At 44.8% G+C, this 60,948-nt stretch overlaps 1 long non-coding RNA gene across 2 annotated transcripts; it reads right to left on the bottom strand.

Moving 5' to 3' along the window:
- Nucleotides 1–23,068: 23,068 nt before the first annotated feature.
- On the bottom strand, nucleotides 23,069–31,803 carry LOC308583183. Of its 2 annotated transcripts, XR_014006111.1 has the most exons (7): nucleotides 31,707–31,803; nucleotides 30,888–31,104; nucleotides 29,329–29,476; nucleotides 29,022–29,141; nucleotides 27,972–28,075; nucleotides 27,211–27,575; nucleotides 23,069–24,877 (listed from the first exon to the last, which is right to left on the bottom strand). It is a non-coding gene; the product is annotated as an uncharacterized lncRNA (long non-coding RNA). The 2 variants fall into 2 exon arrangements; XR_014006112.1 differs by lacking the exon at nucleotides 31,707–31,803 and having other exon boundaries at nucleotides 23,069–24,560; nucleotides 27,473–27,575; nucleotides 30,888–31,450.
- Nucleotides 31,804–60,948: the final 29,145 nt, after the last annotated feature.

The raw sequence follows: 60,948 nt of genomic DNA, 5'->3' as shown, positions 1-60,948 counted from the left end.
CTTCTTCTTCTTCTTCTTCTTCTTCTTCTTCTTTGCAGGGTGACTTCCAGCGCACTGATTTAACAGTAGAGATGCAAACCTCTTATGAACAGTAGCATTTTTAAAGGGTGGGATTTAACCTTTCAAATACGTGTCTCCAATGTAACACAATGCGAATGAAGAAGAGTAATGATTTGATTTTGAAAGAAACCATATTGCAGGTAAAATATTTATTTCAAAGTGAGTCACTTCCTCCTCCTCCTCCAGCTCTACCGCCTTTCTAATGAATGAATATGTACTTAGCATGAATGAATATGTATTTTGCTGTGCGAAACAGACTCAGAAACACAGTTCCTTCCCAAAGGTCTTGAAGAAAATTAACAAATAGGAGGAAGGCGGTCAGAGGTCAGGGGCTGAGGAGTCCTATCCATGTCATAAAAGACCTCTTCAGCATCCAACATCTGAAACATACAAAGCCTCAAGACATAAGCTTTTTATTTTTTAATGGAAAAGCGAAATAGCAAAACACAACTACCCTCCTTCATTCATTGCGCTCAGCGCTAGACACTGCAACCTTTGATAAGCACCCGGGGGGTAATTATCTGCCATACAAAGGCTGTTGTTGTATATCTTTGGATTTTCCCTCCAAACACAATCTGAGAAGCAACGGGGGAAAGAGGGCTGCTGCAGAATTAGCCAGAGGTCTCCCTCTCGCACAGACGGAACACTGTTGTGTTTTACGTGGCGCTGAGAAGCGTGGAAGTCATTTGACCTACCAAACAGCAAGAACTTTTGATTCATGGCCTAATTGTCACTGGAGTTTTTGTCATGCTATTTAGAGTCGATCGTTCCTCAGACTCTTCAAGAAATGGGGCTCGTGTTTTTCCCATGTGTCTCTTTCTGTGTCAGAAGCTCCACAGTCCACACAGCAATCGGGAAGCTGTTCACTTTCCTTCCTTTGTTGTTGTTTAGTCGTGTCCGACTCTTCGTGACCCCATGGACCAGAGCACGCCAGGCACTCCTGTCTTCCACTGCCTCCCACAGTTTGGTCAAACTCATGCTGGTAGCTTCGAGAACACTGTCCAGCCATCTTGTCCTCTGTCGTCCCCTTCTCCTTGTGCCCTCCATCTTTCCCAACATCAGGGTCTTTTCCAGGGAGTCTTCTCTTCTCATGAGGTGGCCAAAGTATTGGAGCCTCAGCTTCACGATCTGTCCTTCCAGTGAGCACTCAGGGCTGATTTCCTTCAGAATGGATCGGTTTGGTCTTCTTGCAGTCCATGGGACTCTCAAGAGTCTCCTCCAGCACCATAATTCAAAAGCACCAATTCTTTGGCGATCAGCCATACCTTGCCTGTCCTGTATGTAAGCAAAGCTTACATTCGTGACTATAGGAACTGTGGCAGAGATCTATACCTTCTCCCCAAGCTCCATCTCCCCATCAGCATTACAAATAGGATGGTCGTGTACCCAAAAAGGGTATGAAGAGGAGAGGACACAGATTTGCATGACATTTACACATGCTACTTTATGTATGGAAGTCACAACGCAGGAAGGATTGCTATAATATACAGTGGTACTTTGGTTCCCGAACTTAATCCATTCTGGGAGTCCATTTGACTTCCAAAACTATTCAAAAACCAAGGTGCGGCTTCCAACTGGCTGAAGGAGCTTCCGGCACTCAATCGGAAGCCACGGTGAACGTTTGACTTCCGAAAAACATTCACAAACTGGAATGCTCACTTCCGGGTTTGCGGCGTTCGGGAGCTGATTTGTCTGGGAGCCAAGCCATTCAACTTCCAAGTTACCACTGCAATATAAACAGTGAAAGCTGGAGGGCTTGGCTCCTCTGGGCCTAAGATTCCCTACATAAAATATAGAGATGGAAGAAACCCTAAGGATGATCCAGTCCAACCTCCTGCAATGCAGGAATCTCAGCTAAAGCGTCCATGACAGATGGCCATCCATAATTAATCTTGAAAGGCATGCTGTTAATTAAAGAGCCACTTTTCATGTACTGCTGCTGCTCTTGACTCTCCCTGCCAGCTTGAAGCACTGTGGTGAGTCGGCAAGAGCACCCAGTTGAGCCCGGTGTGTAAAAATAGCTCTGCCACATACTGGCTTAATGGACCATCTTGTAAACTGAAGCATTCCGACTTTATACAGACTTGCCACTTCCAGCCCACAGGCGATCAAGCCTCCTTCCCCTGGAAAAGGATGGGTTTTGTTTAAAAATGCACTTGCCCTCTGCTGAAGCTATAGTCATATTTTCCACTAACGGTGATTAACTGCAGAGCTGTATGTGATGGCATCTGCTTTAAATAAAGCCGAGAGACAAGCTGATGTAATATTCTCTAAGGCTGATTTGTGTGTGTCTTCTGCTTTTTATTACACACACACACACACACACACACACAGAGAGAGAGAGAGAGAGAGAGAGCACACTATTAGTTCAAGCTGCCTTTTAAATTTCCTGGCTGAAATTCTTCCCTAAGCACCGGAAGAAGGCCTGTCCTTTGTTTAGTACACCTTAGGCAGTCATCCTGCGCTTGCTTACCTGGGAGTAAGCCCCACTGAATGCAGTGGGACTTACTTCTGAGTAGCATGCGGGATGATTGTGCCGCAAACAGATGCTTTGAACTAGGTGAGGGAGTCAGGGAAATAGAGATTCATTCATTCATTTATGTCAGGGCCTGCCTTACTATAAAGCCATGTGAAGGATCGGCTTGAGGGCAGCAGATTCCAAGAGGAGACACCACACCTTTTTCCTGTCTCCGATCCATTTCTCCATGTGTGTGCCATTAAAAACAAAAAGGAACTCCAGTCCGCAGCAAGGGGAGGGGTATCGTTTTGACTTTTCATTTCAGGTGCAAAATATGTTTTCAAGCCAGCATAGTTTAAAGTCTACTGTGGGTTGAAATCCTTTCGCCTGACACTTTCTCCTCCCCTAGGAGGCCTTCAGTTAATTGAGATGCTAGCAGAGATCATTAAACGAAGGTTGGCACATGCATTGCTTTATACGAGGTCTGAGTGATGTCTTCTCTCTCAGAAACGTAGCTAGCAGTGTTTATGAAATGTGTTTAGGACAACCAGTGTTTCAGTCAACCACAGAGAGTCTGGTTCTGTAACCTCAACATCAGGAATCCTGCCCACTGCCTCCCCCTCTCTTATAATGCTGCTTTGAAGGGTTAAAGATGGAGAAGTGTTGTAGCTCAGTGGTAGAGCATCTGGCTTGCATGCAGAAGGTCTCAGGTTCGATTCCCTGCACCTCCAGATAGGACTCCTTGTCTGAAGCCCAGTCCACGTTGACAGTGCTGGTCTACATGGACCACAAGTCTTACTCAACAGAAGGCAGGTTCCTATATTCCTGTGAGGTCATTAGGAAACAGGTCCAGTGGAAGTGGGGAACTGCCAATATCATCGTCCTTTTATGCAAACCTGTGGTGCAACCACACCTGGATTACTGTGTACTATTCAGACCGCCACAACTCCAGAGAGTGGTGCAGAGCTGGAGAAGTTGCAGAAAAGAGCAACCACGATGATCAGGGGTTAGTGCAACTGCGGTGTGAGGAAATGTATCGTGGAGGGCAGTAGGCTTCCCTCCCCCAAGGATAATAAATGTATCTACTTATTTTTATGTACACATGCAGCTAGTTGACAAGAGGTTTAGAGTAAGGACATTCCTACTGAGAGTGACCACTCCTATCTCTGAGACAATTCCAGGCTGCCAGACTCAGACTGGCAATATGCATTCTTTCATTTACTTCAAAACAGGAGACAGATTTCCTAGGGGCCCATCTGCTTATTCTGCTGGACTGTGCCCCAAGATCCTGCCCCAAAACACCAGTGTGCTTCTTCTAGAGTTGTCATGTTTCACCTTGCTAAGCCAAACCTGCTAGACGGCTGTTATCTAACGTCACTTAAGTACAGTTAAAGCCTTGCAGATACAAAACAAAACAAAAATTGCACATCACCTGGCAGGTCCTAAATATGTTAACTCCAAAGTAAGTTTTGGGTAGTGTTTGATTATGGTTTTAAAAGCAGCAGCAGCAGCAACACAGAGAAACACCCAAACAGCTCCCAAACCTCGGAAGGGAGCTATGGATTATTCCCAAACTCATCTATCCTCGGGAAACTAAACGATTCATTTGAAGAATGAAGCTCTAAATCTACCATACAGGCGCAGATAGCAGAGTCATGAGCTGGTATTCACAACACATAAGCTCTGGGCTTTCTGGTGGCTTTGCACGGCCTCTCACTTAAATGAGCCAGAGTAAACCAACAATGAATATATTAAATACATAAATAGAAGCCCAAGGAATACCAAGCTCTGGGCTAAAGCAGTTTAAAATAACAATAGCAATCTGCTTCGTTGTACGGCGTGGTCTGCTTGTGATGTCAGATACCTGTGGAAAGGGCCAAAGGAAACATTAAATGCATTTCCTTTAAAGAACAATATACATCCCATATGCTTCAGAGGTTTAGAATGTTTGTTTCCTTGAACAGATAATTTGATTTGATAGGGGCGGGGAAGATGTTATTCTCCAGGTGCTGGTGGACTACAGCTTCCATAACCGTTGACCGCTGGTCATGCTGGATGGGGCTCATGGGAGTTGGAGTCCCGACAGCATCTGGTAGGCCACAGGTTCTCCAGCCCATGTCTGCAAAGGCTGAGATTACACAGGGAGGTGGTTCACACATGCGCAGGCATGTCTGCCTCTTGACAACTGCACACCAAGTGGCAGCTTCATGGGATCACGCTCAACCAAAAAGGTGACTAGTCAAATCTGTGGTCACAGGTGATGAGGGGCAATGGAAAAGAGACCACCTTGCAGCCATTTGGTTTCCCATTATTGAATATACAAATGCACAGGAGCGTGACAGGGTGGTCCCAACAAAATATAAATCGGTGTGGAGATCCTGGGTTCTGTGGGGAAATCATTATTTCCCCCGGTATTTGCCAGTCAGAAATTTTGTAAAAATGTGACCGAAGGGGAAGACAACACCCTATGTTTCGAATAACGCTTTTGACAGCTTATTAGCTTCATATGAATGGTATTGTCATATATTGTTGCACCTTGAATTGCAAGGTGGGACATGAATCTTCTTTATCTTTGGGAGGCGGGAGGTGGGGTATAGTTTATTTGCAATGTTATCTTATGATTGTGTAATGGTTTTCTCTTTTGTAATATGTAAACACACACAGAAATGCTAATCAGATCAGTGAGTCTCCAAAGGTTGCTAGGAGATCCCCTCTTCGTCCCACAGAGCTACTGTTTCCCAGCAAAGAAGGCTTGATTGTTAAACCACTCTGAAAACTGTAGCTCTGTGAGGGGAAACTGGGGCTTCTGACATCTCTCAGCACCCTTAACAAACCGCAGCTCCCAGAATTCTTTGGGGGAAGCCATGACTTTTTCAAGTGGTATCAGAGTGTTTGGTGTGGCTTTTGTTTCAAAAACAGAACGGTCAAAAGGCGGCAAGGCTCTTCTCCTCTGCATACTTCTCTGGCACTACTCTGCTCTTTCAAGGACCATTGAATAATCTTTTTTCTTTTTTAAGTGACCTTGCTTCGCAAACACATCATTGCAGAGGGAGAAAGGCATGTGGAGAGGGTATTCTCCCAGCATGGAAATGTAGTGATATTCATTTGATGTCTTGGCCCCATTAGAGTCTCAGAAGTCATACTGAGGAAAGGCTGGAAACCTAAATATGTTGCAGATGATGGGACTAGGCAACCGTGATAGAGATAGCACCTGGTTTTTGTTGTTTTTCTGGAAAGCCTCGACTTCAAGGGAAGGGGCCATAGTTCAATGGAAGAGCACATCATTTGCATGCCGAAGGTCCCAGGCTCTATTCCTGACATCTCAACCACTTAGAGTAGTAGACAATACTGGATTAGATTGGACAATAATCTGATGCTATACAGTACAGCCTCTCATGATCAGATTCCTGTGAGGAGTGGGGCTAGTGGTAGGTTGGCTTTGAAGCAGTACCCACCCAGAGCCACGGACCTGACAAAAGAAAAGAGCGTCTGTTGAAAGCCCGTTTTGGCAAAGTCTCTCTCTCTCTCCCTCTGCTCAGCTTATATGATCAGTTTCCGCCTATTTCTCGTGTCGCTCACCTGCCTACAGGGAAGATAAGCTTATTTATTTGGCATACAGAAGGTTGACAGAGCGCTCTCTCTGGGAGACAGCGGCATCATCCCTGCTGTCAAAAAAGTGGCGGCGCTTAGGCCCACACCCAACGCTTCTCGCAACCCCATTGTTCCCATATCAGATCCTGTGACCATTGGGCCTTTTTAAAGCCTAACATAGGCATGGCCAAAGGCTGTTGCATATGATGGATCAGCAATTGCTATTGAAATCACCGCTTCCATGTGTGGGTGGAACTCTAAATCAATGGTTTCTGTAGCACAGATGGTGTTGCACAGCAGCCCAGGACAAATGAAATTAATTTGCAGCATGGCAAGCCATTTGAAGGTGCCTGGGTATCAAATTTCATGCAGACTAATTCTTCACAAGCCTTGTAAGCCATAAGCTCTGCAGGCTCTTTAAAATTCCTCCCTAGCTTCATAAATTCCCGTGCAAGGAAGAATGCTGCTTTTTCTGGGTAATTATTCCATTATTTTCCCTGGAGTCCAAGGGCACTTCCAGACAAACTGTTTATTGAGCATTCATCCAGGGTTTTCTTTTGCAAGGAGGCTAGATGGTGTCAGCTATTTAATGAGTTCTGATTGGTTTGCAGGGAGGTTAGATGATGTTGCGTCATCAAAGCAAGTGTTTACCTATCACTTTCCTTGTTGCAAAAATCTGATCTTTTGGGGAAGCGGGTTTGTTGTGCAAGTCAAGTGCAGCCTGAATTTGCCACTGTGCAACTGAATCCCACCAGAAAATAGTGGGAGTCTAGAAGCTCCCTCAGTTACTGACTAGTATTGGTCATTGAAGGGGCTTCCACACTGTTTATTTTCCAGGTTGTTGTTTGCTCTTGCAATTTTGTGGATTGCTCTCAGTTATTAAGAAATGGGTTTTCTGCACAATCCACTTTATTCTTGGTCTAGTGCACATCCACCACTGGTGTCAGAAGCGGTGTACAAACCACATCAGACACAATCCATATCCACCCTGTCGTTTCTTATGAGGTAATCCAGCCATGAATTTTCCAGTGCTTGACCACAGTTGTCCATGCAATGTTGACAACTGCAATGCAGCCTGTTTAGGGCTACAGTGAAGACACAACGACTTTAAGTGGGTTGTGCCTAAGTGCATGAGACAGGAAGGGGCCTCTGGATTCAGCGACACAGAAGCCGTGGCTTTCTGTAACGGAGACTCCTCCTCTTGTCAATAGTCAATAAAGTTTGTTGTACGCATATGGACATCCTGCATTCTGCAAGCTATTAATTTAAGAATAACATGCAAATATGCTTGGGGTTAATCTGGAGGTTGCAGCTGGTGCAGAACATAGTGGCCAGGCTGTTTGTGGGGGCAAAAAACCTCTCGCACATAACACCTTGGTTGCGGGATTTGGACTGGCTCCCAATTTGTTACTGGGCCAACCAAGTTCAAGGTGTTGGGACTAACATACTCTATACTAGGGTTGCCGTACATCCGAGAATTCCCGAACATGTCCTCTTTTAGGTATCTTATATGCCCATCTGGGGGGAATTTTACATTTTAAAGCAAATGTCCTGGATTTTACACACGCGCGCGCGCACACACACACACACACACACACACACCTCTGGAGAGAGAGGACACCATGATTCCTTTGTCTGTACATAGTGTGTAAATAAATACATAGATTAGCTCTACAATGTCTCACGCTTCTTGCTGTGTTATGCTAGAAGATTAGTGTGCATATATCATTTGATATAGGGACGTGGGTGGCACTGTGGGTTAAACCACAGAGCCTAGGACTTGCTGATCAGAAGGTCGGCGGTTCGAATCCCCGTGATGGGGTGAGCTTCTGTTGTTCGGTCCCAGCTTCTGCCAATCTAGCAGTTTGAAAGCACAAAGTGCAAGTAGATAAATAGGTACCGCTCCAGCGGGAAGGTAAACGGTGTTTCCTTGCGCTGCTCTGGTTCGCCAGAAGTGGCTTAGTCATGCTGGCCACATGACCCGGAAGCTGTCTGTGGACAAACGCCGGCTCCCTCGGCCAATAAAGCGAGATGAGCGCCGCAACCCCAGAGTTGGTCATGACTGGACCTAATGGTCAGGGGTCCCTTTACATTTGATATATGTCGCTGAAGCGCACTGGAGAAGAAGGGAAATGCCTTTTCCAGAGCTGCGCATACTGGAGGATGCTCGGAGTTCGGGGGCTGAGAAAGGGGCACCGCAGGGCATTTTCCAGCAGGGCCTGCTTCCCAGACAGGCCACCGAATGTGCTAATAGCTAGCACACATGAGAACATAAGAAGAGCCTGCTGGATCTGACCAATGGCCCATCTAGTCCAGCCTCCTGTTCTCACACTGGCCAAACAGATGCCTGTGGGAAGCGGGCAAGCAGGACCCGAACACAAGACTGCTTCCCCCTCCTGTGCCTTCCAGCAGCTGGCACATAGAAGCATCACTGCCTCCAACTGTGTCTGGTAGCCACTGATAACTTTATCCATCGTGATTTTGTCCAATCCTCTTTTAAAGGCTAAAGTTGGTGGCCATCGCCTCCTCCTCCTGTGGCAGTGAGTTCCATAGTTTAACTGTGCATGAAGATCTTTTCTTGGTCCTGAACCTTCCAATACACAGACTGTGAGCTTGCTGCCCTGCTCCTGTGCTCAGAAAGCAGGCGCAACAGCACCGAGGGGAAAGGAATCCTTGCCAATTGCCCTGCTCCGCTTTACTGCCAGAGAAGAGGGAGAGAGCCACACGCACGTGCCTGCCAACCCAAACAAAGCGGGCAGGTCTAATTTTAGAGCTGCCAACCTTGACAGTGTTCCCGAACCATTGTGCTTGGATAAGGCAGTCGTTTTCTGTGCAATATTATGTGTCCTAGGACAAACTTGCACAAGAAAGCAAGGGGGGGGGACCCAGAAAAAACCCACCCAGTGTATACAAGTTAAGGTCATCCTTTTTAACCTTTGCTTGAAAGGACATTGTCCTTGTCAGACCCTCCTTCTAAAAAAGAAAAATCAACATGGTTTGGCTCTCCCAGAATCTAGGCTGTTGAGCTTTTTTTAAATTATTTTTAAGGAAAACCCAAAAGTTTTGCCTAAGATCCAGGACAAAGGGCATGTGCATAATCATACATTGAAAGCACATAAATTTCCCCAGAGAGTCATGGTCGCGCTAGTTTACCTCTCACTGAGTTACAATTCCCAGCACTCTTGACAAACTATACTTCCCATGATTCTTTGGGGAAAAACTTATGTGCTTTAAATTTGTTTTAAATGCATGTTGTGTACAGCCTAAGCATTGATCTGCAGATGCCAGTCCAGAAGATATGGATGATGTCTGCCTGTATTGGGAAACTGCAAACATCACATTTCTGAAGCGCACACACACACACACACACACACACACACACACACACACACACACCAGTCCTAGCTCAGCTTTCCTGGTTCCATCTGCTGCTGAGTCTTCACTAGACATCTGACCACACTCTTTCAAGCCAATTTGTAAATGCTGAAATGAATTCACTGTGCACTTTCCTTCTGAGTACTCTCCTGGGCTCCCCGCTCTGTTGACCTAGGAGGAGCACTGCTGCAGGCCTGCATCACGAATCACACCAGGATATATGCACCCACACAAACAATACCTTACATTACTCCTAGAAGTGTGGAACATGAATGCCATGGTGAAAGTGCAACAGGCAACACGTGGTTTCAGAATGGGGTGGCTTCCAAACAGACCAGTGGGATAACTGTTTCTTCTAGGGATTTTGAAACTGGAAATAATTGCAGAGAACTGGGACAAGACAGAAGGGCCTGTTGTTGCTCCTAAAGCATCATCCGAACCAGATGCACCCAGCCAATGCAAAATGCTGCAGCTGGTCTGTTAATGGCGGGAAGACTATTCACCACACATTAACTCGGGCACTTAAAACCAGGTCAGGTTCCGCGTTCTTGCATTAATTTTCAAGGCCCTTAGTAATTTGTGTCTGAGATACCTTCAACACAAGTATTTCTGGGTCTCTGTTTATGGCCCCAGTCTGGATGTATGGATGCTGGTTGGCTGTGGCGGTGAGGAATGTAGGAAGGGTGAGAGCTCATGATGGGTGCAATCTCTTTTGGGATAGAGCCAGGGTGGGAGGAGAACTATGGTGGACCCCCTGAATGTTGGTGGATGGAGGCTCTGATCCAAATTAATATGTGTTGTTGTTTAGTCGTTTAGTCGTGTCCGACTCTTCGTGACCCCATGGACCAGAGCACACCAGGCACTCCTGTCTTCCACTGCCTCCCGCAGTTTAGTCAAACTCATGCTGGTAGCTTCGAGAACACTGTCCAACCATCTCATCCTCTGTCGTCCCCTTCTCCTTGTGCCCTCAATCTTTCCCAACATCAGGGTCTTTTCCAGGGAGTCTTCTCTTCTCATGAGGTGGCCAAAGTATTGGAGCCTCAGCTTCAGGATCTGTCCTTCCAGTGAGCACTCAGGGCTGATTTCCTTAAGAACGGATAGGTTTGATCTTCTTGCAGTCCATGGGACTCTCAAGAGTCTCCTCCAGCACCATAATTCAAAACCATCAATTCTTCAGCGAACAGCCTTCTTTATGATCCAGCTCTCACTTCCATACATCACTACTGGGAAAACCATAGCTTTAACTATATACAGGTGCATCTTCTGGAACACGGTGATGCGGACATCCTCGATCATGATGACATGCTTGGTGATGCTGCTGCTGCTGCTAATACATGAGTTTCATGGTGGCATGGATCTGGTATAACACATAGGAAGTAACATAGGAAGCAGCATTACCAGAGTGAGGCCACTGTCCCATCTAGCTTTCAGGGAGGGGTTTGGGGCGAAGAGCTTACTTAGCGAGTGGGCAGTACTCTAGGGCTGCATACAAACCAGGCAATTAAAGCACACACACCCAAAAGCAGGGGAACTTTAGTATGTTGAGGGTGCTGGAAACTGTAGCTCTGTGAGCAATAAACTACACTTCCCAGGATTCTTGGGAAAGGTGTGCTTTAAAGGTGGGTGGGTGCACAGCCCTAGGGTACTGCTGGCTAGCTGGCTAAGGAAGCCTTAGGCATTATTCTCTCTCCTGTTTAGTTTTCAACTGTTAGATTAGGTAGGTTAGTTCATTTCATAGAATCATAGAATTGTAGAGTTGGAAAGGACCCTGAGGATCATTTACTCCAACCCGCTGCAATGAAGGAATATGCAACTGTCCCTTACGGGGATCGAACCTGCAACCTTGGCATTATCAGCACCATGCTCTAACCAACTGAGCTATCTCGTTCTATATCATGTTGCACGAATTGATTTTACCTTTTTGTATTTCCTTACTGGCATTGTGCTAACTTCAGATTCTTTCGAATATGTGCTTTCCTAGTTGTTCCTGTTGTTCATTTCAATTGCCGTGAGCTGCAAAATGTTGTGGGAAAGTGGCACACGAATAAACCAACGAATGATTGAATGGAACGTAAGATATTTGACTCGTGCAATAGAAAAGTGTCATCAGGGAGGATGCTGTTTGGCTCTGGCTCACTGGGACAGCTGTGAATTCAGATCCTGGTGAATTTCAAAAAGAAGCAAGCAAACCTCTCCCGCTTTATGGTTATTGCTGTTGCCTTCTGATGCTATATAGATGCCACTCACAAAAGGGCACATATAGTGTTAGCAATAAGATGAAGTAACAGTTTACTCACCCATGCGAAACATCACACGTCTCTCAGTTGTTAAATCACTGGCATCTCCTTTGCACCTTCCTGTTGCTCTCAGGTAGAACAGAAGGGAACGGCAATTTGCTAAGAGGAACGAACTCCCCCATGTTGTAATTGGGTCCCTAGGGGCAGCCAAATTTCTTTCCAAATGTTTGATCTTAAGATGTAAAGAGAGGCTCTCAAACAGCCTCTTGCTCCCAGCAGAACTGGACTAACATCTGGAGGTCTCACTTTGCATTGGTGGGTGGTGGTTGTTTGCCCCTGAAAATGAGCAAAAATGGTAGGCTCTTTTATCAACCTGCATGAAAGGCCTGATGGCCTCCCTCTTCATACACACACAAAAACTTTGTTCTTTTTGATGACAATGCTTTTTCAAAAAAGCTGGGATGGAGTGCAAGTGTTTAGATACTTTGGTTCTGTGTGTCAGTTTTATTGCAGTATTTTAAGTAATGGAAGCAGAAGCGTTGCATGGAAGTTAGAAAAATGCTTATATTAAGGGGAAGCGTGTGTGAAATCACATATCCTAGGGAAAACAACATGGAAAAATGCACTGCAATATCTGAAAGATCATCTTCTTCCCTGCAGATTTTCCTGGGGGTTAAGATCAGCAAAGGTAGCTCATCTTGGTAGTTCCATCTCTGTCAGAAGTTGGGTGTGGCGGCCCAGCAGAGGGCATTCTCTGTGGCAGCCCCTAAATTGTGGAATTCCCTCTCAGCATAAATGTACAAGTTGGACAAAATGACCCTCAAGGTCCATTCCAACTCTACAGTTTGATGATTCTATGACACAGCTCTTTACCCTGGTCTTTTGACACCTGAGATGTGTGTTTTCAGGATCCACCCTATTCCTGTGACTGTACTGTGTTTTGGGGGAGGTAGTTTGTCCACCTTTGGTCCCCACCCTGCACTCAACTCTCACCTGTGACTCCAAGGAGCTGTCAGCATGCAACAACAGCCACACACCAGGAAACAGCTTCGACTGGCTGGCTAAACCAGGTGAGGGTAGCTGATGGGTCTCAAACCTTTGGTGAGTTACGGACACACACACACACACACCCACCCACACAGGATGCAGTGAAAGGCTCCGGCAGACTGAGTGGAAGAGACCAGTAGTGGGTCCAATGGTCAAGAAGATGGTTTCTGAACATGCTGTAGAGGGAAATGAGAGGCAGATGAGGCTTGTCCACCTGGGAAGGTGGCCCATCTAGGAGAAGGCAAACTCTGATCCTAAATCTCCACTGCCTTGCAAGATATCTTCTGGAGAAGAAAAGGCTAAGGAGTAAACCCTACACAAATCCAGAGTGCAGTCCCTAAGATGGTTGGATAGCATCTTGTACGCCTCCTTCTGCCGCTAATGCAATGGAGATACACTCCATTGTCTCTCGAGATGGACAAATGCCAACAAGAATTCTGTTTTTAACTTTTTTTAAAAAAATTAGTTTCCTGTAACCTGCTCTGGGACCTGCTACTGAAGGGGATGTAATTAATTTAATAGTAATATTTTATGAAATAAATAAATGTATCCAAGGAGATGCCTTTCAAAAATATGTATAGAGAAGTGCTGGTGAATTTTTGTGAGGCCTGAAAAAAATTGCAAAGGGATACAGAATATGGCAACTTTTTCTTAAGAATGGGAAAATGGGAAACAGGGAGAATGTGAAATTGGCAGATTTGTCCATCTCTAGGTCTTATTCATGCCATTTTTTCTGCTGTCTTTTTAGCACGGAGATCATCTCTGTTAGCACAAGAATTAGCTGGGGCAGCACAGCCTGACTCGTGTGTGTGTGTGTGTGTGTGTGTGTGTGTGTGTATTTGTGCACAACTACAGGCTTTTATCATATTACAGTTTCCCCTCCAGATCGTTTGGCCCCTCCAGTGGGTGTGGGTTGATTAAATTAATTGGGGTGTGTGCGAATATCCTCTGCAGTTTTATTTCCTGAGGCAGAAAAGAGCTTATCTTTAGTCTTCCATGAAACCAAAGAGGAAAGGGGAGGTAGCCAATGGAGGAGCTTGTTCACACTAAAGCACCAAAAGACGTTGGCATTTGTTTTTCTCAATTAGAGGTGTCTTGAAAGGGGAAATGGGGGGGGGGGTTCCGGCAGAGAAGGAAGGAAAAAGAAAGACGGTTGCTTATGTAAAGGGAATAAAGCACACCCAAAATGCAGTTGGAGCAACAGGAGAAAAAGGCTCTCTCTTCTTGCTTCCCTGGTTCCACTATGTTATTGTTCTCATCTCATCAGTATCGGGTCTGCTGCCTGTTATTCATACAAATAAGGAAGGCAGCGTTCGGTGCTAAAGGCAAGGTTGAAAGGAGCAGGCACCAAAGGATGAAGTAATTCAGCAATGAGGCCAGAGAAATCCCAGTACAAAGACAATGTAACAGCAAAATCAGACAAGGTTAATTGGAGTCTAAGCCCAATCAGCAAAATGAAGCTTTTCCAAGTTTTGCTCACAATGAGGTAATGAGTCTGCCTTATAACCTGAGATCACAGAGAACGTGTTCATCACTGCCTGCACGATAGTCCCATAAACATTTGCTTTAAAGCGGAAATAAATTTTCTGAAATACTCTCCATAGATTTTGATGGATACAATTCAAATATTTCTTGAACAATTGTTACACAGTTGATATTTCCATTTGATAGTTGATAGTTGATATGTGTCAGGGTTCTGAAAGATGCCACACAACATTCTTTTAAATGTTTACTTATATTTGAGCTGGCATTCAGTGGTATTTAATAGCGGACATGAAACGGTGAGTAGTATTTTCCTTTATTTCTCAGATAACCTGCAATGCCATTCAATAGTTGACTATACTTAATAGCTGACACGCAATGGCATTTAATATTTACCTGTTACCGAATGAACTGATAGATGGCTTCAGTTCTGTTTGGATTTTTGAAAAGCAAAGCCTTCTTCCGGCATAAGATACCAAGGTCCCATCTTCACTATACTTTCAAAGCACTATCAAACCAACATTCATGGCTTCCCGCAAAGAATCCTGGGAACTGTAGTTTGTTAAGGGTGTTGAGAGTTGTTAAAGGTAAAGGTAAAGGGACCCCTGACCATTAGGTCCAGTCGTGACTGACTCTGGGGTTGTGGCGCTCATCTCGCTTTATTGGCCGAGGGAGCCGGCGTACAGCTTCCGGGTCGTGTGGCCAGCATGACTAAGCCGCTTCTGGCGAACCAGAGCAGCACACAGAAATGCCATTTACCTTCCCGCCGGAGCGGTCCCTATTTATCTGCTTGCACTTTGACGTGCTTTCGAACTGCTAGGTTGGCAGGAGCAGGGACCGAGCAACGGGAGCTCACCCCGTCGTGGGGATTCGAACCACGACCTTCTGATCGGCAAGTCCTAGGCTCTGGTTTAACTCACAGCGCCACCCGCATCCCATTGTGAGAGTTGTTAGGAGACCCCATATTCTCCTAACAGAGCTACAATTTCCCATCTGAGTTACAACAATTCCCCATAAAGAGGGATTGATTGTTAGACCATTCATGAGGTTGATGTCCATGGATCAGAAGCACGTCCCGCCCCCCCCCCAGCGTCTGGAACCCATTTGACCAAATTCCACTGCCAAATTCAGATGGCTGATGTGTATTTCTCTCCAGTTTATCTGGGCATTGGAATAAATAGCTGAAACAAATCCAAACTGACACATCTCTGGGAAATCTATGATTGAGAGTGAAGCATACCATTTTGGGAGGGGGGTTGGACATACAAAGGTGCTAAAGAAAGCTATGGCTTGCTACTGAGGTCCTATTCAGTTCTGAAATCATTGGCCCGTCTAATATATTTAAAGCTTCCGGTTTGCAGTATAAGCCAATATTTATATATAAAACTAAAATATCCCTCCCTGCAAATATTAATCCATAAAATTTGCTCACTAAGTAGCCAGGCAGCTGTTCCGACCTATGCATTGACAAAGACAGGGGAACGGAGCATTTAAAAACCTGGGGCTCAAACAGAAACACTATCTAAAATGGGTATTTGACAGAGAGCCTGGTGGTTTTTTCTTTAGAGACCTCTTAATAAATGTTTTACAGCCGAACTCCCATGCATGTGAGGAGAACTTGCATAGAAAGCCATAGCTCCTTGCATTAACGTTCCATTTCAGCATCGTGCAAATGAATGCTAAGGTTGCCATATTTCAAACAGTGAAGATCCGGAGAAAAAGGATGTTGAGGGTTTTTTTTTTTGCAAAGTTGTTGAGCTTCTTCCCTGGACATTTGGCTGATTTCTGCCCGGACACTGCTGATGAATGCGGTATTCCGGGTGCATCAGAAGGAATTCAGAATATAGGAAGCTGCCATATACTGAGTCAGAACATTGGTCTATCTTGCTCAGTATTGTCTACACAGACTGGCAGCAGCAGCCCAGGCTTTCAGGCAGGAGCTTCTCCCAGCCCTCCTAGGAGATACCAGGGCTTGAACCTAGGACAGGCATCCCCAAACTCAGCCCTCCAGATGTTTTGGGACTACAACTCCCATCATCCCTAGCTAAGAGGACCAGTGGTCAGGGATGATGGGAATTGTAGTCTCAAAACATCTGGAGGGCCGAGTTTGGGGATGCCTGACCTAGGACCTAGATGCTCTACCACTGAACTACAGCCCTACTTCTGCATCTTACAGCTCCCCTGAGCCTGCTGATATTTCCCTGGCGGGTGGGTGTGCCTGGTGCTCTTTTGGCTATGTAAGCAACAGCATGTCTAAGCATCAGAAATAGAGGGAATGATGATGCCTGAGACCAATACTAAATGAGGGTTGCCATATTTCAAGAAGTAAAAACCAGGACATGCCGAAAATTGTTGAGCTGCTTTTTTTTTTTTTTTTTTTTGCAAAAATGCCAAAAAATGTGATTTTCCGATTGACTTGCCTAAGATCCAGGACAAAGCGCCGCCTTTTGGAAATTCAATTCCACCTTTGAAATCCCAGGAATGTCCAGGAAAATCCAGATGTATGGCAGCCCTACTCTATATGGTATTTGTTTGCAGTTTAGATAGAATCGTGGAACTGTAGCGTTAGAAGGGATCCCTAGGGTCATCTAGTCCAACCCCCTGCAATGCAAGAATCGCAACAAGGTAGGAATCCCATGAGTCAGGTGCTGATTCACTACACTGCCACCTGCTGGTGGAAGGATGGACAGGCAGAAGCATCAAGACAGAGGAAGCGGTGAGTTCCCTATGAAGGTTTCTTCTACATTGGGGGCCTTTCCGCTGAAAGAAAAGGTGAATCAGAGGAGTCATGATGGAATCGTACATTGTGTGGAGAATGTGGATACAGAAGTTCTTTCCCTCTCTCATAAGTTCTCTGGGTGGTTTATGGAGACATGAAAACACACAAACACATTCCAAACCGAAAACAGTAAAGCACCAAACCAATTTTTACACAACAGCAAACAGGAAAAACCCCAACAACAACCCAAAACCAGCATGCTATGAGCACAACAGCAAAAATAATTTAAAACCAGGATGGGAGGAAACGTTGTGAAAAGAGCGATATGTACTGTATTTCTTACTTATGATACCGACAGCATTTGTGACTGACTCACCAGCCCCTAATGTGGTCCCCCACATCCAATTAAACCAAGACAGTCTTTGCCTGCAGACTTGTCTGAATGTCTGAACCAAACCCCTGTAGAGAAACACCTGGAAAGCCTAGTAAAAAAAACACCCAAAAAGGCATGGATGTGTGCGAATGATGTCACTGAATACCACAGTGGGAGCTTTGTGGTGTTCTAAGAGAGACGATTTGAAACCCCAAAGCATTCTGTGGAAGAACAATTCTTTCAGCCCAAGAAGGCAGCATGGAACGGCGGAAAGAGGAACCGAGGGCAGATTTAAAGCTCCATTTAGTGTCGGTCATGCCAGAATCATGTTTCACAAGCACATCTTAATGACTAGACACATGGGCCTGTTTGTTTAACTGCGCTGGACTTTCGAGGCTTCCCACGTGAATCATCCGTCCACAGGCAGCCACGTGACCTGCGAGGGACTGACAGCTTGGTGCATATAGGAATCCTTGGCCGAGTGTCAGGCATGCGTAAATGAGAGGCATTAAACTCACCCAGCTGCAAAGCCATCCTTCGCCCAACACAGTGCAGTCATTTGTAATCGTCTCTGTGTGTACAGAACACTTTGTGCGGTTTAGTCAACTCCAGCTTCTTCACGATGAAGGTTTGGACGCCATATGCTTTGATTTGGAAGCCTGAGCCTCCCTCCTGGCCTGGCCTCGGACAGGCGTTACTCCTCATATTTGTCTAATTTGGACCATTTATTTTTTTCTGCTTTATGTAAACATCTTCTGCAACGGGTTAAAGCCAAACAGAGCAAGGACATCAGAGGAAAAATAACAGGAGGAGGAAGAAATAATATAATTTACTATCAACTGGGCTGCTTCCCTTCCTACTTAAGAGTCGGCAGTAAACAGCTTTTGACAGGCGGGGGAGATTTTTTTTAGCAATATTCCCCTTCAAAAGTAAGCGCTTTTCTGAGGTGGATGTACGTGAATATCAACATTTATGTGGCAGTTTGTTGCCTGGCTAAATATTTAAATACATATTGGGCAGGCTGGACATCAAAGCGAAAGTTTGCTGCTGTATCCCGTCTGGGTGTACAAACTTGCACATGAAGGCGAAAAGGCGCTGGCAGTGCGACACTGGAATTAGTGTGAGCAAATGGCTCTGTGGAAATCAGCCACATTTGCAAAGTTAGGCAAGGTCAAGATATCCCTTGTCACCACCTAGATCCTACAGCCAGTCCTTCCATCCCACCTTACGCATCTGACCATTGTTGCAGGCTTGTCTTTAATAGAAGGGTGAGGAACCTTAGGCCTAAGATCTTAATGTCTAGACCTCTCTTCTCTGGCCCCCAGGGCTCTCTGCAGGCCACTCCACCCCCCTCCCCAGCCAACCCTTCTACTGGCCTGGCTTTGCAGCCTCCTGGGATGTTTTTGCCTGGCTGGAATGGGTCCTTGAACTCTGATGGAGAACAGAGAGGGAGTGCTTAAGTATGAAGAAACTAGCCTTTTGTAGAAAGGTTAAAATCTGCACTGAAATCTGCACTGAAATCTGCCCACGTATTTATTTATTATTATTTTCTTAAGATTTATATACCTGCCTTCATTATAAGTTCTCAGGGCAGTTCACAGAATAAAATACAGGATAAAGGTAAAGGTAAAGGTACCCCTGCCCGTACGGGCCAGTCTTGCCAGACTCTAGGGTTGTGCGCCCATCTCACTTAAGAGGCTGGGGGCCAGCGCTGTCTGCAGACACTTCCGGGTCATGTGGCCAGCGTGACAAGCTGCATCTGGCGAGCCAGCGCAGCACACGGAAACGCCATTTACCTTCCCGCTAGTAAGCGGTCCCTATTTATCTACTTGCACCCGGGGGTGCTTTCGAACTGCTAGGTTGGCAGGCGCTGGGATCGAGCAACGGGAGCTCACCCCGCCGCGGGGATTCGAACCGCCGACCTGACGATCGGCAAGTCCTAGGCGCTGAGGTTTTACCCACAGCACCACCCGCGTCCCAAAATACAGGATAAAAACAAGTAAATCATTAAAACCAAACGGCAAAACAATAACACGCCTCCCCTTCCCACAGACACATTCAAAAGGCCTAGTAAAAGAGGAACATTTTTGCCTGGCGCCTAAAAATTTATAATGAAGGTGCCAGGCGAACCTCCATGGGGAGAGCATTCCATAAATGGGGGGGGCACTGCAGAGAAGGCCTGCTCTCCTGACCACATGTAGAGGGGGCACATAAAGACAGATGATGAACACAGAGTCCGGGACAGTTTATATAAGAAGAGGCAGTCTATGACTAGCTTGTGACCCCTGGAAGGTTGTGCAGAAGAGAATGTGTCCCTCGGCCTGGAAAATGGTTCCACACCCCTGAATTAACAACTTGCCTGATAGCAGTGAGTGGCCAGGAGTCTCATGCAGCCGAGTCCATCAAATAATTCTGTGCAAGCTACTATCCAGGCAGGTGGAGGGGCAGCAGCAGAATATTCCATCCCTCCTCCATCAGCTCTCTTCATTTCCATGCTTGCCGCAGAGGAATAATGATAATGATAATTATTTTTTATTTATATGCTGCCCATCTGACTGGGCAGCTTCCAGCAAATTAAAACCTCAAACACAGCAAAGTATCAAACATTAAAAACTTCCTTCAGGTGTCTTCTAAAAGTCAGATAGTTGTTTATTTCCTTGACACCTGAGAGGAGGGTGTTCCACAGGGCGGGAGCCACTACTGAGAAGGCCCTCTGCCCTCCACCAGAAGGCCCTTGGAGCTGGGCCTCAGTGTCTGGGCTGAACAATGGGAGTGGAGATGCTCCTTCAAGCATACAGGAAGGAAAGTCCTTTCCTCCGCAACCAGCATGGCAGGTTGGGGGACCTTTGGCCCTCTGGATGTTGAACTACAACTCCCATCATCCTTGGCCATTGGCAAGGGGGCACTTCCCTCTTCCAGGATTTGGCTGCCTCAGCTGGGGAAACTGCATTCCCATTTCTCCTCTTCCTTCTAGGGGAAAGGAGTGCCGCAACAGGATCCAAAGGGGTCATAAGCCAATGGCTAAGGGTGGAGGGACAAGAGCCTGAAGGGGATACCCTGGTCACCCAGGAACAGACACATTGTCCCCATTGTAGCGAGCATCTGCATGTGTGACAGGCTTGCAAGGCATGAGAGTCTCATGAATGAGCTTTAAGAACTTGGTGGGTGGACTTGACCACTCATTGGGACAACTCCATTGCTTCCATAGAATCATAGAAATGTAGAGTTGGAAGGGACCCTGAGGATCATCCAGTCCAACTCCTGCAATAATATGCAGTTGATCAAACTTGCAACCTTGGCATTATCAGCACCACGCTCTAACCAATTGAACTATCCATGCAGTTCTGAACTCCATGCCCTGATCAGGGACTCCTTAAACTTGGACCGCTGCTCCCAATCCAGTTAGACTCACCTTTCCTGTCATTTAGCCTGACTGTAGCAGCTGTTGCAGTACATTACCTGCTGTTGAGCCTATAGCTCTTCTCTGCCTCAATAAAAATCTCTTCCTTACTCTCAAGGAAGAGCCTCGGTCATCGTGGTCTGGGCGGGAGCCAGGACAATATTGGAGAGTTTGGTGCGGCTTGGAAGCTTTGAAGAGTAGTTTAACAGCACATTAGGTGACAAAAAGCTGCGTCATCTGGTTATAGCTTTGTAGCGGCAATAAAAAGGGTGTGTGTGTGTGTTGGAAACCTCATAAAGGTATTATGTGTGATGCAGCCAGCCTGCAATAATGAGGCCATACTAAAACCTCCCCTCAGACAGCTTCGAGTGTTTGCACGTGGGAGACTTGGAAGTGGAAGAACAAAAAGGGGAAAGATCAGCGATAAACCCATTGCCACAAAAACGCATTTGTTTTTTTCCTTCCAGGCAAGCCGGGGGGTTAGATTTTGCCTGCAATGGAATTTAGTCAGCTTCCAGCACTACCTTACCTGTTCATCTGAGTCTGGGGATACTTTCAGAATGTCACTGTTTTGTGGCATGGGATTCAATCTCATACCAGCAATTTCAGGAGATGCAAATATAATTGACTGGGAAGTTTAGCACAAGCCCAGAAGACGGGACCTTTTGCAATAAGGAAAGTGATGAGAAAATGGACTGGAAAATGTGGGATAACACCTGGCTTGATGCAGCATCATCTAACTGCCCCACGGACAAATCAGAATAAATATCAATGTCATATAATCTCCCTGCAAACAAATCAGCATGAAAGCTCAACAAACCGGTCTGGATGTCCTCTTGATTTAGCATTCTGGGGTGCAATCCTATACATGGATGATGGTCTGCATTCAGTTTGGTGGGTAAAATATTGTGCAGGCCTGCATAAGATGAGTGCCATCCAACAGGTACTGAGTGCATCTCCTTTTCCACGTAGCAACCATGACCAGCAAAGATGATGTAGTCTTCTAAGGCAAAGGGTTTCCAGATGAAAGGGCATGGACTTCCAAGTAGTTCTCATTTTATATTATTAACTGAAATTCTTTTGCACCTTGTTTGAAGGGTCCCAAGGTGAGTAACCATAGCAATTTAAACCCAAATACTGTTTAGACCCCTTCGCTCATCATGACGTTGTTTGCATCTTAGCCTTGTTGGGAAGGTATGAGTAAACAGGGCAGTTTTCACTATACACTGGCATTTTTCATTCCCATATGTACACATAAATTCTAAAGTCAAGTCAAATCTAAACCCACATAAGCTTAACCGCAAGACAATAATAACTAACCCGCCCCCTACAAACATAAAGTGAGTTCCTGAATGGCTGCTATAAAACAATGCTTTGATATGTACCAACGTCTGTGCAACTCTTTTGCAACCACAAATGTCATAAAAGGAATCTTGTGTATATTTTTTCCAGGCAGCACTGAAGCTAACTAAACAGCTAGAATGCCCAAGGAAGCTCAAAGAGTGAAAGATCAGTTTCCTGAATTGTTGAAGCTCTTTCGTGGGTTGACCCCCCCCCGAGAAACATATTTTTGACAAATAGCATCCCCTCCTTGAGAGGCAGAGCTAAATCACATGTCCACTTTTGCAAGATGAGGAAAGGTACTGCTTTCATATCTGTGCAGACCTTTCGGTGATTGCTCTCTTAGACTTTAGAACTTCCTCCCCCGAGAAACTAGATTGGCTCCCTGTTTGCTGCCCTTCCACCGGCAGGCAAAGACTTTTGTGTTCCAAAAGGCTTTGGGGAACTGACTGCTTTCAATCGAAAGGGCTGGTGGCGTGCTATTTCTGTTGGAATTACTGGTGTGGGTTTAATAGATTTTATAGATGTTTACAGTTTTAATTCTATCAATGTTTAACTGCTTTTCAATTATTGTTTTTGGAATGTTTTTGGCAGTTCTTAATTTTATCTGTAAGCTGCATTGAGTCCCATCTGGGGGGAAAGGGGAATAATAATAATAATAATAATAATAATAATAATAATAATAATAATACAGATTTGCTTCTGGAAAGGAGTGAATGCCTCTATCAATGGTGGGCATCCTCCATCTCGTGGACCTAGTGCTTGGAAAGTTCATTGTAAAAAGGAATTCATTCCAGTTCCATTTCACCCCCTCCGAAAAATAAACTGATTCCATTTCAGGGTTGGACTAGATGGCCGTTGGTTGGGGTACCTTCCAAAACTATAATTCCTTGAATTCACATGGTCCTTGGCATTTTTTCTGCCAAATTTTCCAAAACACATGCATAGTGTAATGTGAACATTTCTTTTATTTATTTCCCCCAAGAATTATGATATTGTAGCTTAAAGAGAAGTGTTACTTTTCAGATAGGTAATAATGGTAAATGCAATGGCCACAATCAAACAGAGTCAAGTTCAATGAAACCCCTATGTATAAAACTTGTTGAATTAAAATTGCATTTATTTTATTTACACGTTCACGAGTAAAGAGAGCATTTAACTACATGCACAGTATCACAGAACATGCATAAGTCTAGTCCAGACTGTGTTTCATGCAGCTATTTCACAAGGCATAGGTATTCCTCAGTCTATCACCTAAAGCTCGTGGCAACAGGGTTTATCTTCACAACAATCTGGTGAGGCAGGTTAGGAGTAGCCCAAGGACGTCACCCAATGAGCTCCAGGACTGAACAGGAATTTGAACCCAGGTCCAACCAGTATGCACTACATCAGTCTGGCTCTTGGACTTATTTCGCATGGAGTTCCCAGTTAACCTTCCCCTCCAACCCTATAGCCATTCTTTGCATACACTTGGTCACATTGTTATACGGCATTAAACTAATGGGATCAATGGTAGTGAATGGTAAGCTTCATGTGCTGTCCACTCCAAGTAGGCAATGCTTCAAGGATCTCTCCGTGACATGGGTCTGTGTTACAGATTGCTTTTTGTTTAGTCTTGGTACTGTGGTTTAATCAAATCTGACCAAGTGTTTGTAAACACATTTTTTTAAAAAATCCTTTCATCTGTTAGCTTCGCATCTGATGAGAAACAGAATTAACAAGAATTTGCAGGACTTGCATGCGCCCCTGATCTTTGGTTCCTACATATTAACCCTATTTTATCAAATTAGAAACATCCCCAAGGGTTGTATTTACAGTGTTTGGGTAGTCATCCTGCACGCTTAACTCAGAGTAAGCCCCACTGAACTGGATGGAGTTTACTGCTGAGGAGACATGCATTGCTGCCCTGATCAGAGTGCTGGTCTATCCCACCCGCAGGGCTCAGAGCAAGATTGCAGTACCAAGTACACAAACAGGAGGCCAGACTGGAAACAGACTGGGATATAATGAAGCAGAAACTTTCACTCCAACCATGGTTCTTCCATTGACTGATCTACAGAAGTTTTCAGCAGTGAAACAACAGAGAGTGGCAATAGTCTCAAACAACAGAAGTCTGTAGCATTTTGCTCTCAGAAGGAGAAATCTCTTTCTAAGTAATTCTGCACACCCCCCATTCCCTAAAACCCTCTATTAATTCCAAGGAGATGATGATGCCATTACTGTAATTAATTTGAACATTGTGGTTCCACTTCCAGTTCTCTGATAATGGGATTGTGAAGCAGCCAGTTGCTTGTTACCAGAATTGTTATTATGGCTTGAGAACAACCATACAGGGACTTTAACATTACAGCTGGTTGCAAAGACAATGTCGTATAAAGTTTCAACAAGCTTCCAATTTACGCAGAGATATATTTCCCCCCCCCCCACCTTACCTTTAAGGATGCTGCAACCTGCCAAACCACCTGTGAATTGATTCCCTGGGAGGCAAAGATGAAGATAGAGCCATTTGTTTACAGGAGGAAACAGCCATCCATCATTACTTTATAAACTGCTCCACTCACTATATGCCAATTGCTTTAGAAATACAGAGATTGGGAAGCATAGGATATTGCCTGGATTCTGGTGAAACGTGGCCTTCATAGGCTTGCATCTTGAGATAAACAGAGTGGTGCCTGTTTGTTTGTTTGTTTGTTTGTTTAAGGCCTCTATAACCTGCTTAATCATTTGCATTTCCAAGCAATGTGCATAAAAGCAATCCACAGAAAAACAAGGTGATAAAACAATACCGTGGTATCTCGGTTTAAAAACTTTTTTTTTATTTTTATATATTTTTTTATTAGTTTTTTTAAAATATCATTTTCAACAGTAATTAAACATACTTTTACATCTTATTCAATTTTGTTTTACTTCCATCAATCCTGTCTGAAAATTTTCCAATCTAATCTCTTAGTATGCATTTCTTATTTTCCCTATTACATTTCATTTATCTTTTTCTACTTTGTAACACTTCGTATATTTCTTCTTTTTTATAATCATATTTATTAGCATTTCCAATAATAACAGAATAAGAAAAATAGAGAAGATAAAGAAAAGAAAGAAAAGGAAAGACAAATTTAAATTCTTACTTTCATAACCTTCTTTCCAGGACTCCCTCCTTCCCCTCCCGACTGTTTCCCCCTTTCCCTAAGTTGGTTCCACAAGCTCTCATTCCCAATTAAAATCTAACATGTTTAACCCATTAGCCAATTTAAATTTATACAATCTTACCATCACTCCTCATCTTTAACAGAAATAGAAAAAAGATTTTCCCCCCAAGATCTGCTCCAATTTCCTTCCACGAATTCCCCCTTTTTTTAAAGAAAACATGTTAAATCAAGATACCAAAGTTATATAAAGAAAAAGAAGATAAAAGATATAAGAAGATTCGAAAAGTTGGTTACATAGCCTTTGGATTCCAAGATTCCCCCTCCCTTCCCCGGTTTGAATTCCCCATGTCCATCAGTCTGTATGTTATCGGCCTGGAGGTCTCAAGTCCACAGCCAAATTTTTCTCATTCCACCTTGCCGGTTTTCTTTAAATTTATTTGTTTTGTTGATGTTTAACTTCAGAAATCCAGTCTAATAGAGGCCTTTAGTTTCCTTGGTCTTTGTTACTCCTCCCATTGTTCTTTCCGTGTCGTAGTTGGTCCTTTGTTCTTTTTATTCCTTACTTTCTCAGGTTTCTTGTCTTGTTCAGCTGCAAAACGTTCTTATTCCAAAATCTAGTATCTCTGCAGAGGTTTGTTATTCAGGAACAAAAACTTAGGTCCAGTCCCTTCCTTTCTTCAATAGAAAATTCTATTGTCTCCTTTTAATATAAACACCTCTGTAGACAAAATAGTATTTCAGTTTTGCAGCTTTCCCAGAAGATAAGACCTGTGTACATCCCAGAGTAGTTTTCCACATACGACCGCTTGTAATGTCCCGAAACCCCTCTAGGGGGATTGCAGTAACTTTGTATCCTCTAATCCAAAAGTCAAATTGTTGTTTCTTTTTTCCCCCAACAGTTTGTATCCATATTATATCAAATTATAACAGAATTAACCAGCAAAATACTTGTAACAAAGTCCTCTTTATATTCTCAAGATTTGACAGCTCCTTTGACAGCTGTCAAATTCTCCATCTCTCTTCGCCAGGTTCTACGAATCGCCCCGCTTCCCGGGGGGGGGGTTGCCTTTTCCTCTCACCCTCCACTTTTCTCCTCCAGCACAATTCTTGTAATTTCGCATCGTGGAATTAATAATTTTTATCAGCAGTAAACTTCTGGATCGATCTTGGTTACCCAGTCCTTGTTTTAGCATGTTTACAATCGGGGGGGGACTGACTTCCTTTTTAGATCGCCCCCGCTCGTGCCGAATCCGAAAAAAAATTCTTTTTTTCTCCTTTTATACCCGGTTACCCAATTACTCACGGGTTGTTGTTAAAAGTCCGAATTTCCAATGGAAGAAGCCAGCGCTCTCCGTCGAATGGCATGCGGCTGCGCTCGGCAGGGGAAGCGGAGGACTCACAGCACCACGCCGCTCCCCGGCACCCGATCGGAAGCCTTTAAAAAGGCTCCTTCACGAGTCGGGAGGGCGCTAGCGGTGCCAGCCGAGTCACCATGTCCACGGGCTCCGTGCCCGTGGTTTTTAAGGGTCCCCGCGTCGCCGGCGCGGTAGGACCCAGCCCCTGCCGAGCAGACTCCCTCCGGAGCTTGGAGGGAGTCCACCATTCGGCGATGGCGCCAACCCGGAAGTCCGTATATTTCTTCTTACAAAACTTCTTATAGTCCTACTAGGGTAATTTGTTGATTACAGTTGCTCTTGAAGTAATTCATATACTTCTTCCAATCTTCTGTAAATCTCTGGTCCCGCAGGTTTTGAATCCTTCCTGTCATTTTGTTCAATTCTGCATAGTCCATTAATTTCATCTGCCATTCTTCTTTCATCAGAATTTCTTCATGTTTCCATTTCTGGGCTAACAATACTCTTGCCACAGTTGTTGCATATAAAAACAATTTAACATCTTGCCTATTAATGTCCTGACCTATAATACCAAGTAAAAATGCTTCTGGGTTTTTTTTGTTTATTTTTTTAAAAAACCCCAAAACCTTGGTTTATGAACTTAATCCATTCCGGAAGTCCATTCTTAAACTAAAACCGTTCTTAAACTGAGGCGTGCTTTCCCTAAAGAGGCCTCACGCTGCTGGTAACCTTCCACCGTTTGGATTCCATTCTTAGACTGAGGTAAAGTTCTCAAACCAAGACACAATTTCCAGTTTTGCAGAGTTTGTAAACCAAATCGTTCTTAAACCGGATTGTTCTTAAACCAAGGTACCACCGTATAACATTTATCATAAAACCGAATGCTACCTTAAAATGTTGGAACGGGAAAGTCCTACGGCTTGTCTCCACTTCCGCTTGTCCTGCCAATCCCATACCCTCCAACATTCCTCCGCTGGAAATTAGGGCCTTCCTAAGGGAAAAAACAGGATGTTCTGGGATCAAATCAGAAATGACTTCCGTAAATTGTGAATTGTGCTTGGAAACGTACTGGGAGCCAATGTAGGTCTTTCAAGACCGGTGTTATGTGGTCTCGGTGGCCGCCCCCAGTCACCAGTCTAGCTGCCGCATTCTGGATTAGTTGTAGTTTCCGGGTCACCTTCAAAGGTAGCCCCACGTAGAGTGCATTGCAGTAGTCCAAGCGGGAGATAACCAGAGCATGCACCACTCTGGTGAGACAGTCCACGGGCAGGTAGGGTCTCAGCCTGCGTACCAGATGGAGCTGGTAGACAGCTGCCCTGGACACAGGGCAAAGCAAAAAATATGTTTTGTTGTACATTTCTTCTCATGCCACCATGCTTCCCCTCACCCAGCAGAGTCCTGGTCTCCCTTCTGGTGCTTCATGTCATGGAAAATAAGAAGCCTGCCCGCTTTACCTCTTTACTTCATGCCAACCGACAGTACGGACAGGTCCTGTCAATGAGGGAAATATTATCCATGAGTTGGAAGCAAGGACTTGTCTTCTCATACCTCCGACCAGCACAAACTTGAGACATGCAGGCTGTGTACACACCAAAATCTAAAGCTCATCTCCCCTCCCCAAAGGATCCTGCGAACCGTAGTTTGTGAAGGGTGCTGGGAAATGCAGCTCTGTGGGGTGTGTGTGTGTGTGAACTATAGTTCCCAGGATTCTTTAAAGTGCCTGTATGCTTTAAATGTATGGTGTGTACACAGCCGTAGCAGATATCTTCCACTTAGTAGTTCCCAAATTTATCATTCCTTCTTTCCCAAGAAGCAAATGGCTGGCACCCAACGTTGTGTGTGCCTATCAGTTTTCAGCCCTAACTAGACACTAAACACTTTCTTGGTTACAGGCTATATGTGTCCTTTGGGGACTGTGTGCCAGAAGAATTAAGAGCAGCAACTGTGTCGGTGCACAACACATGGCTCCCTTGACTGTTGTAAACTCCAGGCATCAAGTCTGGTATCAGCAGCTTGTGGTTAAGAGGTCTGGGTAGTGTTTTCTGCCTATCAATTTGGCCTGCATGTTGGATTCCGCTTTTGTTGCCAGACTGTTTTAGGGTCTGCACTGATGGTAGGTTTGCTCTGGATGGTTTTTTCTCACAGTGCTTTCTTTGTGATTCTGTCAAATTGCAGCTTTTCTGAAGGCCAGAGCAGTTACCGATGAAGAAAAGTGAACAATGACATGGCATTTTGAAGGGGATGATGGTGATAATAAGTATTATTAATAATACCATTTCATTCTAAGTAACTGAAATACAGTCGTACCTTGGAAGTCAAATGGAATCCATTCCAGAAGTCTGCTCGACTTCCAAAACATTCGGAAACCAACGCGTGGCTTCTGATTGGCTGCCGGAAACTTCAGGATGTGCTCTGCCAGGAAGCAAGAGTACCTCACCTAGGCCAGATTCATGCCAGCGCCAGATTTAGGGTGGTGCAGGTGGTTCCCTGATACAGGACACTGAGCTGGTAGGGTGCAAAATCATCATCATCATCATAACTATCATCATCATGGCACCTACTGAGAAGATCCATTAAAAACAACCAAAAGAAAAGACTGTGGAAATAAGAAATATTGGGGAGGGTGCACCAAATTTTGTCCTCCCTCAGGGCACCATATTACCAAAGTCCCCCTTCAGTCATCAAGTAATGATGATTTGATTCCTCCCTCCCTCCTTGTTCCCAATGTTGATCTTTATTCCCACCTTTTCTCTGATGTAGATCTTCACTCATTCCTTCTTCCCTGGTGGTGGTGGAAGCCATTTTGTGGTTCACCTCAGGTGCCAAAATGTCTTGAGCCGACCCTGAGGAATGCTGTTGGTCGGGCTTGCAATCTATTGTGAAAGTGGTAATCTGTGAATTAAAAAAGGCAGTAGCTTGTGCATTAGGAGCATTTCTGCTGTTGCTGGTTTAAATCACTGAGGGCGCAAGGAGAAGGGACGACAGAGGACGAGATGGTAGGAGAGTGTTCTCGAAGCTACTAACATGAGTCTGACCAAACTGCGGGAGGCAGTGGAAGACAGGAGTGCCTGGCGTGCTCTGGTCCATGGGGTCACAAAGAGTCGGACACGACTAAACAACTAAACAACAACAACAACAAGTTTAAATCAGCCTTCCCCGTCTTGGGCCTATGACGTCAGTCCAAAACAGCTGGAGGACAGCAGTGTGGGGGTGACTACTTTAAATGACCAAGCAGCACACTTCAATGACAATAACAAAAGAATAATGTAAGATGCAAAGAAGAAGGTAATGGAAGGCATGCAATGAGGATAAGAGGAATTAAATATGTAACTTGACTAATTACATTTCACAGTGTAGTGCTTAGGGCTGTTCTTAAGGAATCGTTATCCTATGATTATGTGTATATCTGCATGATATATGGATGTGTTTTGCGTCATGGATCATGAGGACCACAAGCTCTGGGAAGATTCACCACCATTTCTTTTCAAAAATTGGCAAATGGGACCAAGGTGAATTCACTGATTTGAATAAAGAATGCATTCAAAATATTTGTTTAGTTATTTTCAATATTTCTATACCTTCCTATTACTGTACTACTATGTTGGCCAACTGCAATTTGCTCTATCCAACAATGCAAACTGATGGCTTCAACTTACAAGAAAGGAGATTCCAACAACAACAACATCAAAATAATAATAATAATAATAATAATAATAATAATAATAATAATAATAATAATTTATACCCCGCCCATCTGGCTGGGTTTCCCTAGCCACTGTGGGCGGCTTCCAACAAAATATTAAAATACAGTAGTCCGCCAAACATTAAAAGCTTCCCTAAACAGGGCTGCCTTCAGATGTCTTCTAAAAGTCTGGTAGTTGTTGTTCTTTTTGACATCTGGTGTAACTTGGCTTCTCGCAGTGAGGGAACTGCCAGAAGGCCCTGGGCGCTGGACCTCAGTGTCCGGGCAGAACTAAACACCAGGAAGAACTTTCTGACAGTAAAACAGTCTCCCGTGGGAGGTGGTGGGCTTCAGTGGAGGTTTTTAAGCAGAGGTTGGATGGCTATCTGTCATTGGTGCTTTAGCTGAGATTCCTGCATTGCAGGGGGTTGTACTAGATGACCCTCAGGGTTCCAACTCTACAATTCTACGACTCTATGGAATTTAAGCTAGGTTTGTGCATGCCCACTTTGGTCACCTGTGGTGAGTAAGAACTGACTGTAGGCAACCAGGCAGGAAAGGATTACATAAACCATTTTGTTTTTAAAGGCTTAAAAATGCAAAGCACAAATACAGTCATACCTTGGGTTGCGAACGCTGCGGGTTGCGCGTTTTCGGGTAATGGACCTGGAAGTACTGGAACGGGTTACTTCTGGGCTTCGCTGATTAAAAACATGTTTATGAATGTTGCTTCTTCCTCAAGCCTCACTATATTTCCAACATATTTTTCTTCTCTCCTCTAACAAAGTTTATGTTCTTTAATCACGTTACACCACAGAAATAAAGGCAGCTAATAAAACTGAAACAAACAAGTCTTTGTTGACTTTAGCAAGGGCTTGATGTAGGACTTCAGTAGAGCTGGAGGCTCAGCAGGATTTAGCAGGCCTTCATGGAGAATGTTAAAAGAGGGTTCTATTCTTACCGCTAAGCATTGGATCTATCTTCCTGGTCCTGTATGCACATGATGTTTTTTGCTTTAAATATGGGGCAGCTGCCATTATTATTATTATTATTATTATTATTATTATTATTATTATTATTATTATTATTATTTCAATCATGCAGTTCCTAAATTGAAGGGGAACAGTGATAGCTCAGTGGTTCAGCATCTGCTTTGCATGCAAAAGATCGCAGGATCAATCCCTGGTATCTTCAGGGAGGGTTCCTGAACTCCGCAGCCTCTGAAACCGTGGAGAGCCACTGCCAGCCAGTGTCAGCAATACTGAGCTAGCGATCTGACTTGGTTCAAGGCAAATTCCTATATTTTTCCTAAATTGAAATCTGAATGCAGGGCAGCCACACTGCTGAGTATTTGGGGTGGCACATCCTCTTTTGCCACTTAAGAACAAATGGGAAGTTCCTCTTTGCCCTGCCACTGCCACCGCTCCCACCACTACCTACCACCTCCTTCTGCCCACCACCTGCGCTGCCTTTGCCACATGCCCCGCTGTGAGAAGCGCCACCGCCATAAGTGCAGATGGTGATCTGGGCCAAAATTGGTGTGGGTGGCGGGGCTGGGCAGCTGGGGATGTGCTACTTGAGAGGCTTCTGCCACCTGAGGCAGTGGCCTCATCTTCCCTAACAGCTGGCCCGGCCCTGATTCAGCCTATCCTCTTGCCCATTTCTCCTGTTTTCTCAATGCACCAGAAAAGCACCACACTGGATCACCGAGGGAAATTCAAAATGCATTTGCCGCCAACCACCACTGACCATTACTGCTGCCGCCAGGAGGGCCACATGGAAGGAAGCTGCAGATTCTGGGAAAGGGTTGTCGCCAGAGGACGACCAATATCTGAAATGGTGCTGTTGAGCAAAATAAAATTACACATCCATGAGGCAGCTAAACCTCTACAGCAGCAACTTCACCCCTGTTCCTTCACAGGGGCGTCTTACCCATAGAGGCTAGTGGCACGGGGCGCCGCGGCACCAAGTTCTGGAGGGCGCCAGGGAAGAGGTGGAGGCTGGATGTGGTGCCTCCCGGCATCAGCTCGCTGCTCCTGCCCGCCTCCGACGCGCCGAAGCAACACTGCGCCTGGAGCCTCCGTCTGCGGCGGCCACTGCAGCATGAAGCGGCCAACTGAGCCGGGAGGCACAGTGTCTAGCCTCTGCCTCTTCCCCGTCGGAGGAGCCGCCCTCCAGCCGCTGCCCGCCTCCCCCAGCAGTGCCGTCCTCCCTAAAAACTCTGGAAAATGGGGGCTGGGGGGCGCCAGAGGGAGCTTTGCACCACGGAGCTGGATATGCTTAAGACGGCCCTGTTCCTACAGCTCACCTGGGTACAAATTACTCAAGCAGTAAACTTGAATCATGCAGAGATGAAAGAGTGCCATGAGGATATTTATTTACTTTTTTTGTACAAAGTTGTGTGCAACCTTTCCACCAGATATATATATATCTCTGTGGTGTTCATGGCAGCTTAACTGATGTTCATAAAAAACATCAAAGGTGTCACGAACGAAATAAAGCAGCAAATACAGTGGTACCTCGGGTTACAAATGCTTCAGGTTACAGACGCTTCCGGTTACAGACTCCGCTAACCCAGAAATAGTACTTTGGGTTAAGAACTTTGCTTCAGGATGAGAACAGAAATCGTGCAGCGGCGGCGGGAGGCCCCATTAGCTAAAGTGGTACCTCAGGTTAAGAACAGTTTCAGGTTAAGAATGGACCTCCAGAACGAATTAAGTTCTTAACCCGAGGTACCACTGTATGATAAAGAGCAGGGGTCAGCAAACTTTTTCAGCAGGGGGCCAGTCCACTGTCCTCAGACCTTGTGGGAGGCCGGACTATATTTTGAAAAAAATAATAAACAAATTCCTATGCCCCACAAATAACCCAGAGATGAATTTTAAATAAAAGGACACATTCTACTCATGTAAAAACACGCTGGTTCCCGGACCATGCATGGACCGGATTTAGAGGGCGATTGGGCCGGATCCAGCCCCCAGGCCTTAGTTTGCCTACCCATGATAAAGAGGCACACTGGCACAAAAGAAAACCCCTAAAGCAAATAAAAAGGTGGGAAAGTATTTATGGCAGTCCAAAAGCCAAACTCAAAAAAGCCAAGCTGAGTAAGTGGACGGGTATAAATGAGATCACAACTGCAACCTGAGCCATTGGTGGCTGGTTTGAACAGGATCCTTTGCTGGGTGCCTTAAGAGGTGAGTAAAAAGAAGAAACTCCAAAACGAGAGAACAACCACAGGAAAGGCCATCCCTCGAAGAACCACTTTCCTAACCTTTGTAGGTGAGTAAACCTGAAAGATGTTCTGTCATGATAGGGAGTAGTGTGAAGTTTATGAGGGAAGGTAAAGTTTCAGGTACAGTGATCCTAGCTGTACCAACAATAAACAAATGGTATTATTGAACCATACATTTAAGCGCTATTGTACCATTTCAAACAATCACAACTTCACCCCAAAAGTCTTGGGAACTGTAGTTTGTTTGTTTTTTTAAAAGTGCTGCATGTTTTTAGGAGACCTTGTACTCTTCACATATCTACAATTCTCAGAACTCCCTGGGAAGAGGAGCTGATTGTTAAACTGTTCTGAGAACAGTGAGAAGATAGGGGGATCAACTAAAAGTCAACTATCTGACTTTTAGAAGATATCTGAAGTTTTTAATATTTGATGTTTTATCATGTTTTTAATATTCTGTTGTGAGCCGCCCAGAGTGGCTGGGGAAACCCAGCCAGATGAGTGGGGTATAAATTATTGTTGTTGCTGCTGCTGCTGGTAAAATGTGAGAGATGTGGTAAAATACATTGATTTTCCCTGCCCCTCTTCTTCCTCCTCCTCCTCCTCTTCTTCTTCTTCTTCTTCTTCTTCTTCTTCTTCTTCTTCTTCTTCTTCTTCTTCTTCTTCTTCTTCTTCCCCTGCCCATCTGAGTGCCCCAAAATCCAACTTTCTGGACAACAACCATATGAGAAATATGTAAAATAACCAAGCAAGTATTAGAAATCACCCCAGAATTGGCCTTACTAAACATCTTCCAAGACAATAATGCCCACTTACACCACAAAGAACTCATAACCCACCTACTTTCAGCAGCCAGAAACATCATAACCAGACACTGGAGAGACTTGTCAGGAGTAAGCATGGACCAATGGTACCAAATAGTACGGGAAACAACCTTACTAGAAAAAATTAACCAATAAACTGAAACTGACACGGGGACAAATAGAAGAAGATGCCTTCACCCCAGTATGGCTCCCCTATATCACACACACAGCCCAACAAGACAATGACAAAAATCCACCAACAACATACAAATCAAGATGGCTAACCTGATCCAAAACACCCACCCACCCCACTCACACATGAAAACAAAGACCACCACAGCCAACCACAAATGAACAACCACACCCTAGGCCAAGCTCAACCTCTCTCACCACCAAAGAAGCACAAGTGAACAGCAGAGAACCTGCACAAGCGACGCTGACACAAAACCCCACACATATATTAATTAAAATAGAAACATCGTCACCCAACCCCAACCCCCATCTCCCCCCCCCACCTCTTTCTCCCTTTTCTTCCTAATGTCTCAACAAATAAAACTGATTCGTAAAAATGTTACATGGGGGGAAAATACGAGCGAGAGCCATTGCACATAATTTTGTAAATCAAGAAAATCTTTAAAGAAAATACATTAAAAATAATAATAATAAAAGAAAGGAATGTAATGTTGTTGGATTACAGCTCCCATAATCCCTGACCATTGGCCACGCAGAGTGGCGCCAACATCTGCACAGCCATCCCTTCCCCCTGAGCTAGGCAAACCGCAGCTTCCTGATGCCAGGATACACTTGTTTTCTGCCAGCCGTGCCCTTTGCTTTCACAGCTCACACCTGTTGTGTTTGTTTTGTCCGCCTGGCATGGCAAGTTGTAACCGACACTGCAATGTTTTTGGAGAATACGTTTCGAAATATCTGTCGCTGAAGAGCTGCAGGGCTCAGGCAGCGGGGAGGCCCTTAACTGGCGCTCCGCAAGCATGCCAACATGCTTCCCTTTGAGGAGCCCCTGCTGCCCCAGATTATGAATGATAATGCCGGCCCAGTTCTTCTTTTTCATGCTGACCTTTGGCAGACTTCAAAGCCCGTAGGTGTAATAAATGTGGTGGCACCGCTCTTGAATGTCAGGGGTGCTCTAGGGTTTCATTGGGGAAGAGGGACGAAGGGAAGGGGGGAGAAGACAGCTATTGTGGGAAGATTATTTAAAAATGCAAAGCAATCAGTGCTCCGAGCCTAGGAAATCCAGCACAGTCACAAGCGAATGCATCAAAATAGCAATTTTAGCTCCACACTGTGATGCATTGTGCCAGCAACAAGAGATAACAATGACCTTCCTCCCCTCCTTCTTTGCTTCAGGGATTTATCTAATTGGGGCTGTCTGGTGTTTTTCTCTTTTCAGTGTTTACTCCTTCTGAAGCCCTGGCACAATTCTGACCAGCCTAAAGCTGAATTAATGATTCGCAGGCATGAGAGACAAAGTCACAGTTTGGCTTTTTCAAAATCTGTAGCTCATCAGTGGCAGAACATCTGCTTTGCTCCTAGATTCAGCCCCCAGCATCTCCAGGTAGCGGTGGGAGAGACCCTCTGTCTGAATCCCCAGAGCCCCTCAGTGCAAGACCAGTGGCCTGGCTCCGTGTTAGGCAGTGTCTTCTGTATCTAGCCTCAGGCAGAGTTTGAAAATGATGTCCCAAAGCAGTAACCACTGACAAGCTATAGAATCTTGAAGGCATCATTTACCTCCTCAGATATTACAGTTGTAGGCCACCTATTCACAAAGGGTACCCATATCCTCACATCCATATACTCAAGACTAAACTATATGTTACAATAAACCAGGAATAGCCAAGGTGGCGCTCGCCAGATGTTTCAGACTACAACTCCCACCATCCTTGTCCACTGCCCAAATTGGCTGGGGCTTAGGGAGTTGCAGTCCACCACATCTGGAGAATAATAATAATTTATAATAATAATGTTATTATTTATACCCTGCCCATCTGGCTGGGTTTCCCTAGCCACTCTGGGCGGCTCCCAACAGAATATTAAAAACACAGTAAAACATCAAACATTAAAAACTTTCCAAGCAGGGCTGCCTTCAGATGTCTTCTAAAAGTCAGATAGTTGTTTATTTTGTTGACATCTGATGGGAGGGTGTTCCACAGGGCGGGCGCCACTACCGAGAAGGCCCTCTGCCTGGTTCCCTGTAACCTCACTTCTCGCAGTGAGGGAACAATGAGAAGGCCCTCAGAGCTGGACCTCAGTGTCCGGGCTGGATGATGGGGGTGAGACGCTCCTTCAAAACACCACATTGTCTATCCCTGCACTAAACCTTCCTCTGAATTTTGTCCCCCTTCATGGTCTCCACCATTCCTAAATCTCAAAAAGAATTAGAATATTGTATGGCCACACAAGATAAACAGGCACTTCTCTTTTTTCGAAACAAAAGGCATCTATATCTAATATTTAGGACTAATATTGAGGTCGTTATCCCTGTGTACAGAGCTAGTGGTCTTCTCTGGAAATACATGTGGTCTCCAGAATGTGATCACCTGGTGGAAGTGGTGATGATTGCTCAATATCTTCTAGAGGGCATCTCCACTTCCTCAGTCTCTCTCGTACTGCCCACCATTGAACCTTCTTCTCATCTTCCTATGGAAGTAGGCACGAGGAAGAACATAATTGGCTTCTGCATTGCACTGTACCTTGTATTTATGATCCAACACCAGGGTGGGAAATCTGTGCCCCCCCCAAATCCGTGGTAGCTAACATATTGCTTTCCACATGTCACTGGACTCCAACTCCCATCAGCCAACATGGATCAGCAACATCTGGATAGCACCACGTTGGCTACCCGTATGCAAAATGTTGGGGTCCAGCTCCCATCATCCTTGATCATTGGCCATGCTGGCTGGGACTGATGGGAGTTGGAGTCTGATAACATTTGGGGGACACACAGATACCCCCATCCTTGCTCTTTGTGATTGGTGTTGCATTAACTCGCCGAATAATACCTTTTCCCCATTGCTATACTGATGTTTGAAGCATTATTTTTTAAAAAGAAAAGAAACCCACTGGTGGTGTTCAGTTGCACCAGTGCTATTCCATTGTGTATAGGGGGCCCATGTTGCAGAAAATATATTACTTGAAAGCAAGATCTAAAGAAACCGTTGTTCCCCAAGAGAGGCATTCATTTTATACTGCTGTCAGGGCACTCTTGTAAAAGAGGTGTTTTGCTCGAGCAAAATATATTAAAATAAACAACACGACATGCTGAAATGACATGTGTGTGAAATCTTTACGCTGCAACTGGGCTCGGGGTGTGGGGCTCTGTTTGAAGCTTCAGCTGCCCACAGGAAGCCGGGATTATGGACCACCCTGGCAAATGACTTGTATTATGCTGGTCATCTTAATATTCATTTCCTGTAGGCCTGGGCTGTCTGTGGTTGTACGGGTGGGCAGGCGGAGAACCCCACAGCACTCTTGGCACTGTTAGGAGAGTTACATTAAAGGTTTCCACCTTGATATAAATCTCTTTCCTGCATGAGTTGTGGAAATGGTTTCATTTCATGACGTGCAACCCTGATTTGCTGCAGACCTCTGCGCCTGGAGAACGGGTAGATTGCTATGTTATTACCTTGATACCCAACCTTTTGCCACAGAACCGCATAGCAATTTACTTGACTCCCCCGATACTCCTCAATTTTTGTACTCACAACAACCCTGTGAGGTAGGCAAGGCTGAGAGACAGAAGGTCACCCACTGAGCTTCATGCCTGAGTGGGGATTTGAACCCTGAGCCTTCTGAGTTGTAGTCCAACCCACTAACCATTACACCATGCAGGATTCTCTCTCTCTCTCTCTCTCTCTCTCTCTCTCTCTCTCTCTCTCTCACACACACACACACACACACACACACTTAGTAAAGGGACCCCTGACCATTAGGTCCAGTCATGACCGACTCTGGGGTTGCAGAGCTCATCTTGCTTTATTGGCTGAGGGAGCCGGCGTACAGCTTCCAGGTCATATGGCCAGCATGACTAAGCCACTTCTGGCGAACCAGAGCAGCACACAGAAATGCCGATTACCTTCCCGCCGGAGCAGTACCTATTTATCTACTTGCACCTTGACGTGCTTTCAAACTGCTAGGTTGGCAGGAGCTGGGACCGAGCAACGGGAGCTCATCCCGTCACGGGGATTCGAACCGCCGACCTTCTAATCAGCAAATCCTAGGCTCTGTGGTTTAACCCACAGCGCCACCTGCTATTTATTGCATTTATATCTCACCTTTCTATCCAAGGCACTCAAGGGGGCATACATTTTATCTCCACAACAACCCTCTGAGGTAGGTTTGGCTGAGAGGCAGTGAGCCTCAAGGCAGTAAGCTTCCTGGCTGAGTGGCGATTTGAACCTTGGTTTCCCAAGTCCTAGTCTAAGGCTCTTATGTATTAAACGGTATTACATCATATATCAATCAAATGTCTATATATTTATGATCACAAAAATGCTTTGTGTTTGATTGCATAATTATATTTTTGTAACCAGACCCAGGACCTTACGGAAAGACAAAATGCTTTGTGTTTGATTGCATAATTATATTGTTGTAACCAGACCCAGGACCTTACGGAAAGACAGATGCAAAATCAAATTTCTGCATCTTCAGAAACAAGCCCTTAGCATTTGCTACCAGGATAATTGTGAATGAGTGAAAGATATTCCTGTGCATGTCATCCTGAAAGGAGCAATTACACTGGTGTACAGGAAGTAATAAAAAGCATGAGAATGCACAGAATTACCTTTGAGCTGTATGAGGATTATGGGTGCGGTCAACTGGGGCACAGGGGCAGAGGCCAATAATAAGTATTCTGAACAATCCAAAGGTTACCTGTTCAAATTGGATTATGGTACAGGAGTCAGAGCTGAACAAAACACAGCTGCTTTAATTCTATGAAAACAAACCTAGTTGCAAACTTTCCCCTCTTATTCACTGGGTTGGGCCTGTTTGTATACTGCACCAGCCCTGGTTGGTGTTGACCCATGACGGGGCCTCCTCAGTGATGGGTCCCCATTTGTGGGATGCCCTCCCTGGTTAGGCACATCAGACTTTCTCATTATTAAGACTCAGGAGTTGACTTAAAGGCAATCCTGTTCAGCAAGGCATTTGATGGCTTGAAATCATTAGCTGTGAGGGCATGTGATGCGACTGTTTTTAAACGTTTTTATTTTATTTTAAATTTCTTTATCATTTTGGTGCTTGCTGCCCTGGATGCCTTCGGGTGGAAGGGTGGGATATCAGCTTATTTATTTAGTAATAGTTTGGTTTCTTTCTTTCTTTAATAATATATGGGTTTATTTATTCAATAATAAACTCTTGTTTTTTTATTATGGATTATGTGCTTTTATACTGTATCTATAGATGAAGGGCAGTATACAAATTAAGCAAACAAACGAGCATGTGGACAGCCTATGAACAATTTGCTTGCAGTGTGTTTAGCTGGAAGTCAGTCCCACTGAGTTCAGCGGTCCATACTCTCGAGTAAATGTGCACAGAATCAAAGCCTTACAGCAGAGCTCGGGAACCTTCTCCATCTTGAGAGCTGCTGCCCCTCATAGGGAGCCTTCTGGGGGCCACGTGCAATGGTGAGCAGGGCCAGAGGTGAAAGTGAACAGCATGATGGTTGAGGCCATATTCACGACATATATTTAAAGTGCTATGATCCCACTTTAAACAGTCATGGCTTCCCCCAAAGAATTCTGGGAGCTGTAGTTTGTAAAGGGTGCTGAGAGTTGTCGGGAGACCCCTACACCCCTCACAGAGTGGTTTAACAACCACAGCCAGTCCATCTTCCCCTGGGGGTTGTAGTTCTGTGGGGGCAGCAGGAGCATCCTTAGGCAACTCCCATAATTCTTTGGGGGAAGCCATAACTGTTTAAAGTGGTATCACAGTGCTTTAAGCGTATGGCATGAATGTGGCCGTGGGCTGCTTTTGTTTTTATTTTGATTATGTATTTTGTGTTTTTATATTGTGATTTTATCTTGCAAACTGCCCAGAGACCTGCGGGTATAGGGCAGCCAAATAATAATAATTCATGCATACACCCAGGAGTCCTGTTTTCCCCTCTATATAGATAAGGAGAGGTCTGTACATCTCCAAACACACTGGACATGTATGAGGGAGCCAAGGCCACCTGCGGCTCCCTCGGTATATGTTCCCACAGTATGTTATCAACTGCTTTGTGATATGTGTATCCCTTGAACACTTCTATTTTTATAGAGGCCAAAGCCACATTGTTTTTTAAACTGCTTTTTAAGCTGTGAGGTTTTCTAGGTGTCCCTAGACCCAACCTTTCCCTAGCTGTAAGGGGAACATGCTCGTTCTTCAAGGAACTTCCTGTCAACAATTTAACCGCTGCAGCCTTTCAGGTTTGTTGTGCCTGTGACCTTGGACTCCCTATAAACGTAATATTAAATAAATAAATTCATTTCAGCCCTGTTAAGTGACCCGCTATCATTCCAGCCATTTGTCAGAAGGGTAGATTTTCTCTGGTGTTACCTGGCACTACAGTGAGTGAAATTTTCATAGGATCCCATGTATCTGAGATAGGAAAAGACGCTGCTTTAAATTTGGTGCTTTCTGCATCAAGTGTAGCCCTCTTCAGGTGTTCCTCGTGCATGGCAGCTCCTTTCTCAAGCTGCGTGCCAAATGTCTGAAGGGGGATAATAACCATGTTCAGTTTGGACAATAATCTTCCACATGACTGGGAACTCCGTGTCATCAAATGAGCGGAGAACAAAATGGGCACACGCGATACATTCAAAGCACATTCAATGCACATTTAAAGCACATAACTTTCCCCAAAGAATGATGGGAACTGTAATTGGTTAATGATGCTAGAAATTGTAACTCCTTGAGGGGGAAGTTACACCTCTCAGAGTTCTTTGGGAGAAGTCATATGCTTTCAATGTGTGCTGGATGTGCTTTAAATGTATGGTGTATATCTATGTATTTAAAGCACTATGACACCACATTAAACAATAATGGCTTCCTCCAAAGAATTCTGGGCACTCTAGTTTGTTAAGGGTACTAAGAGTGCTTAAGGGACAGCTACTATTCCCCTTTCAGAGCTACAAATTCCCAGAGTTCCAAGGGAAGAGCTACTGATTGTTAAACCATGACGAATTACTAGAGCAAGTTTTATGTGAGGGAATGAACAGAACAGCTAGAAACCGTGATCTATTTTATGTAACAAGGTGGGACCCGGATGCAAGTACACAAACACTAGTAGCCAAACATTAGCTCATCGGATAAACCTCCATAGAAAATAAACAAGTAATAAAAGTTTTGGTTAGCTTGCTCTCTTGCTGCTTTTCTCGAAAAGCATTTCACACATTACATTTGCATTTGTGCCATGTATCATGCGGGCACAGTGGTCTGTCATCCACTGGTGACCCGCTAGGCCCAGTCAGGCAGTCCATGGAAAGGTTGGGGAAGCATTGAGAATATTTGGGCTCGGTTCTATGCTTGGTTTATTTATGATGATGGAGATCAAAGCTGTTTTGACCCAGCTCAGATTATCGAACAAGCTATATGACTCCTTGTCCTTGGGCTTCTCACATTCGTATTGCAATAAGGGCAGCCACAGAAATAATAATAATAATAATAATAATAATAATAATAATAATAATAATAATAATAATAATAAATCCTTCCAGTAGCACCTTAAAGACCAACTAGGTTAGTTCTTGGTATGAGCTTTTGTGTGCATGCACACTTCTTCAGATACACATCTGTATCTGAAGAAGTGTGCATGCACACGAAAGCTCATACCAATAACTAACTTAGTTGGTCTTTAAGGTGCTACTGGAAGGATTTTTATTATTTTGACTACGGCAGACCAACACGGCTACCTATCTGCAATAATAATAATAATATTGTTATTTATACCCCGCCCATCTGGTTGGGTCTCCCCAGACACCCTGGGCGGCTTCCAACAAATTATTAAAATACTGATAGGAACAGCCTCCAGTGTGGCTCACTGCAGTGGGGTTGAGAAGCTGGAGAGAGGCATTGGAGCCCCACCAGGGGGAATGGGGCAACCTGCCACCACTTGTATCTTGACAGCCAATGTAGCGTAGTGGCCAGAATGTTGGACTAGGAGGTGGGAGACTAGGGTTCAAATCCTCACTTAGCCAACGTGTTCCTATGTTCAAGTAGTTTGGGAAAAAGCAGGCATGAGAGCCACTGACGCAATAGGGGGACAAGATGAACGTGGTGCTGATAACACTACGGTTGCAGGTTCGATCCCTGTAAGGGACAGCTGCATATTCCTGCATTCCAGGGGGTTGGACTAGATGATCTTCAGGGTCCCTTCCAACTCTTTGATTCTATGACTAATAGTGGCTCCCTGTTGAGTTTACACGGGATAGCAAACCTCAAGTTTGTTGCACTGTAATGTGTGAAGTGGCCCGTAGACACTGTTCACCCCTGTGTTAAATGCCTTCCCATTCATTTGGATAAATGGGTTTATCTAGAGAAGAAAAAGGCTTGCTATTGTATGATGCTTTGACATTTGCCAAGTGTAAGCAACTATTCTGGAAGGCCAAATGGATTGCTGTCCAAATTCCACATCCTTCCACCTTTGGCTGCTTTCCTAAAACAGAAAAGGGGGACCATTCAGCCCCCCTGCCCTGCTTTGGGCTGGGCCTAATGGCATTCTGAACATATAAATAGCAGTCTGCTTTCCCTTGACTGAGGACTTCTCCGTGGGGAGTCTGGAAGTGGTTTTTGCAAAGTAACAACAAATAAAAAGAAATAAGAAGGCACCGGACTGTTGAAAAAGTATTTAAGTATTCAGTATTTAAGTATTTTTTTTTTTGTTTTCTTGGAGTCTTTGAAGGGAAGGCAGCGAAAGAGGAATATAATAGATGCACTACAGCTGGGAAGCCTGCAGCTTAACTTGGCTTGGCTTACACAAGAGCTTCTCTTCATTGATAATACACCGATGCACCTCAAAGAAATAAGCTGGTTTAATCTTAGTGCTCTCAATGGGCTTCAGATAGCAAAGTCTGATCACGTCACAAATGCTAAACACAAGGGCTCAGTGGTTCCTGTATATCTTTGGGTCCCAGACACTTGCTCAGTGAACTTCAAGGCATCCAAGATGCACCTTATGCTCTCATTGGTCAAGTATGAGGATTGGTTAAGAATGGTCCACTTACTGAAGGCTGAGTGGGCTGTGGTTCTGTTGTCCTGTTCTACTTTTCCCATTAAACTTAATATTTACATTTTACAGTAACTTTTAAATGTGTTCGTCTTCAAGCTGTCACGAGGCGTTGCAGTGCTTTTTCCTGCAGCGGATTCATAAAGCTACTTCTTTGGAAACTTTTACGTTGAACCAGAACAAAATGCTGAAATTTCACAACATCCAGTGGGTAAGGTCTAGAGTGCAGGGCTTCAGTCTCTAGGTAGTTTGTCTAATACTGAGTTGCTATTTTATAGTCCTTGGCTTATGATGGAACCAAAACGTCAAGCCAAAGGGAAACACGAACTAGAATATCTAGAGATGATCACTTCTTAGCTCAGCCTTCCCCAGTTTGATGCCCTCACGATGTCTTGGACTTAGGGTCGGCATATTTTGAAGAGCAAAAAAGAGGACACATTTGCCAACTTTTTAAAACTATGGATCTCTATGACGACTCTCATTTTACATACCCATGAAAAAGAGGGCGTGTCCTGGAAAAAAGAGGACATATGGCAACCTTACTTGGACTACAGTTCCCTGAGGCTGATGGGAATTGTAGTATGAAACATCTGGGAGGTCCAAGGCTGGGGAAGCTCCCTTAGGTGAAAAAGAGAAGCAGCTTAAGTTGTGCTACTTTTGTCAGGGTGCACAGAGACACCCCTCTGCTCAGCTATCATAGGATTCTGCACTGGATTTAACAGAAAGGGAATTCTGTTGTTGTTGTTGTTGTTTTGTAGTTGCTACTACAAGCTGGCCAGCTTTAGCATTTGCAGATGTGTGCGCATTTATCAATTAGAAGTAATTGTTTTGTCAGACAAAACAACAAGAGATGTTTCCAAAATCTTATCTAATGAGGTTTACCCCGCCCCCTTCTCAAAGTAAATAATTTGGAAGCTCTTCAACAACAGACAGCTGCAAGCTTGGCCTTTGGCCCTGTGATAGTAGCATTCTAAGACCACAGTTGTTTGCAGGTGTAATGCTATAAATGCTTTCCTTAACTTGCAGGGACAAGATCTGACACATAGACATCCACAGGAAGTGCTCAGGTTTCTCATGCAAACAACTCATGCAAGGGCTTTCATGCAGAGAAAATAAAGCTGCATTCAGATAATTTTTTCTGGATAAAAGGCCTGTTTCTACCATCTCATTTTGCATAAAGGGCACAACTCAAGTCACCTGGAGCACTTTTAAGACCCGTTGATTCAACTTTCCCATTGCAATCCACTGGTCAAGCAGGGCTTGACTTTACCTGGTCTGTGCACCTGCATGCAGAACAGCACAAACAGTACATTTTCTTTTGCTCACACTTCACTAGATCCAGTTCCCCATGTTTATGGAATCTTACACAGCCATGACACTGGGCTCCCAGTGCTGGTACACGTTGCGGTTTCCATTTTTGGCACATCAGACAAACAAACTATACATCATTCGAGTTGTACACTGTGCACATGTAAGCATGAGCTCAGAGTTGTTTGGGTAGGAATGAAAACATGGAATAAGTGAGAGAGAGGATGGCCTGGGATTTGATGGGTAAAAGACCTGGGAGCTCAAGGAAGACACAGACACAGAAATCCATACATAACACTGCATGTTATGGCCAGCCACAATCTCTCATCTGCTTTGCTTGGGGGGAAATACTGTATGAGTAAGAAGTAATATGATGAAGGTGTACTAAATGATGTGTAGTGTGGGGAAAATCAGAAGAAATAAGTTTTTATCTCTCTTATTCAGTGCTTTTTTCTGGGGGTATGCATACCCCTAAACATTTTGTGAATCTAAGTTTGGCCTCATTGAGGGGCAGTATTTCAATATGATTAGGAAAATGAGAGTAACCCTAAACATTTTTTTTTTAAGAAAAAAATCACTGCTCTTATGTAATAAAGGTAAAAAATGTAAAGGGCCCCTGGACAGTTAAGTCCAGTCAAAGGCGAGTATGGGGTTGCGGTGCTCATCTCACTTTCAGGCCAAGGGAGCTGGCGTTTGTCCACAGACAGCTTTCCAGGTCATGTGGCCAGCAGGACTAAACCGCGTCTGGCACAGCAGAACACCGTGACGGAAGCCAGAGCGCATGGAAATGCCGTTTGCCTTCCCGCCACAGCAGTACCTATTTATCTACTTGTACTTTGACGTGCTTTCCAACTGCTAGGTTGGCAGGAGCTGGGACTGAGCAACGGGAGCTCACCCCATCACGGGGATTCGAACCGCCAACCTTCCGACTGGCAAGCCCAAGAGAGTACCACCCGCGTCCCCCTCTTGCGTAATACTAGAACCCAGGACCAACCATTCAAGCTGAATGGTGGGCAAAAGGAAGTTCCTCTTTCCATACCACATGGTTAAAACAGAATTCAGTTTTGTGTAGTGTTTAGAGCATTGGACTAGGACTTGGAAGACCAGGGTTCAAATCCCCACTCATCCATTAAGTTTCAATGGGAGACCTTGAGCTTTGTTGAAGATATAAATATAATGTAATCTACTATATGTTTTGGAAAGTGATTTGTCTGCTTATCCACCTCCCTGTCTGTTCTCTATGGGTTCGGAAACATTGTGAGATATAATTGCCCCATTTTGCATGAGGGTTTCCAAGGGGAGGAGCTGGTTTTGGTCTATGGATGGATGCAGGATGCCAAAATGTGCTGATCTGGACACCTATGAAGATACAGTATTGTCATTCCAGCTGGGCACCATTTTGAATCAAGATGGCCGACCAAACCGTTTCAAACTTGGACACCTCTGCAGATATCGTCATGCAATTTGGTGTGGCTGTTCCCAAGATGTAGGAATAGTTTATGGTCTACATTTGGATGATACCGGATGCCATTTTGAATCAAGATGGTGGACCCAAATGTTTCAAATTATGTCGATGCCTCTGAAGACACTGTTGCCCTATTTGGTATGACAGTTCTCGAGATTGAGGAGCTGTTTTGGGTCTATGCTTGAAAACTGTCAGGTGCCATTTTGAATCAAGAGGGTGGGCTGAATAATTCAAACTGTGTCAATTTGCTGCCACTGAAGTAATGCACAGCCCAAGAAACTAACCGAGTACATTATTCCTTCATAAATCTCAGTATTTTCCCATTTCTAAGATATCATACAGCTGCCTGCAGTTTTGGACTTTCCTTGAGAGCATCACTATAGAAACTCTTTGCTGATATGGCTATGTGAGCTGTTACGATAAGCTCCTTTGCTTCAAAATCTACCACTACACCATTGTTAGGGTGTCATGCCAAACCACACTTTGTGAAAACCATGGTTTTTGGAGTTGCTTCAATCCACTGTTTTACATTCTGATTTGTTGCCTGATCTCAAGGCAAGCATGTCAATTTGAGCATTGTGAAGAAACACAGCTGCAAATTGAGTAAAGCTTCTACCAAAGCCTTTTAGTGTACTGTTCCTTTACGTGTCTCTTTTCCTTTCTCAGGTTATACATTAAAGAGCAGAGGCTGGAGGGTGGGCACAGACATTGGTCTTCCAAATTTCAGTGGCCTCCTGTGGCCCAAAATTTTCACCCCCTGCCTCTCACCTTTCATTCTGCGCATGCACTACGTTTTACTTACAATGCCCCATGTTGCCCTCCTCCGCCCCAGTTTGGTGCCCACTCCAGGGGAACTGGTTGCGCTGCCCTATAACAGGATCACTTTGTTATCTCAATGGAAATGGCCATTTGCCATGGAAGTTTTAGTTGCATTACCGGGGGGTGGGCTAGATGGCCCTTAGAATTCCTTCCAATGCTACAATTCTATGATTCCATTACATTCTTGTTCATGTTTCTTGGAGAGCGGTGAAAAACCCTTAAGTTAGGAAAGCACCAAATCGTGTCCCATCATTTTCTGCCATAATTGGTACTAACAAGCTACAGTGAAGGCTTTCTTTCCCCCCCTTCATTTTAAAGTGTTTAAAAGATTTGGCAGCGTATTTTCAGGCTTGTGGATTAACATGCTCTAACTTATTCCCTTCTCCCTCCACCCTTGATCCTTAAGGATTTGCCTGAGTCATGGATTTCTTATCAGGCTTGTTAACTCTGATATATATATATATATATATATATATATATATATATATATATCCACCCACTAGAATAAAGGAATCTTTTACTGAGAGCCACTCATCAGGAATTAAACCATGAATAGACTGAACAACTCGCTGACTCCCCTTGGGGGTGACCTTTGACCCCGCTGGGTCAGATGGCAATGCATCTTTAGCCTCCTAAATGAAGCAAGATGAAGGCTCCAAACAAGCGTTTTCTCTGTCTTTGCAGATGTACTGAATCCAGTGACAGGCGGGATAAAAGATGGGCTCTGTTGGCATTTTATTTTCACAGCTGTTTTTCCACAAAATTGGGACGGGTTGCGGGGGGAAAGAGAAATGATAAAGTAGATAGAATATCAAAGGCTATGGAAACTGTTATGAGAAGGAAACTGCAAGCTGAAGAGTCCTGCAAGATCTGATCTATATCCTTCATTTATGATTCCAGAGTGTTTTCCAGCTGGGATGTTTCCCCTCAAACAACACAGCAAGTGACATGTCTGTGGGTTCCCAAACTGAAAGACAAGAAAAGCTTCTTCTCTTAAAAAAAGAAAGAAAAAAGAAACACCATGGCCTCAACTCTCAACTTGAGAGCATCTTTGTCTTATGGCCATTTTGCATATTACTGTAAGACCGGGGAACGAATTTGGCCTGAGGCCCACCTTCCCTTCTGGGACAGCTTCTGAGGGATGCAGGCCTGCGGCAGGTGAGGCCAGAGGCAAAAGTGAGAATAGCAATAAAGATGAATTCTACCTTTATGCAGTAGCATGGTTTCTTCACGTTCAAACGCCCCTCTCTTATCCTTTATCCAGGGAAGCAACAAGTAGGAGCAGAATCCTAGGACACATTTGTGCCTGGCAAAAAGCACTCATGGACAGTGCCAAGCAAGGGAGGGTGAGGGGTGTGGTTTGGGAGGACATGCGATCTGTAGTGGGTCCACAGGGGGTCAGATAAAGAGCTCTGATGCATTGCATTTGGCCCTGTGTGTGAGCCGTCCCTGCATTACACAGCAGCAAGAGCTGCAGCCAGTTATGGATTCTCCTTCATTGTTGTTGTTTGGTCGTTTAGTCGTGTCCGACTCTTCATGACCCCATGGACCAGAGCACGCCAGGCACTCCTGTCTTCCACTGCCTCCCGCAGTTTGGTCAAACTCATGCTGGTAGCTTCGAGAACACTATCCAGCCATCTCGTCCTCTATCGTCCCCTTCTCCTTGTGCCCGCCATCTTTCCCAACATCAGGGTCTTTTCCAGGGAGTCTTCTCTTTTCATGAGGTGGCCAAAGTATTGGAGCCTCAGCTTCAGGATCTGTCCTTCCAGTGAACACTCAGGGCTGATTTCATTAAGAATGGATAGGTTTGATCTTCCTGCAGTCCATGGGACTTTCAATAGTCTCCTCCAGACCATAATTCAAAAGCATCAATTCTTCGGCGATCAGCCTTTTTTATGGTCCAACTCTCGTTCGTTATAGGTTTTAAATCAGAGTCTGGGTGGCCTTCTGAGGATTACCAATTAGTTGTACTAGTGGATTAAGTAAGTCTTGGACCAGATCGCTTTGCCATTTGTACCTATAGGATTCATGTCTTTGCATATTCGTTTTTTTTATTTATTTTATTTCTAACATCTTCGCTGCATTCGCCCTTTGCACCAGCCTTCCCTAACCTGACGGCCTCCATATGTCATCAAACTATTCTTCTCATCATCCCAGGCTGGCTAGACCTAATGAGGATTATAGTCTGAAACATCTGGAGCGACCAAGCTGAGCAAAGCTGCTTTGCAAAAACTCTGCAAGCTTTCGCAGGTCAAAATAGAGGCACACACACACACACACACACACACACACACACACACACACGACAAGGGAGCTCATGACCTTAGGATCACTGTGTGTTAGTAGTCCCATCAGCTTTACACAATTTTCATTGACTCTGTCGTGGCCTGTTTGGCAGTATTTAAAAGCGAAGAGGGTATGTACTCTCCCGATTAAAGATACACAAACAAATATATCTTCCTTAACAAGACATGGTGATTCAACTGGCAAGGATGCAGTCCTCATAACTCTTAAGATCTCGGCTTTGAAGAGTGTGTTTGTGTGTGCATGTGGCCAGGAAAAAACTCCATCTGAAACCCTGGAGAGCCACTGCCAGTCGTCTTCTGGAGTACTGTAGATGGGAATGTTTAGGAAAATGTACCTGTTCTGTGATCAACACCTGGAAAGATGAGAGTTGTGGACTGTAGTGCATGACAGCTTTGCATTTTCATTGATGAATTTGGTTATTTGTGCACTGAAGGAGAAGGAGAAGGAGGAGGAGGAGGAGGAGGAGGAGGAGGAGGAGGAGGAGGAGAAGAAGAAGAAGAAGAAGAAGAAGAAGAAGAAGAAGAAGAAGAAGAAGTCATCTATAATATTATTAAGCCAGCCACTCTGGGTGGCTTCCAATAAATTATAAAACCCCAGTAAAACATCAAGCAAACTTCCCTATAGAATTTCAACCTGAAAATAGACAATGCACGTACTTTTGTAACCCAAGAAAATCTTTAATAAAAACTATTTAAACTTCTTCTTTTTTAAAAAACAACAACACTTCCCTATAGGTTTGCACTGTGATTTACTACAGACAGTGGCTGAAAAACTGACAGTTCCTAGTAAATAGGTACAGCTGGCATTTGTGTTTTTGTTTATTGGTAAACATGCAAAAAATCTTAAGGAGAATTTTTTTAAAAAGAGAAATGTAAGTGTGTGGGAGTGGAAAGTATTATTATTATTATTATTATTTTATTTATACCCCGCCCATCTGGCTGTGTGAAGGGACCATGAGAGCATAAGAAAAACCTTGCTGAATTAGGTTAAAAGGCCCAGTCTTGTTCATCAGTACTGCGGTGTTGTTTCTGGAAGTTTTAAAAAAGGAATCGTAAAAGGTACATGGTACGTTCAAAATGGCACAAATGAATCACATCCAAAGGCTTTTTTTTAGGCTTTTTGGGACTAGACAGTGTAAAAGCCCCCCAAAACCTGTTGAGAAGTTAAGCACTCAAGTGCTTAGGTGCAAGATTTTTGTTATTTATTTTTTTAATGGCACCAAAGAGGCTAAGAAATTGCACTAGGCTAAGAAGGATGATTGTGCAAAGTGGTTGTTGTGCAGATTAGCCGAGGGCTTTGCGGGAAGTCAGCAAATTGCATGATGACTGTCTAATGCTTTATCCAAGCAATCATCGCTGAAGTCCTCTTGTCATGCAAAGCAGTCAACTGTGTCTTCCATCAGTTTTGTCAATGGCTGGGTGAATGGACTTCCAAAAATGCTCCCATTGTGAATCAAGAGGCTTTTCAAGTGTAAGCAAGAGAAAGAGAGAGAATGCTTTTCCCATCATTGCTGGGAAGACGCCAAATATCCTTAGCAGTTCAGGCAGTTAATACGTATTGACCCATCAATGAAATGAATCTAATAACTCATTAAATGCTGGATTAAAAAACAAGCCACAACGCATTTCCTCCTGTGGGCAAAGAAGTTTGACTGAGACACAACTAACGTTTTAAAAACTCCAACAGCATTTTTCTTTGTTTATTTACTGAAAATGAATATATATAATTGCATTCATTGCCTACCCTTTCCTCCAAGCAGATCAAGGTGGCGTAAAATCCTCATTTTATCCACAAGACAACCCTGTGAAGTGGGCTAGGTGGCTGTGACTTGCCCCAAGGGAGCTTCATGGCTGAGTTATGGAGCTGAACCCTGGTTGTCCCAGGCCCTAGCCTGACACTCTAACCACCGACCACCAAAACAAACCCAAGTACTAAAAAAATGAGGCAGGTATTTGCGAACGTCTAATGAAAATAGACATCCGCACTGGCCCTGGCACTGGCAGGGCTGTGGTTGTTCAGGCTTCCTTTTCTGTGCCTTGGCACTCATGCCAAGCCATGCCCCCTCCCTGGGCCACAATCCACAACCACACCCTTGGAATGTGATGATATCCCTTGCTTCCCTGAATGGATGGATGGATGGATGGAGAGATGTGCATGGAAACCACGAGCTTCTGCATGGAGAGAATGTTGCATACTTTAATAATAATAATAATAATAATAATAATAATAATAATAATAATAATAATATATTTATACCCCGCCCATCTGGCTGGGTTTCCCCAGCCACTCTGGGCGGCTTTCCAACAAAGTATTAAAATACAGTGGTTTGTTAAACATTAAAAGCTTCCCTAAACAGGGCTGTCTTCAGATGTCTTCTAAAAGTCTGGTAGTTGTTGTTCTCTTTGACATCTGGTGGGAGGGCGTTTCACAAGGCAGGTGCCACTACTGAGAAGGCCCTCTGCTTTGTTCCCTGTAACTTGGCTTCTCGCAGTGAGGGAACTGCCAGAAGGCCCTCGGCAGTGGATCTCAGTGTCTGGGCTGAACGATGGGGGTAGAGACGCTCCTTCAGGTATACTGGACCGAGGCTGTTTAGGGCTTTAAAGGTCAGCACCAACACTTTGAATTGTGCTCGGAAACGTACTGGGAACGTACTGTTGCATAAGAACCAAGGTGCAAACAGTGCGTGGAGGGAGAGAGGGGAGAGCTGGAAGGGAGCCAAGTATAACAAGGAATGAATGAGAGCAAAACAGCAAATGCAGCTGGGAGGGAGGCACCAGAGGATGGTTTGTTAGTGACACGCTGCCATCCACAGGATTATATAAGCTAGGGGCACCAATGTAGTGCCCTCCAGAAGCTGCCGTAGCTGCTGGATAGTTGAGTCGGTAGAGCATAAGAGACTCTTATATATAAGAAGAACATTATAGAACATTATATATAAGAAGAACATTATTATAAGGAAGAACAGCAAGAGAGGCTTGAGCTCAGGGGTCAGCCTCTTTTCTTTTGGCCTTAGGCCCACCCCTGGCCGGCCGTCCATTGTCCTCCCTGACCGAGAGCGGGTCAAAGGCCAGCTCAAGCAGGTGGGTGGCACCCGCCCAGGTGAGCCTCGCTTGGTGCCGCAAACCCCACCCGCCTATGGGGAAGGGAGGGCGGATACTCTTAATCTCAGGGTGGTGTGTTCAAGCCCCATGTTGGGTGGAGGATTCCTACATTGGGGGGGGGGGGTTGGACTAGGTGACCCTCGCGGTGCCTTTCAAGTCTACAATTCTCTAACTCCCATCACTGTTGGCTATTGCCCACACTGACTAGAGCTGAAGAAGAGAAAGGTTGTTTTCTGCTGCTCCAGAGAAGCGGACACGGAGCAGTGGATCCAAACTACAAGAAAGAAGATTCCACCTAAACATTAGGAAGAACTTCCTGACAGTAAGAGCTGTTCGACAGTGGAATTTGCTGCCAAGGAGTGTGGTGGAGTCTCCTTCTTTGGAGGTCTTTAAGCAGAGGCTTGACAACCATATGTCAGGAGTGCTCTGATGGTGTTTCCTGCTTGGCAGGGGGTTGGACTCGATGGCCCTTGTGGTCTCTTCCAACTTTATGATTCTATGATTCTATGAAGGGAATGAACAGCTCAATGGTTCTGAAATGGAGACTGATAGGAGCCTGGAAAACAGGAGACTGATAGGAGGCATAGCTGCCAACGTTTCCCTTTTTTAAAGTGAAATTCCCTTTTTACGAATAGGATTCCTCGCAAGAAAAGGGAAAAGTTGACAGCTATGCCTCCTATCAGTCTCCTGTTTTCCAGGCTAAACATGTCAGTGTTTGAAAAAGAAAAGGTTCTGACCTCCTTTATACTCCTTTGCCTAGTCCTCAGACCTTAGTTGGCACAAAAGAGTCTTTGAGAAAGAGTATTCTTGCAGAGTATTGCTGCTTTTATTCTTAAAAAGTCTTCTTCTCCAACCACAACCAACAGCTTTTACACACACCAAATGCAACCAGCTTTCTACCATCCAACCAACCCATACCACCAGTAGCATTGACCACTCTATATATACAGGTACAATTTGGTGAAAGGTTGCATGAGTCATTGTAGGCCGCTGACTCATGCTGACTTAGTTCTTTTAGCATTAAAGAAACAGTGGCCAATTTTTAGCCGTAACAAAACATACCCAGCTCCTTCAAGTGCTCTTCATAAGGCTTAGTTTCCAGACCCTTGATCATCGAGAGCCAGTGTGGTGTAGTGGTTAAGAGCGGTAGTCACGTAATCTGGGAAACCGGGTTCGCGTCTCTGCTCCTCCACATGCAGCTGCTGGGTGACCTTGGGCCAGTCACACTTCTGTGAAGTCTCTCAGCCCCACTCACCTCACAGAGTGTTTGTTGTGGGGGAGGAAGGGAAAGGAGAATGTTAGCCGCTTTGAGACTCCTGAAGGGGAGTGAAAGGCGGGATATCATATCCAAACTCTTCCTCTTCTTCTTCTTCATCTTGGTTGTCCTCTGCACAAGTTCCAGCTTGTCAACATCCTTCTTAAATTGTGGTGCCTAGAAATGGATACAGTATTCCAGGTGTGGTCTGAGCAAGGCAGAATACAGTGGTACTATTATTTCCCTTGATCTGGACACTATACTTCTGTTGATGCAGCCTAGAATAGCATTAACCTTTTTTGCTGCTGCATCACACTGTGGACTCATGTTAAGCTTGTGTTCCACCATCAGTGTGAAATGTTGCTAAACATATGGGTAGGCGTATATCTGCCAAAACTGTTGGTGTCACTTGTGTGCAGTGCTTCTAACGCATCATGTTTTGTGGGAGTTGCTTTGCTGGTTAAGCCCAGTAACCAGCAATCTGACCAAGCATGCAGATCAGACTGCAAGACACTGCAAATCAATGGAGAACACTGTTAACAATTATCGGGCTAGTGTAAGTCGATGCTGTGTTGCATGGAATCAGTTTTCTGCTCTCCTTCAATTTCCCAAGAGATCCCGAACGGAGTCAACGTGTCTCTATCTGAAGACAGTTAAATAACACCCAGATAACTAACAAACGAATCCCATATTTATTCCAGTGGGACCTGGGACCAAAACACATCCTTGCTCTGAGGTAATGTTTTGCACAATGGGAATGTGACTTCCATAAAGGAATACATCTGGTAAATGCAAAGCATTCGTGTGAGAATGCATCTTGAAATACCACAGAGCAAGATTCTAGATCCCTTCTGATTCCTACACATAGAGCTTCCTGGATAAAGATCTAGCAAAAGCCCTGCTGTTGCAAAAAAATGTGGGAATACATGGACAATTATGCAGCAATCCAGCATGCATTTCTTAAATAATCTGATGTGGTTTTACAAAGATTAACAATGTTTACAATAAAGGAGTAGACCATTTATGTATTCATTTTGGGATTTTCTTGGGCTCTTTGCATTTCTGCGTAATGCATATTTCTTTGTTATATAAATTGGTCCGATATTTAATGCAAGGGAGGTGCCTCCTTTCATATGGAAGAAAGAACTCTGTTGAAAGAAGTCATTATGTCTTTATTATTTATTACATCTTGAAACCTACCCTTCCTCCAAGGAGCACTGTGCAGAATACACAACTTTTATCCTCACAACCATTGGCAGAGGAAGAGGAGTGCGGTGAGAGCGCACCGCCCCCGGCAGCGCGACCCCGGTGGGGCCATCGCGGCTGCCCCCTGCCCGCATTGGGCGCCACGCCCCTGCAGGTGGTGTGCCATGCCACCAGGATGTGCACCAGCCCCACCCCCGCCTGCTGTCGGCCCCCCACCCCTGCTGCCAGAGCATGAAGCTCACAACAACATTGTGAAGGTTAGGATAAGAGAGTGTAACTTGCCCAGGGCCGGATATAGGTTTGATGAGGCCCTAAGCTACTGAAGGTAATGGGGCTCTTTACATGTCCAGCTGCCCTCTGTCAACAACAAATTGTCGCTGTTTTTTATGTTGAATATATGCTATATGGTAATTTATGGACCTAATAGGTATCTAAAGCCATTTGCACATAACAAAATATGTATTTTATCAAAGTAATTGTTGAACTGAAATACAATTAAGAAGTACAGTGGTACCTCGGGTTACGTACGCTTCAGGTTACAGACGCTTCAGGTTACAGACTCCGCTAACCCAGAAATAGTACCTCGGGTTAAGAACTTTGCTTCAGGATGAGAACAGAAATCATGCTCCAGAGGCGCGGCAGCAGCAGGAGGTCCCATTAGCTAAAGTGGTACTTCAGGTTAAGAACAGTTTCAGGTTAAGAACGGACCTCCGGAATGAATTAAGTACTTAACCCGAGGTACCACTGTACAGTCATACCTCATGTTACGTTTGCTTCAGGTTGAGCGTTTTCAGGTTGCATCCTGCGGTGACCCGGAAGTACTGGGAAGGGTTACTTCTGGGTTATGCCACACTTACACGTGCAGATGCGCAAAATGACATCACGTGCATGCGCAGAAGCAGCGAATCGCGCCCCGCGCACGTGCAGACATGGGTTGCGTTCTGCTCATGTTGCGAACGGGCCTCCGGAATGGATCCCGTTTGCAACCAGAGCTACCACTGTATGCCTCTTGCTTTTCGGGATGGAAATAGACAGGGGTGTCTGAGTCTGTATGTAGTAACTAGCCTGATATACAAAGGTAAAATTTAAACCCATTGCTCCACCCACTTTCGTTTCTGGCTCCTCTGGCTCCTCCCACCAGTGGTGCGTGGCCCTTGGGTGACTAGTCAGAAGGAAGTGCTGGAGCACATGCTTTGAATGCAGAAGGTCCTGGATGCAATCCCTGGCAACTTGTAGGCGGGAGGTAAGGCAGGTTGGCTGTAGAACTATGGCAAGTCAGAGCAGACAGATGGAAAGCTAATCTGTATGGGAAAAGGCTAACAGTTGCCACCATTCCCCATGTGTCAGGTTGCTGGTTTGCTTCACAGTTATTTACTTCCATTTGTCACTAGCCTTTCCCTTGACACCTAAGGACAAACAGTAAAAATAAGCCAAAGCACCATAAAATATATTGCTTGGGAAACCATCCAAACACTATTCAGATACCAGCAAATTAGCATCGTGTCAAATCTCCAGTGAACAACCTTCCCCAACACTTTCACACATAAACATGTTTATTTATTTCCTTATTATTGTATTTATAGCCTACCTTTTCTCCAAAGAGCACGAGGCTGGCATACATACTTCTCCTTGTCTCCTTTTTATCCTCCCAACAACCTCGTGAGGCCCAAGGTCACCCAGTGAGCTTCATGGCTGGTCTCCCTGGTCCTAATCCCGCACTCTAACCACTGCACCACACTGCTGTGGGAGAAATAGAATGGGAGACTAGATGGAATTCGGTAGAACCGCATAAGCCAAAGGTCATAGGGCATAAAAGCTGTTTCCCAGCACATGCTTCTAGAACCAGCATTGAGAACCTGTGGTCCTCCTGATATTGTTCTACTCCAACTCCCATCAACCCCAGTCAGTGTAGCCAATAGGCTTATGGGAGTTGTGGTCCAATAACATCAGACGAGCTACCAGTTCCTCATCCCTGTTAAAGAACTGCCCCGCCCCGAAAACACAAAGTGGCAGCCCCATCCCCACCTGAGCAAGGCAGCCTAGAAGAAAGTCATCTTTCTGTGCATGCTCAAGGAAGTTTTGATCATTTCCTAGGACTGAACCTCTTCCCCTCCTTCCTGTCTGAAATCAACCAGCAAATGCATTTTGCATCTAATAATTGCGATCAGCTGGTTTCATGAGTCTTCACGCCGGGATCTGCTCACAAAGCCATGCTTGTTCCACGCCATGTGTTATCTTGATTTTATTTCCCTGGCAAGAGCCTGATGTTTGTGCAAAGGGAAACAGGCTGACGTCCTTCCGCCCTACTGTAAATTAAACTTCTTGGAGTGGCGCAGTTTAATGAGCAGGTTTCCTAGAAGAGCAGCGATGTGAACTTAGCAGCTTGGTGGGCGAGAGAGCTCGCTCACAAACATCGCAGAATGAGATGGAGGAGCGGAACTTCGACTGCATGCCAAACAGCTTGCTGTGGGTTTTTCATATCACAACGGGCCGAGGCAGCTGTAGCCGGGTGGCTGGAAAAAGCCACAGGACTAAAAGGCGCATCTGCACGGTACATTTAAAGCACTAGGATGCCACATTAACAGCCATGGCGTCCCTCAAAGGATTCTGGGAACTGTACAGAGAGTTGTTTGGTCCCTAAACTGTAAGAAGGATTAATTGTTAAACCACTCTGGAAATGTAGCTTTGTAGCTCTTGTTTTAAACTTGTTTTTTTTTAAAAAATGCATTGGTACCTTGGTTTTCGAACGTAATCCGTTCCCAAAGACCTTTATACTTCCGAAATGTTTGAAAACTAAAGCATTTACTTCTGAAAGCATTTAGTTATGAAAAACTCAATACAGAAGCTGTGGGGCACGTTCGACTCCTGAAAAACGTTTGAAAACCGAAGCAGTTACTTCCGGGTTTTTGGCATTCGATAACCGAAACGTTTGACATCCAAGACATTCAAAAACCAAGGTATCACCGAATCATATTCTTTATATATGCATCCCTGTTTTATATGATGCAGTTGTTCTGTGTATGTTTTTATTGTCCTGTAACTCTCATAGGAAATTATTTAGAAATGAAATAAATAACAACTTTGAAGATTTATTTGTATTGGTTTTTATTATTATTATTACTGTAATGGTTCTAGGGGTTGCTCGTGCGTAAATCGGCACCACCACTGGCTGGGTTACCTGGGTGAACTCTCACTGTCCGGACAGCCATTCACCCGTGGCTGTCTCAATCGCTGGCAGAATCCGTCAGTGGGCGTTTCTTGAACTTCTTCCAGCATAAAAGTTCTTTGACGCCTAGTCGCCGCCTACTCTCCCTGCGCGGAAGCCTTCTGCGCAAGGAGGGTGTGGGCAGCGGAGGGCCAGTGCTCTCCCCGCTGGTCTCCAGCAAAGAATCATGGAGCCACCTCGCCGATTCCCCCATCTGTCCCCCTTCTCCACTGGTGCTACGCTGATTTCCTTCCCCATAAGATGGGCTGCTTCTCTCCCTCCCAGGATGCTCTCCGGAATCCCTCTGGAGCCCTCCCTCTCCCTCTGGCTCCGATGGCAGTTCCCTGATAATTACCTTCATAGCTTACCATTCCACTAATGAGCTCAAGGAAGAATGCATAGAATCATAGAATCACATAATTATAGACGTAGAAGGGACCCCGAGGGTCATCTAGTCCAACCCCCTGCAATACAGGAATCTCAGCTAAAGCATCCATGACAAATGGCTACCCAACCACTGCCTAAAAACTTCCGAGGAAAAAGCTAAAAATCACCGCCTTCCCAAAGAGCAGTTCCCACCCTCTTCTCACAACAATGGACGGCCGGCCGGGGGTGGGGTGGGCCAAAGAAAAGAGGCTGACCCTTTTGATCAAGTCTCACTTGGTTTTCTTCCTCCCAGGATCACCCACCCACTGTCCCGCAAATTAATAATTTCTTGCCTCCAAATAATTTCATCCTAGGTCAGCGATCACCTAGCCAAACAATCTATCAGTTCCCTTGGCTGCTCTAGCTGCCAAATGCAAAAAGAGGGACTGGTGTTGCCAAACGCACACCAAGCCACACCACATTCAGCTGGGTGGGTCACACATATTTTGCCAATACAGTGTTATGCTTCAGGTTACATACGCTTCAGGTTTCAGACTCCGCTAACCCAGAAATAGTACCTCGGGTTAAGAACTTTGCTTCAGGATGAGAACAGAAATTGTGCTCCGGCGGCGCGGAGCCGCCGGTGCTCCAGGTTAAGAACACTTTCAGGTTAAGAAAGGACCTCCGGAACGAATTAAGTTCTTAACCCGAGGTACCACTGTACATCACTATTTACAGGAACGTTTTTATTTATTTATTTATTTATTGCATTTATGCCTGACCTTTCCCTTCAAGCAGCAAGAGTCTTGATAGCACAAAGATGGAAGAATGAGGAAATCCCAACGAAAGAACAGTGGCAAGAAAAATTGATGAGCTAGGGACGCGGGTGGCGCTGTGGGTAAAACCTCAGTGCCTAGGACTTGCCGATCGTATGGTCGGCGGTTCGAATCCCCGCGGCGGGGTGAGCTCCCATTGTTCGGTCCCAGCTCCTGCCCACCTAGCAGTTCGAAAGCACCCTCAAGTGCAAGTAGATAAATAGGTACCGCTTTATAGCGGGAAGGTAAACGGCGTTTCCGTGTGCGGCACTGGTGCTGGCTCGCCAGTTGCAGCTTCGTCACGCTGGCCACATGACCCGGAAGTGTCTCCGGACAGCGCTGGCTCCCGGCCTCTTAAGTGAGATGAGCGCACAACCCTAGAGTCGGTCACAACTGGCCCGTACGGTCAGGGGTACCTTTAACTTTTTATGCAGAGTTGGCTAAATTGACATACAAACTGCGTGATAAGGACAACTGTGACTTTAAGGAAGAATGGGAACATTTTGCAAATTACCTAAAAAAACGAGAAAATGAACTGGACTCCTTGGCATGTTTTGAATAATCATTCACAAATTTATTGGTTGATTACATGATAGATAAGGCAAGGATATGTATAATTTTATAACATGCAGAGAATAATATGTGTAGAGAAATCAGAGAGAGGAGCTGAGGAAAGTCCTTGGGGGGGAGAGGGAGGGATTGAAGGGGGGTGGCAAAAAGGGGGAAAAAATAACATATGTGATTATATGGTCTGATAATTTGTTATGTTGAAATTGCTTAATAAAAATATTTTTAAAAACAATTTTTATTCCACACATCTTACTGGGTTGCCCCAGCCACTCTGGGCAGTTTCCAACACGTATAAAAACATAATAAAACATTAAACATTTTAAAAACCTTCCCTATACACGGCTGCTTTCAGACGGCTTGGGGGGGGGTCAGATATGTTCAGTTTCGGTTTCAGTTTCTATTAATTGGTTCTCGTGGGAAACTTGCAGATTCTAGCTTCTCCAATTAACTCAAGCTGGTGTCAATTTACTCTTGGCAGAAAGCCCAGGTCTGCTTGACCTAGAAACTACTCACTCTGATTGGTTAACGAGCAGCACTCAACTCTGTTATCTAGGGATTGCTAGCACAGTGTGGTGTGAGGTGTGTTAGGAGTTAGAAGTGCTGTGTATGGTTATGAGAGAGAGAGAGAAAGAAAGAAAGATAGGATTTATTTGCTTTTATTTGTATGCAGAAACTCTGCTGGTTTTATTTTTCCTTTTTAATAAATCCTGTAAATAGTTATTCTGAGTCTAGCTGACTAGTCATTACTGCCGCAACTAGCTTCCTCGCTGTGCAGGAAAACTCTGCTACGTTTGGGCTAAAGCCAGTAGGGCTATGCCTGACACTCCAAAGTTCCATGAGGTTATGGGCATTGTGCTGCCAGCCTGAGTTGCGGTGGTGTCAGCATCAACGGCGTTGGTTCCAGTAGTTCCAGAGGTTGTTGTTCCTGGCTGGTTCCTGACCGTGGTGAGCTGGTGACGCAGCGGACACAAGGACAACAGCTGCAGCGTGTGAGTGCTGGGTGCTGTGGT

This window comes from Podarcis bocagei, assembly GCF_964188305.1.
Source record: "Podarcis bocagei genome assembly, chromosome: 3".
Classification (NCBI taxonomy): Eukaryota; Metazoa; Chordata; class Lepidosauria; order Squamata; family Lacertidae; genus Podarcis; species Podarcis bocagei.
Note: the sequence above shows the minus strand (reverse complement) of the source record. Positions and strands in the feature narration are given on the sequence as shown.